The 51,614-nt window shown below is 48.6% G+C and overlaps 2 protein-coding genes across 3 annotated transcripts; one reads left to right on the top strand and one right to left on the bottom strand.

Moving 5' to 3' along the window:
- Nucleotides 1-1,094: 1,094 nt before the first annotated feature.
- On the top strand, nt 1,095-19,437 carry KLHDC2 (kelch domain containing 2). The gene is made up of 14 exons (XM_054400195.1): nt 1,095-1,144; nt 3,599-3,766; nt 4,833-4,912; nt 5,880-5,997; nt 7,975-8,090; nt 10,956-11,037; nt 11,126-11,209; nt 14,798-14,878; nt 14,956-15,014; nt 15,888-15,997; nt 16,526-16,598; nt 16,829-16,916; nt 17,495-17,547; nt 18,428-19,437. The coding sequence occupies exons 2-14, from the start codon at nt 3,611-3,613 to the stop codon at nt 18,549-18,551; spliced, it is 1,224 nt and encodes a 407-aa protein (XP_054256170.1). The 5' UTR covers nt 1,095-1,144; nt 3,599-3,610; the 3' UTR covers nt 18,552-19,437.
- Nucleotides 19,438-20,148: 711 nt separating this feature from the next.
- Nucleotides 20,149-51,334, bottom strand: NEMF (nuclear export mediator factor). Of its 2 annotated transcripts, XM_054400121.1 has the most exons (33): nt 51,276-51,334; nt 49,352-49,420; nt 48,407-48,509; nt 46,973-47,098; nt 46,746-46,894; nt 45,784-45,851; nt 44,798-44,884; nt 43,804-43,880; nt 41,019-41,089; nt 40,857-40,932; nt 39,792-39,854; nt 38,848-38,925; nt 37,333-37,541; nt 35,994-36,176; nt 34,518-34,581; nt 33,823-33,911; nt 33,172-33,275; nt 32,245-32,307; nt 30,573-30,685; nt 29,328-29,385; nt 28,902-28,960; nt 28,312-28,432; nt 27,639-27,912; nt 26,762-26,804; nt 26,627-26,676; nt 26,150-26,297; nt 25,446-25,523; nt 25,173-25,364; nt 24,128-24,154; nt 22,286-22,392; nt 22,170-22,213; nt 21,994-22,073; nt 20,149-20,369 (listed from the first exon to the last, which is right to left on the bottom strand). In XM_054400121.1, exons 1-33 carry the CDS (start codon nt 51,332-51,334, stop codon nt 20,292-20,294), a joined length of 3,210 nt encoding a protein of 1,069 aa, XP_054256096.1. In that variant the 3' UTR covers nt 20,149-20,291. The 2 variants fall into 2 exon arrangements, with proteins under 2 accessions (XP_054256096.1, XP_054256097.1); XM_054400122.1 differs by lacking the exon at nt 32,245-32,307.
- Between the last annotated feature and the right edge of the window lie 280 nt (nt 51,335-51,614).

The raw sequence follows: 51,614 nt of genomic DNA, 5'->3' as shown, positions 1-51,614 counted from the left end.
TGGATGCCCCCTGCCACTGCTACATGAGACACACCTCTGGTGTCCTGGGTGCCCACCCAGAGGGGTGGACACAGGAAATGGCGTATTTCTACCCATAAGTCCTGCACCCTATAAGGCCATCTGCAGAGTCATTCTCTTCCTCTTTCTTCCCTCTGCTCCCATGGGAGATGTCCTCTCTTATCGGGTAATGCCGGGGGAGTATCCTCAAGGCCTCTTAGGCCTGTCTAGGCCTAATGCCAGGAGGAGAATGGAGGGGGAGGCAGTCTCAGACCTGGCTAGCCTGAGACTTGCCTAGCAGTAGGAGGGGGGGGAAGGAAGAGCCCTGAGGGGTTGGGTAGACCCTCAGGTGGGAGGAAGGGAGGACTGGGAAGCTTTTGGGAATCCTGTGAGGGGATTCTGTATGCTTTAGGATGTTCTTTTCCACTATGCTTTGTAGTTTGTAGTTTTCTGTAGCTTCACCAATTCGTTTTTCCATTTTAACTTTTTCCATCACTCTCCAATCCGTTTGCGTGTGTCATTCTTTTGTCCCTTTCGGGGCAAGAGATGTTCTGGCTGGCCTCAAACCAGCACAGCAACAAAGCTGGTGAAGGATCTGGAGAACAGGTCTGAGGAGGAGCAACTGCTGAGGTTGTTCAGCCCAAAGGTGGCCGGGGGAGGGGGAGGGGGAGGACACCTTCTGGCTCTCTACAACTCCCTGAAAGGAGGTTGGGGAGTGTGGTGGGTGTTAGTCTCTTCTCCCAAGGACATTTCAAGATAGGGTTTAGTGGACAACGGTGGGGCTGGGTTGAGGGTTGATCTTCACCGACCCCTAAGGTCTCTATGACTGGAGGGGACAGGTCACTGTCCATCGCGCACTGGCTGTACCTGTCACAGCCCTGAGTCACTGCAAGTGAATTTCAGTGGCTCAGCTCCTGAGCTGAGGTGACCCCTGTTAGCAACCGGCGCTGGTATCGCCGCTGCCCACTCACCCTGCCCGGTCTCCAGTGCCCTCTCCGGTCCCCGCGGGGCCGGACGGCGCCTGCGCGGCGCTGCCGGAAGCTCCCGCCCGCGGCGGATGTTGACGGAGCGCGGCCCGCAGAGGTGAGGTGCGGGAAGGAGGGGGCAACCGTGACACCGCGCCTGCAGACCCACCACCACCACCGCGGTAGGGCCCGGGGAACGGCGGCTCGGGAGAGGGGACGAGTGGCTGAGGCGGAAAGGGGGAGGGCCGGAGCTAGGAGCGGGCGGTGAGGCGGCTGCGCGCTGTGGGGCTGGGGAAGAGAAGGGGGATCGGTCCTTGACAGAAAGCGAGGAGGGTCGAGGCCTTGTTAAGGCGGCTGGTGAGTGATGGCGCATTGCTGTTAGGGGTATGTCGCGACAGGGAAAAGGTATCGTGAGGAGATAATTTCTGGCTGTGACCAGAGAGAGGTGTCGAACTAGAGGGGGCTTGGAAAGGGCAAGGACTTAGGAGAAACGTTTCACTACACGACTGTAAAATTGCTGAAGGGGGATAGAAGTTGCCCACAGTGTCTTAGTTTGTTTAAAAACAAAAACAAGAAAAAAATAATTAAAGAATGGTGGTCAGTGGGGAGAGTCAGTAAAAATCTGTTTAACTCGAAGCAGGCGGATTTCACTGAGGTGTGGGTAAAAGCTTTCTAACTTAAAGCATAATTAAAGCTCAAAAATAAACTACCGAAGGTGGTGTAGTGCCTCCATCACTGGAGAAATCCACGTTGAACAAAGTCCTGTCAGGAGTGGTGTAGGTGTGGAAGATTTGCTGTTCGTGCGGGCTCTGATCGCCTCGCTGCAGCCCTTCCGGCTGCGCTGGCTTTGCCCGCCTGCACAGAACCGTCTCCTCGGCTCTCCAGCCTCCCTCACCTTTTGGTCTGTGTCTGAAGTTCTTTGTGTGGTGACAGCTTCAGCTGGAGAAAACCTAAAAGCAGACAGAGACTTGGGAGTAACTCTTAAGTGGAAGGTGACTCCATTTTTCAGGGGTCCCCCTTCTCCATTGTAGCCAATTTCCAGAATTACCTGGCAGGGCTGACCTCAGTGTCCCTTCCTGGTTTGATTCCTCCCATAGTTTGGGCTTTGAATTACTAGTGACCCCAGTGACAGCGTGGCCCTGGGGCTTCACTTGTGCCAAAGCTCTTGTGTGGAGGCTGTTCTTATCCCTGAGCTGCTCGGGAGCTGTAGGCTGGATGCACATAGCTGCAGTCTTTCCAGGACACTCTGGGGTTTGTCCTTCTGGAAAAGACCTTTCAGGCCATTGGATTGGCTATGTTTCATGTGGTGTTTTTTTTTTTTTTTCCAGCATAAATAGTATGTCCTGCATTTAATAGCTATGGGAAGGTTTATGTTTGGGACACCTGGCTTAGGTAGCCCAAAGGGAGCTTTGCTTGAAAAGTGTAAGAGTTTTCACTTTTGTGAAGATCATATTGTAAGCAAAGATGTCAAATTCATTCCACTGTGGATTGGTTGGGGTTTTTTGGCCATCAGTTAATGTATTTACAGATGAGTGTGATTTAATAACAAAAACAGAGGCCTTGTCTTCAATTTGGAACAGAAATTATGAAAAAATACATACAACTCAGGAATTCCTGTGTGAAACTGTCTTGACTGATGGGGTAGATTGTTCATAGAATCATTTTGGTTGGAAAAGACCTTTAAGATCATCAAGTCCAACCAAGTCTCGTGCTAAACCATGGCCCTCAGCACCACATCTTTGCATCTTTCCAGTACCTTCAGGGCTGGTGATTCACCCACCTCACTTGGGAGCCTGTTCCATTATTTGAGAGCCCTTTCAGTGAAGAAGTTTCTTCTAATACCCAGCCTAAACCTCCCCTGGTGCAACTTCACACCCTGTGGCTTGTTACCAGAGAGAAGAGACCAACCCCTACCTGTCTCCTACTTCCTTTCAGGGAGCTGTAGAGAGCCAGAAGGTCTACCCTCAGCCTCCTTTTTTCCAGACTAAACAACCCCAGGTCCCTCAGAAGCTCCTCACCAGACCTGTTCTCCAGACCCTTCACCAGCTTTCTTGGCCTTCTCTGGACTCACTCTAGCACCTCCGTGTCCCAGTATTAGAGGTCTGGCCTCACCAGTGCTGATTACAGGGGGACAATCACATCCCTGGTCCTGCTGGCCATGCTGTTGCTGATCCAGGCCAGGGTGCTGTTGGCATTCTTGGCCACCTGGGCACACACTGGCTCATCTTTAGCCAGCTGTCAACCAACATCCTTAGGTCCTTTTCCACCAGGCAGTTTCCAGCCACTCTGTACCATGCCTGGAGTGTTCAGGGGGTTGTTGTGACCCAAGTGCAGGACCCAGCACTAGGCCTTGTTGAACCTCAGCCCACTGATCCAGCCTGTCCAGGTCCCTCTGTAGAGCCACCCTACCCTCAAGCAGATCAACAGTCCCTTCCAGCTTAGTGTCAGACTTACTGAAGGTAACTCAATCCCCTCATCCAGATCATTGATAAAGATATGAAAGAGAACTGGTTCCAGTATTGAGTCCTGGGGAACACCACTTCCATCACTGTGAAAGAAACAACAGTTTCTCTGTGGCTTTTTCTTTTCCTCTGGTGGTTTTCACAGCTTCCTACTCTGCTATTCTGTGCACTTAGAGCTGTGTCGAAATGGCTGACGAGAATGAAGACCTGCAGGCAGATGAAGAGCTCCCAGCTCCAGCTGAGGACAGCTTTGAGCAGCTGGAGAACGACAGCCCCGCTGAGCGCAGTGGGCATGTGGCAGTCACTGATGGCCGCTGCATGTATGTCTGGGGAGGCTATAAGGTAGGCTGTGAAGTAAACCTCCTGCCACCTGTAGTGCTGCTAATTAGGTCCCATTAGTTTGGGAGTGACACTGTAGAATTATCCCTCCCCTGGAACAGAAAAGCTCCAGTTAACAGATTAGAGTCTGACATATATGAGTTTTGAAATGTCAGAGTGAATTGTGTTAAAAGGCAGATCTTGGCAAACAGGTAGCTTTTCTGGAGTGCAGTGTGGTGTTTGTCCTCTCAGCATGTCTGCTGAGAGAGAAGAAAATCCTGTCTGATTTCATAGAATGGTTTGGGTTGGAAGGGACCTTCAAGATCATCTAGTTCCAACCCCCCTGACATGGACACCTTCTACTAGACCAGGCTAAACTGCACATCATGCAAAGAAGTGCTGGTATTGACAGCATTATCAGCACATCTCAATGCTGTGTGTTAATTACGGCAGGTTGGTTGGTTGTGGTTGTTTATCACCCTCGGGTGTGCAGGTGCTGCCAGTCATTTCACAGTTTTGACAGCAGTTGAGCTGAATTGTCAGTGAACTGGATGAATAAGCTGGTATTTCCAGGGACAGCTTTAGTGTCATGTTCTGGTGGTGTCATGCAGGGGGTGGAGGAATTGAAAAGGACGTTTTGGCTTATTTATCATAGAATTGTTTTGGTTGGAAAAAGACATCTAAAATCGAGTCCAACCATCAACCTAAGACCACCATGGCCGTTAAACCATGTCCCAAAGTTCCATGTCCACACATTTTTTGGAACACCTCCAAGGATGATGACTCCACCACCTCCCTGGGCAGTGTGTTCCCATGCATGACCTGCACCCTGGTTACCCAGCCTGGGCTGTGACATTGTGGTTTAACTTCCATTTACCCCAGCCTGCCTCTGAGGTTGTCTGGTCCTCAGCAGAAGCTAGAATAGGCTCATACCTGCTTTCCAAGCAGGTGAGAAGTGCGAGAGTGTGGCAAGCACTCTTCTTGTTGTCCTGTGAGTAGATCTCTGAGGGGGCATAAACATTCCCAGGAGTAACTCAACCCATTAAGCGTCCTTCTTGTGTTGCTTTGTCTTTTCTGACCTCTTCTGCAGAATGCCCAAGTGAGGGGATTTTATGACTTCTATCTGCCTAGGGATGAAATATGGATCTACAACATGGAAACTGGAAGATGGTACAGTAAACAATTAACTTGATTGTTGGGTTTGGTGGCGGGCAGGGGGAGCACCCAGAAAAATACTTAAATTGGTCTAGAAAGCTTGCTGAGGGGTTTTGAACAGTGAGAGAATTCCCTGATCTCTTTGTCACCACCTATCAAACTGCAGAATAAATGTGTAAAATATTTGCCAATTTTTCTGGTTATTCCAACAACAAAACATGTTCTCAAGGGGGTGAAGTAGGAGAGACAGCTCAGACAGGAATGTGTTATCAACACTGTGAAGTGTTTGTGGAGGAAATAGCACCTGGAAATTGTATTTTGATTGTGGTGCTACATCAGTGAGGGCATCTCTGTAAGGAGCTAGTTGTAAACGTTGATGTGGCCAGAGAGACTTAGATGGTCTCAGAAACTCGAGTCATCTTAGATCAGTGGGAGCCTGGAAGCGTGAAACCTTCAGGCCTGACAGCGAGAGCAAAATAAAATCTGCTTCTGGCACTGTCTGGGGCCTTGCTGTGAAGCCAAATCCCCTCAGCACTTTGCAATTTCATCTGTGCTTCCAGTCCTTGTGGTGGTCAGGGAGGGCCCTGGACATTGCCTGGAAGTTCATCTTTGTGGTTATGATGTTTACAACATGGAAAATCCAGTAGCAAAAGAGGAACCTTCAGTTTAGACAAGTGCATCGTTTTTTGCCTGAGGATATCTCTGGGGGTTTTGAACACATAAATCATGTACCACATTAGTACTGGAACTGGGCAAGCAGGATTCCTCCCCACAAAACATGTATTAATTAAATTGCCTCATTAATTAAATGCCCCACACCCCTCTCATACCGGTAAATTGTTCAGCCTGTGAGGATGTGAAGAACTCAACAACTTGGAATGGTCCACAGTGACCCAGTACAGTTTAAAAAGGGTGGTGGTATAAAATTCCACTCCAGGTAAAATCCTTACCATGCATAAAAATCTTTCAACTGTGCTTCCAGGAAGAAGAGTAAAACAGAGGGAGATGTTCCACCTTCCATGTCTGGAAGCTGTGCTGTGTGTGTGGACAGAGTAGTCTACCTCTTTGGGGGACATCATGCACGTGGCAATACAAACAAGGTTGGTAATTCAAAGATGAACCCCTCCTCATTTTGTCCTCCTTAGTTTTTGTTCAGACTAGTTCACCTTTTCAGTGAACTAATGTCCATCCAAAGCCAGAAACATGTAATCTTCACAAATCACGGAAACATTTTCTTGGGAATGACTGGGCATCTTGGACTTCATTTCGGAGCTTTAATGTTAATAACAGGGGACGCTGCAAGTGTCATGTCTAGTCATCGTGTCCTTCACAGCTTCTGCAGCACCATGTTTTCATCCCCTGGCTGCATCTATAGTTCTGGGAAGCCAATAAACAGCTTTTTCATCCTGTCAGTGGCTTCCCCAGACGTGAACTAACTGGAGCTGTGTGCTTTTTGTGCTTGCCTAAGAGGTTTTGACTAACAAAGCACAGCACAGAATGCTCGGGGGGTTATTTTTCCATGCAGGTGATGAGCTGGCTGACTTTTACCTGTTGAGTGCATTCATTTCTGCAGCAGGTCTGATAACAAGACTTTTGTAACACAGGTCACCCCTCAGCTCTGCGTCATTTCACATGGTGTGATGGCTTTGCACCATGGAAGAAACACCCTGACCTAAGATCCGGGTGCTTGCCCTTGTTGTGCAGTTCACCCTATAGATCACGTTGCGCTGGTTGGTGCTTTTGAATTGACTCCTGCTGAAAGATGGGGATTTCCAGAGCTGCTGAAATAGCACCAGGAGGTGACATGAAACTGCTCTGTAGCTGTTTGAAATGTTTTTTTCTCTGGAGCCTCTGATAATACTTTCTGATGTTCCTGAAGCGTGGTTTAAATTAGTTTTGCCTTCGCTCTTAAAGTTAAACTGAAAGCAGCTTCATGTGATGCTTGCAGAGAGCCCTGGAACAATCTGAGTTGATAAAGTGTGACTTGCTTCCTTCCTGCTGTGCTGTTCTGACGGTGGCTGTTAGTTTATAGATGTGTGTCAGCAATTTCTCCCCATGTAAAATGCAGGAACGTGCAGAGAAGAGATGATATTATAAAACCCACTGATTTTTAACCAGGTTTTCTTTGTGGTAAGACAACTTTGTACCCACCTTCAGTGGGTGTGTCAGCTTTGGGTAGTACAACTCAAATGCCCAGAGCTGTGTAAAAAAGTGTTTTGAGGCTCAAATCTGCAAAAAGATAACAGATTTAGCAAAAAGATTTTGTTCCAAATGTCATTGCTCTCTGCAGCTAGGATGTAGATTGGACGTTAGGAAGGAATTGTTTACAGTGAGGGTAGAGAGACACTGGAACAGGTTGCCCAGGGAGGTTGTGGATGCCCCCTCCCTGGAGGTGTTCAAGGCCAGGTTGAATGAGGCCTTGAGCAACCTGGTCTAGTGGAAGGTGTCACTGCCCCTGCAGACAGTTCTTGGGTAGAACTGAGCCTCCTCACCATCTGCTGGCTCTTGCTGTCAGGCTTTTTAAAATTTTGATACACACAAAACACTTTGTCTAAAGAAATTAAACTGGCTGTTGGGTCATGAGCTGAGCACAGTGTGAAGCTGCATCCTTAAATAACTGACAAGGAATTAGAGCATAAAAGAGCAGCACTGGCTAAGACTAAGAAGAGATCTTAGTGCTGATCAACATCTAGAGGCTGGGGACAAGAGAATGGGGTCGGACTCTTTTCAATTATGCCCAGTGACAAGACAGGGAGGAGAGACTCCTTTGGTGTGAGGGTGCTGGAGCCCTAGAGCAGGCTGCCAAGAGAGGTTGTGGAGTCTCCTTCTCTAAAGAGATTCCAAAGCCACCTGGACATTGTGATCGTGGGCAAGCTGCTGTGGGTGCCCCTCCTTTAGAAGGGGGATTGGAGCTAGATGATCCTTAGGGTCCCTTCCAACCCAAACCATTCTATGATTCTAGTAAAAGAACTTCTATTTTTTTTTCTCTACCAACACATGCTCATTAGAAGTTAATATTAATTTTTTTAAAAGCTTGAAGCTGTGTGGGTAAAATTTTTTTTTTTCTTTCTCTACAGTTCTACATGTTGAATTCCAGATCCACGGACAAAGTGCTGCAGTGGGTCAGAGTAGAATGTCAAGGGGTCCCCCCCTCATCAAAGGACAAGCTTGGTGTCTGGGTTTACAAAAACAAGTAAGGCTGCAGCACCCAAGTCAGCACTGCCTGCTCTTGTGTGTGTCTCTGCTTCTAACACCTCCTTGTTGTGTCTTCTTTGAATAAGAGCTGTGGGAGGACTCCTTGCCTGCAGATGTGCTGCAGGGAGAGATGGGTTTCTTCTTCACCTCACCTTTTAAAACTGCTCCATCCTTTAACTTGTGACTAAACAGAAAACCCTTACTCCCCACTTGGGTGTCTGTGAGCTGCAAAGTGCATGTGTGAGTCACAGCCCGAAATGTGGGCTTGTCATAGGCTAACTTTCCACTCTGTGTTTTCAGCACCTTGCTTCACAAGTGCTGCATCATGGTTAGCTGTGTAAGCAGCTGCATGGGAAATCTGTTCTTCCCAGAATAACCCTGTAGAGGATTAGAAGTGGGGTTGGAACTAGATGACCTTTAAGGTCCCTTTCAACCCAAACCATTCTATAATTCTATTATTCTCCAAATGCAGTCTTCTGGTCACACCTCATGTGTTTCGTAGTATCACAGAATGGTTTGACTTGGAAGGGACCATAAAGGTCATCTAGTTCCAACTCCCTGCCGTGGGCAGGGACACCTTGCACTAGATCAGGTTGCTCAAGGCTCCATCCAACTTGGCTTTGAACGTTTACAGCCTTGGAGCCTCCCCAGCCTTTTTGTTGAGAACAGGGCAACCTGTTCCGTTGCCTCATCACTCTCATGGGGAAGAATTTCTTCCTAATGGCTAATCTCAATCAAGCTGCTTCCAGTTGGAAGAAGCTTGGTTACCCCTCGTCCATGCCTTTGTAAAAAGTCCTTCTCCTGTAGCCCCTTCAAATATTGGAAGGCTGCTTTTAGGCATGGAGCTTTCTCTTCTCCAGGCTGAACAGCCACAATTCCCTCAGCCTGTCCTTACAGCAGAGGGGTGCCAGCCATCTTTGTGGCCTCCTCTGGACCCAGCACTGCAGGTGGGGTCTCTGTTTCTTTGACAGTTGAAGAGCAGGAAGCCATTGTAATTCTCAAAATGCATCTGGCTTATTCAGCGATACACATGGTTAATTCAGTGTGGCTTGTGCTGCTTGCACAAACCAAAGACTGTGTTAAATTATCTGTTGATCTTATCTGATTGAACATGTTGGGATAGTGTCCCAGAGATGCCAGAAGGCTTTTTGACTCTGCAAACCTTGGAAAAGATAAGAAAGACAAGGAGAAGGTGTTGAAGCCAGATGAGCTGACATGCAAAGCATTGCAGTTGCCTTGCACCTTCCTCCTCCTTTTGGTTAGTGTAGAGCTAGCTCCCTGAGCAGGGACTGGTGCCATGAGATTGATCCAGCCTTCTGGCACTACAGGATAGACCGAGGAAAGACCAGATTGCCCAAGATCTCTTCCAGTTGGCTTTGGAATCTCTCCAGAGAAGGAAACTCCACAACCTCTCTGGGCAGCCTGCTCCAGAGCTAGAGCACTCTCACAGCAAATAGTTTCTCCTTGCTCCTCTTGGATTGTCTGCCCCAGCTTGATTTCTCAAAGGGTTCCTTGTTTCCAGAGAACAGAACTTCAACATAGTGGCAGCTCACACAGTCAGAATTGTCCCCTTGCAGGAGAAGCTGGAAAAGCTGATCCCTGCAGAGCAAAACTCTCTCCACAAGCTGTGGGCCAGGTGTGAGCAGTGCTGCTGTAGTGCATGATGCCAGGGGCTGGGGAGGCTTGCTGTGAATTTGAGTTGACAATCAGGGTTCTCTGATTCTTCTTTGGTCACAACTGGCAAGGATTACAGATTCTTATTGTCATGTCAGGGTAGGGATTTGAGCTACTACCTACAAAACCTTACCTGGACAGCACAGGCATCTTCTGGCATGTCCATTACATGGAGAGAAAGCTCACTGTTGGGATTTTTATTGTGTGGTTTGTGGCAGAGGCTCAGGAAAGATAGGAAATGGAGGCTGGAATTCAGTGTCTTTAAGGTCCAACCCCAAACCACCCTGATTCAGTGCCATTTGCCTGTGGTGCTGGTTTTCAGGTCCTTGCTGTGGAGAGAAAGCTTGTGGTTGCAGTAGGTGATGTGATCAGATCAGGCATGCAAGGCTGGAGCTGTGGGTGTTCCGTGTGGTGTAGATTGGTTTTTATTGCTTTTGTAATTGAGTAAGAATTTCTGTCCAAGCCATGCCATGAGTTTCTAATATGTGCTGAAACCCAAGCACAGAAACCTAAATTACATTTAAATCATGGTTTTAAACCCCCAAAAGAGCAGTAAAACCAGCTGAGTGACTGCTCATGGTCACTGTTCTTCAGGTTTTGAAACCAAATGGAGTAAGAAAATGACTTCCCCACAACTAAAGACTTCCCAGGCAGCTTCAGTAGAGGGCCTGCTGCATGTAATGTCTCCTGGCCTCCTCCTCCACATTGACCATGCCTAAGCTGTGATTCTTTCCCTTCTTACAGGAGTGTCTGCGAATGTTTTGAGCTCAGGGAGTATGGGAATAAGGCTTGGAAAGGGCAGAGATGGGAAACTGCAGGAATAAAATTCCTGTAGCTGCTGGGTGGAAGCACAGGTAGGGAAGGTTGAGGAGCAGCAAGCAGGCAGCAGGCTGGTAGCTTGACACATTTGGAACCAGAACAGAGCTTGGAAGCCTGAGGCTTGGGAAGCAGCTGCAGAAGGATTTAGTGTGGGAGGGTAGGGTTGATTAGGCAAGAAACAGGGCCCCACACCTGGCAAACTTGCATTGTAGAGCTACTGGGAGTAAAGGAGCTGAAGGAGCTTCCCTGTTTTTCTTGTCTCCTGTTTGAGCACAGCCTTTGCAGAACTTCAGTCTTTTCCAACCTAAATGATTCTGTGATTCCATGATAGCATTTCTCATCAGCTTTTCTGTGCTGTTTTTTTTTTTAGGCTAATTTTTTTTGGTGGCTATGGTTATTTTCCTGAAGGGAAGCAACGGGGCACTTTTGAATTTGATGAAACCTCTTTTTGGGTAAGTCAACCTTGAAGCCATTTCTATTTAAAGTTTAATACTCAATGAGTGCTTATTAAAACTTATGGCTTATTTCATGTTTTTAAAGAATTCAGGTCTTCCTAGGGGGTGGAATGACCACGTGCATGTTCTGGACACTGAAACTTTTACTTGGAGCCAGCCTATAACTACGGTAGGTCCTCTGTCAGTTAAAATTGCAGCTCTTAAGAGAGATGTGTACTGTGTGCTCTGTCTCTTGGAATCCTAGAATTGTTTGGGTTGGAAGATTCCTTTAAGATCATCAAGTCCAACCTTCAGCCTGAGACCACCATGGCCATTAAACCATGTCCCCAGGTGCCATGTCTACATGTTTCTTGAACACTGCCAAGGACACTGACTCCACCAGCTCCCTGGGCAACCTATTCCAACACTTGTCTCTTGTAGTATCCTCTGAAAATAAGCATGATTCTCCTGGGCCTGACTTCACTGCTTTAATTTGTGTCAAGTTAGAAGAGGATGATGATAAAATGGCCTCCTCATGTGGCTTTGCAGGGTTAGCAGTGGCCTGTCCCAGCAGCTATGGGCTGCAGATGCTCTGAGTGCCTGGCAGTGTATCACAGACTGGTGGGGGTTGAAAGGGACCTCTAGAGATCACCCAGTCCAACCACCCTGCTAAAGCAGGGTCACCCACAGCAAGTTGTCCAAGATCAAAAAGTCCAACTGCATTTGAAACCTCTCCAGAGAAGGAGACTCCACAACCTCTCTGTGCTGCTTGGTGCAGTGCTCTGGCACCCTCTGTTACTGCACAGCAACGTGCAGTATGAAGCTGTTAATCTGTTGTATCTCATGAGGAGGGTCCTTCTGGCTAACTGTTTGCAAGCAAGCAGCACAGAAATTCAGCCACAATAGGTTACTCTACTTTACTGTTCCACCTTGCAGCCTTCTTCATGTTACCAGCCTTTAACTGTTGTATGCTCTGTGACATTGCCTTCTTTGGGATCCAAACCAGTCCCTAAATGCCAGGAGTTAGAAAAGGTGGAAGATCTCTTAGCAGGACCTAGTAGTAGCTAGCAGGAGGAGGTAAGAAATGTCCTGCAGGACTCCCCAGTTGGCTGTGTGGAGCTGGGCTGCTCTCAGTGGTGCTTTGCTGAGTTTATTCTCTCCATGGGATAGGGAATCGCAGGCCATGGCTGGTGGGAAGCACTGTGTCTGCAGCACTGTTGTTTCTGCTGTTCTGGCAGACACTCCTGGCCACGTGAGCTGTCACCTGTGCCAGAGCATTGTGGAGTCCTGTTCTCTTGAAGCCAGGAACACTCTGAGAAAACAGATGTTCCCAAGAGGAGAGCCAGAAGTCCCTGCCCTTCCTGAGATAATTCTCTTCCACCCTCAACCTCCTGTGTAGCTGAGCTACAGCAAGCCTGTGGAGCAGGAAGCTACAACAGGGTCTTTCCTCAGGCTGTCTGGTCCAGCTAGGGGAGGAAACTTGGCCAGGACTGTGTGGCCAGGACTATGTGACCAGGACTATGTGACCAGGACTCTCTTCAATTCTCTTTTTCAATTCCCTGTACCTTGCAGTGGGGACTGTTAATTTCTGTCGTATAGATGGACTACATGAGGTATCATTAGCTTGTATTTGCAGCCTTACCTTTGAGACACTCTTGGTAGAACTGGTTCAGAAACATCCCCTCAAAATACAAAGGACCTGCAGCCTAGTCAGTAGCATTCTTGAGGCCACTTAAACTTAATTCAAACCACTCTTTTTTACCAAGGGCTTCCCTCCCACCGAAACCAGGAATTTTGCCTTTTATTTGGGGTTTTTCAGTTCTAGGCTTCTCACTCCAAAAAAGGACATCAAGGTGCTACAGCAGGTCCAGTAAAGGGCAATGAAGCTGGTGAAGGGTCTGGAGAAGAGGTCTGGTGAGGAGCAGCTGAGGGAACTGGGGTTATTTGGTCTGGAGAAGAGGAGGCTGAGGGGAGACCTTCTCTCTACAACTGCCTGAAAGGAGGTTGGAGACAGGTGGGGAATGGTCTCTTCTTCCAAGTAGCAAGTTACAAGACGAGAGGAAACAGCCTCAAGTTTCACCAAGGGAGGTTTAGGTTGGACATGAGGAAAAATTTCTTCCCAAAAAGGATTGTCAGTGCCTCAAACAGGCTGCCCAGGGCAGCGATGGAGTCCCCATCCCTGGAGGGATTTCAAAGCTGCATAGCTGTGGTGCTGAGGGACATGGTTTAGTGGTGGACTTGGGAGTGCTGGGTAAATAGTTGGACATGATCTTAAGTGTCTCTTTCCTTTCAAAACAATTCTATGATTCTGTTTGGATCTGTCTTTCTCTCCTCACCTTTTTTTCCCATTGACTTGCTTGCTTTCATGCTTCAGTGGCCCCTGGGGAGCTCAGGAATACAAAATACTTGGTTTCCTGTCATCCTTACTGTAAAATGGTGGCTTGGCACGTTTCTCTTGGGTGCAGGATTGTCAAAACAGAACAAAGCACTCTGCTTACAAGTAGACGCCATCTGAAATGTCTCAGAAGTGTTCGAGGAACAGAGAAGTGCAGTGAGATTGCCTCAGAATTGGAGGAAATGAAATTTGAGATCTGTAACTCCTTATTCAGCTTGCCAAAGAATTGCTTTGTCTTGCATACAGACCTCAAGAAGTAACTCAAGAAAAACAGTGTCTAACAATTTATTACCTCGTTTACAGTCCCAAGTCTTCTGTGACTTGGAAGGACCTTCTAGCATAAGCACTTTGGACATTAGGAGGAAGTTCTTTACAATGGGAGTGGCAAAAGACTGGGACAGGCTGCCTGGGGATGTGATTGAGGCTCTGTCCCTGGAGACATTCAAGATCAGACTTGATGTGCCTTGGGCAGCCTGATCTAGTTGGAAGTGTCCCTGCAGGAGGGTTGGACAAGATAACCTCTGAGGGTCCCTTCCAACTCAATGCAATCTGTGAGTCTGTACATCTCTAAAAGCAAAATTTATGTCACAAAACCACAGGCTGGTGGAGGTTGATCTGGAAAGTGTCCCTGCCTGTGGTAGGGGTGTTGGACCCAAACCATTCTATGAGTCTATGGATCTGTGAAAAAAAAAAAAAAAGAGAAGTTTCTGCAGAGAGAACAATTTAATAGATGTTTTTTCACCCTCTGTTCCTTGTTGGCCTTGCATCTGACTTTAGTTCAGCCTTTACTCTCTGGTGACTGATGAGTGGAACTGTGAGGGCTTGTTTGCCTTTAGCAGGACACAGAACTCTCCTGGGAGGCCTAAGAGGAGCTCAGCTCCCACCCCACAGAATCCCAGACTGGTTTGAGCTGGAAGGGACCTTAAAGCTTCATCTATTTCCAACCCTGCTGCGATGGACAGGGACACTTCTTACTAGAGCAGGTTGCTCAAGGCCCCATCCAACCTGGTTTTGAACACCACTTCCACTTCTGCACTCCTTGTTCTTGGTCCAAGCTTTGTTGTGCATCGCTACCATGGAGAAGCTTTGGTTTCACCACTTCTCTTGTTCCTCTAAGACACCTATGGCTGATCTCAAGGCCAGCTGTGGCTCAGCCCACCCCAAACCACCTCCCTGTATGGGAGGACTCTTCCTGACACTCACGTGGCCAAGAGCAGCCCCCTGCTCATCATGTGTCCTGTCACCCCACACCACTCACGGTGCCTGGTCACACTGTTTGCTGTGTGTGGTGGGCATCTTCAGTCAGCTCCTCTTAATCTGCTGCAGGTTTTCTTTTGTGTCTCCACTAACCTTACCTTCCTATGTCATGTTTTCTGTTCCCAGGGTAAAACTCCCTCCCCACGAGCAGCTCATGCCTGTGCTACCGTTGGGAACAGAGGCTACGTGTTTGGTGGCAGATACAGAGTAAGCCCCAACCCAGTTTAACCACATGCCACTGAAACCTCCACAGAGCATCTCAACCATCTTCTGCTTTCTTGTAGGAGTCCAGGATGAATGATCTGTACTACCTGAATCTGGATACCTGGGAGTGGAATGAAATGTAAGTTCTAAATCTTGAGTTCTTTGGTGTGCAAAGCAATGTCAAGGTGACACACCGATTTTGTATGGTAAGGTATTTCCAAAGTCACTTTTGATGTTACAAGTTGAAATAGTCAGCACAAGGCTAGGTTGGAACAGAGCCTTGAGCATCCTGGTCCAGTGGAGGGTGTCACTGCCCATGGCAGGGAGGTTGGAATTAGATGATCTTTAAGGTCCTTTCCAACCCAAACCATTCTGTGATTCACTTCTAATCGTTCTAGTCATTCTTGGTCTACTCCAGCAAGAGAACTCAGGTAGAACTGAGCCTCCTCACCAGTTGCTGACTTGCTGTCATGGTTTTTACAGTATCGATTCAAACAAAACTCTTTTTCTGTCTAAATAAATCAAACTGGCTGTTGGGTCATGAGCTGAGCACAGTATGAAGCTGCATCCTTCCAATAACTGACAAGGAATTAGAGAAAAAAAGAGAAGCAGTGGAGAAGACTGAGAAGGGATCTTCTCAATGCTCAGCAAGAGCTAAAGGGTGGGGGGCAAGACAATGGGGCCAGACTCTTTTCAGTGGTGCCCAGTGACAGGACAAGGGGCAGAGGGCACTAACCTTGAAACCCAGGAGGTTCCATCTGAACAGGGGGAGAAACTTGTTTAGTAGGAGGGTGCTGGAGCCCTGGAGCAGAGAGGCCGTGGAGTCTCATCTGGAAGAGATTCTAAACCAGCCTGGATATTGTGAACCTGGGCAAGCTGCTGTGGGTGACCCTGCTTTAGCATGGGGGTTGGACTGGATGATCTCCAGAGGTCCCTTCCAACCCTACCAGTTTGTGATTCTGTGATGTTGTTGTAGCACATGTGTATTTGTGATTCTGTTCTTGAAATGCAGAATCACGCAAGGCATCTGCCCAGTTGGCCGATCGTGGCATTCTTTAACACCAATCTCCTCAGACCACCTCTTTCTCTTTGGAGGATTCACCACTGACAAGCAGCCATTAAGTAAGTCATCCCAAAAGGATTTTGTCTTCTGTTGGCTTTTGGGTTCTTGGTGGTTTGGGTTTGGCTTGTGTTGGGTTTTAGGTTCTTGCTGGTTTGAATTTTGGGTTCTTGGTGTTGGCTTTGTGTCCTTCAACAGTAGAGCACAGAAGCTCGAATTAGTGTCTCATCACCTTAACGTTTTTTGCCAAATGCCATCCCTGCAACTTCTGATCCATCTCTTTATGATCAACAGCCAATTGCACAGAGCAGGAGCTACCAATTGTGTTGAGACAGAATTATTTATAATGATGAATCTGCTCTAAAAATTGATCTTATGCAAATTGCATGTGGACCTTCACAGTTCTCCCATCTTCCCCTTCTGCCTTCACTCCCATAAACCATTACTCAAACTTCTAGTCCAATATTCTGTAAGATTTTTCCAAAAAATACTTCAGATCAAAAAATGGGCCGAAGCCCATGTTTGGTGCCATAAACATGGGAGAACCAACACAAGTTGGGGTTGGGTTTATTTTTTTTGCTGCTTTTCAGGCGACGCTTGGATTTATTGCATCAGCAAGAACGAGTGGATACAGTTTGAGCACAACTATTCAGAAAAACCAAGGTATGGTCCACCTGGAAATGTTGCCTGCTCCTCTTTGGCCTTGCTCTTGTTGGTGAGGATAATGGAGGGTGATGTTTTGGCTCGTGAAATAAGGTTTGTGCAAGCAGGTGGTAACCATCTGCTTGCAACTTCTGCTCTAACCAGGACACCTCACCTCAGTTTACCCATGTGAAGGACAAAATTTCCTCTCGTTAACTTCAAAATTTGGGCTTGATTTTGTTTGTTTCTAGGCTATGGCACACAGCTTGTGCAAGTGAAGAGGGAGAGGTCATCGTTTTTGGAGGCTGTGCCAACAATTTGCTTGCCCATTCTAAAGCTGTAAGTTGATTTTGAGCTTTTTTCCCCCTTCTTTGGTAGCCCAGGTTCTTGTTGGTATCTTCTCACTCCAACAAGTGTGAGCCCATTACAGAATGGTAGAGGTTGGAAGGGACCTCTGAAGATTCATCAAGTGCAACCCCACTGCAGAGCAGGATCACCTAGGGCAGGTCCCACAGGAACATGTCCAGGCAGACACTGAAAGTCTCCAGAGAATAGAGACTCCACCACCTCCCTGTTCCAGTGTTCTGCCACCCTCAAAGAAGTTCCTTGTCGTGCTTAGATGGAACTTCCTATGTTTGAGTTCATGCTTTTGTTTGAAGTGGCACCAGATCTGGGGTTTGATTCATGTGGAAGCCCAAACAAACCCAGATCCTCTTACAGGATTTGGTGGACATTTCTGTACCCAGCTTGCCTGTGGCCTTCGTGATTTAGGTGTTCAGTTCTCTGCTCATCATGAGCTTTTCCCCACCAGTCCCATTTCCAGGGTCTGTTTATATGAGTATTGGGTTGTTTGGTTTCTGCTTCAGCAAAGTGGATCCACATGACCCAGCTGTTTCCCTCTCTCTCCTTACCCTCAGGCTCACAGTAATGAAATCCTCATCTTTTCTCTACAACCAAGATCTCTTGTAAGGTAAGAAAGCAGCAATCAGAATTGCTTAGGTTGCAAAAGACCACCTGAGATCAAGTCCAGTCATTAAGGCTTCACCATGAAACTGTTGTCTTCATACAAGGCAGTGCAGGGTCAACCCCAGGCCTGTTCATGTCCCTCAATTATTTCAAAACATTCTTTCCTCTCAAGAATGCTGGAAGAACAGCAGCATTGTGTGAGGACAGAGCAACATCCCTTCCTCACAGAATGGCTTGAGTTGGAAGGGACCTTAAAGATCATCTAGTTCCAACCCCTCTGAGACAGGGACATCTCCCACTAGACCAGGTTGCTCAAAGCCTCATCCAGCCTGGTCTTAAAATACTTCCAGGGATGAGGCACCCACAATTTAATTCTGGGCAACCTGTTCCAGGTTTTCACCACCCTCATAGTCAGTAACTTAATGGCCACTCTAATAAATCTACCCTGCTCTAGTTTCAAACCATTACCCCTTGTCCTGTCACTACAGGCCCTTAGAAATAGTTGCTCTCCTGTAGCCCCCTTCAGGTACTGGAAGGCCTTCCTGGAGCCTTCTCTTCTCCAGGCTGAACAGCCACAACTCCCTCAGCCTGTCCCCACCGCAGAGGTGCTCTAGTCCTCTGATCATCTTTGTGTTCTCCTCCGGGCCCTCTCCAACAGATAGATGTTCTTGTGTTGGGGGCTCCAGAGCTGGACACAGTACTCCAGGTGGGGTCTCACAAGAGCAGAGGGGCAGAATCACCTTCCTTGACCTGCTGGCCCCAGGTCAGGAGCACACACTTGGCACTGCTCATGAGACCGCTCTCTCACTGGCAAGCTGCACAGAACCCTTCCCTTGCAGCCCATGGTCCTCCTAACTCCCAGCTGTGCCTTCCCTCTCCCCAAGGCTGTGCCTGGAAGCAGTCATTTGCTTCAAGGAGATGCTGGCCAGTTCCTGGAACTGCCTGCCCAAGCACTTGCTGCACAGCGTCAATCAGCGGTTCGGAAGCAACAACACCTCAGGCTCCTGAGCCCTTGGGACATCAGTGAGCTGTGCCTGGAGGAGCAGCTCTGAGATGTCATCATTTGACCAAGCGTGGCAAACGTTAAAGTTGTCTAGGTTAACTATCCGTATCCTCGTAGGTAGGTGCTTCTTGCCTTTCAGTTGCATGTGAATGGCCTAGAGAGAACCTATTTTTGTGTAAAGATGTTTGCAATAAATGTATTTAATGCAGGTGGGAGACAGAGCCTCTGCTGAAACTAAAAACTAGTTCTGGGCTTGTCCACCTTGAAGAAGGGCAGCCCCCAGTGAGAAGATAGGGTGGGTGGAAGGGAAGTGCTCCTTATGGAGCCCTTCTTAAAGAACGTAAGGACTTCAGTGGTCATGCAGGAAATGCTGGGGCACGCCCTGACTGATGAGTGTGGCTTTAGTGTAGGCTGAAGATGGCCAAGCCAGGTGAGGAGTCCTGGTGTAGTCTACAGCTTTAGGAAACCTGCTTTAAAGTCAAAGAAATGGGATTTTGGAACTTGCAACATTGTCAGCATTGATGAACTGTGGTAATCGTTCAACTGGTGGAGCACTGCTGCTCCCTCCTTTGTTTGTAGCTTGTTGTTTTGGAACTCATTGATGTTGTGGAACTTCAGTTGTGAACCTTAGGTAGCAGATATTCTGCCCTGAGAAGTGGGACTGAACCTGCTTGAGCCTCTTACCAGCTATGTCAAGTGACCTGTGGAGCTTGCCTACAGATGGAGCAGCCTGAAGGACTCCAGCATGGTGGAGTTACGCTGGAAGTGACCATGGAATAGGTCACCTCCTGCCAGCAGGTGACATGGGTGACAAGGACCAGGCTCTGCTGCTGTGGGGGAAGGGGTGAAATCAAGTCCAAGCTGTCCTCAAAAAACCCCAACAAATTAAAACCTTTGACTCCTAAAACAAACTTATGCCTGTGGTGCCTGCACTGATTTGGAGGAGCTTAAGCTGTGGCTTGGGTGGTGCAGACCACAAAGGTTGTGGTTTCACATCTCAGGGGGGTGCCCACACAGCACAGCAGGTTTGTTCTGAGCCTCCAGCCCCAGGTTCTTCACAAAATCCCAGAATCCCAGCATGATGGAGGTTGGAAGGGCCCTCTGGAGATCATTTAGTCCAATGCCCCTGCTAAAGCAGGGTTACCCCACAGCAGCTTGCCCAGGACCACAGTGTCCAGGTGCCTTCAGCCTCCCTCCAGAGCTTTCACAACCTCTCTGGGCAGTCTGCTCCTCCCATCCACAGGGGTAATAACTGCATATCCCAGCTCGGCTGTGCTGGTGGGAGCAGGTGCTCTGGAGGACTAAGAGCTCCTGGCAGCCAAGGGCATGTTTGGGGAAGAACAAAACTCCCTTTTGTCAAGTACTTTGCACTGACACTGTCCCACCCCTGCTAGAAACTCCAGTACCCTGTAGAGGGAAGCAGCAGGGATGAGGAGCAACCACCACCACCAGAGTTCTGCTGTGGCAGACCAAGGCTGGGCTTTGCCTCTTCCCCAGGGTGTGGGGAAGGAGCTGCTGAGTTCTAGTGGTCAAGGCCTTAGAGAAGGAACCACGTGAGATCAGCTCACTGACCAAAGGCCAGTGCTTTACTGGGTGGTTTTATGTTATTTGTATGGAGCTGTTGGAGTCCATCTGCCCCATGGAACCCAAATTCAATCCAGGTCGGTCGGTCTGTCTGTCCGTCCCATCTGCTGGATTCTGACTGCAGCAGCAGCAGTGTGCTGGTGGGAAGTCCAGTTCTGGGCTCACTTCTTTTTCCTGTTCAGGAGGTGAGGTGCGGACACTTTCACTTTTCCAGGAATATTTCTTGACAAATCCGTGTCCTACAAAACAAAAGGGTGAGACACTGGAGACAGCAGAAGGTTTACAAACACCATCCTCACTCAAGAGTTCACTGGCAGGAGCTGATGTGCCTATTTCTGACATCTTCAACCCTAGGTTGCCCAGGGAGATTGTGGATGCCCCTTCCCTGGAGGTGTTCGTCACCAGGTTGGATGAGGCCTTGAACAATCTGGTCCAGTGGAAGGTGTCCCTGCCCATGGCAGAGGGGTGGGAACTAGATGATCTTGAAGATCCCTTCCAATTCAAATGATTCTATGAAAACAAAGCTGATGTGGGGGCTTCTGCCCTCTCACTGGGCTTTAGTACATGAAGTCTCAATGTCTGTGCAGCTTCATACATCAGCTCCACTCAGATGGGCTGGGTCAGCAGGTCCCTGACTGTTCCCTTCAAGGTGGTTAACCATTAATTGTGGGGTTTGTAGCAAAGTACCACACAGTCAACACTATGACTGCTGCTGTTCAGTTTCCCATCAGCCCATAGATGGGGATCACTGACATGAAATAAGTGGTTGACAAGTTCTCCGTGAGTTGAAAAATGCTGCGTGGCCTGGAGCATCTCTGTGAAGAGGAAAGGTTAAGAGACCTGGGGCTGTTTACCCTGGAGAAGACCAGCCTGAGAGGGGATCTTCCCCTCAGCAGGAACTAAAGGCTGGGGGCAGGGGGAAGAGGATGGGTCCAACCCCGACCATGCTGGGATTCTGTGAAATAAACACCTCAGGACTGAAAGTCACAACAGGCAGCATGGGAGGAGCAAGAGGACTTTGGGCCAAACAGCTGACTGATCCATGGAAGAAGAGCCCAGTGAGGAACTAACCCTCTTCCAGGTGGCAGGTATGGGAGCACTTGCAGACTGATGGGGTCAGTTTGAGGAGGAAATGGTAGAAAGGGCAAGAATGGAGAAGAAAACTGAATCATGTGAGTAAGACCTTCCCAAGCAGAGGGACGTTTACCCAGCCCACGATAAGTGCCCTGCAAGGGGACACGGGCAGGCAAGAGCCCACCATGAGCTGTGTGAACTCCCAGTGTGAATTCCCAGGGGCAGTGGGAATTCCCCCTCCCAAAACTAGAGGATATCTTGGGAGAAGACACTTTTATCAGACACAATACACAGCACCGGAACCTCAAGCCCAATACTACGTTAGCAATCCTGGAACAGGCTGCCCAGGGAGCTTTTAAACACTTCCCTAGAGGTGTTTAAAAGAGCCAGAGATGTGGTGCTGAGGGACATGGTTGCACCAGCATTGCAAGAGTTAGAGAATGGTTGGACTTGATCTTAAAGGCCTTTTCCAACCAAACCCATTCTGATTCTATGACTCTTTCCAGCCTAAGCAGTGTCTCTTCCACAGCAGCACTGAGAAACAACACTACTAAAAACCCCTTGATTTTGGGAGTATTTTAGCCCAAAATGATGCTAGGTGTTCAAGGTCAGGCTGGATGAGGCCTTGAGCAACCTCGTCTAGTAGAAGGTGTCCCTGCCCCTGGCAGGGGTGTTGGAACCGGATAATCTTTAAGGTGCCTTCCAACCCAAACCGTTCTGTGATTCTGTGGCTCTCAGAATTGTGCTGCTGCTGTATTTGTGGAGAATGAGTGCAGAGTGGCCAGTCACCTTCACGCTGCGGAACAGGTCCTTTTCTCTTGCACTGGCTTCTTTGGACTGCATAAAATTGTGCAAGGCGATCTTCGCAGCTGTGAAAACACAGAAAAAGTTCAACCAGGCCATAAAATTCTGCTGACTTCAACAGGTGGAGCACTGAGAAGGACTCCAGAACTTTTGTACAGTACCTTTTCCCTTCTTCTGGGTGCCTGGAGTGAGCTTGACTTTGTACCTTCAAGAAGAAAGGTTTCTGTGAGCAGGCAGCAGCCACCACACCCTGCCCATCCCAAGCGCTGCCACTTACTTGTAGTTTGTCATCGCTGTGTAGGGAGCACAGATGGGGACAGCGAAGAGCAGGATGTCCTCAGGGTGTGGCTGGCCTGTCAGGGAGTCCAGCAAGGCCTCACCTTCCTGCATGGGCAAAGTAGCTTCACTGTGAAATGAGAGCATCCCCCCAACCCCTACCTACTGGTTTCACTGGGGGGAGAGGCTGAAGGGGTCTTCCCTTCCAGCTGAACTACAACTGCAATTCCACATGTGTCAGATCAGGTGGTGGGATGACCAAAACAGACTCAGTTTAGCTTCATCATGTCACTGGCATTGGATCACCAAGCCCCAACTTGTTACTGACCATCTCCCCACAGCCCAAAGCCAGCTGTGCCCTGGGCTGATCCAAAGCTCTGTGGGCAGCAGGTGGAGGGAGGGAATTCTGCCCCTCCTCTCCCCTCTGCTGAGACCTCACCTGCAGTGCTGGGGTCAGCTCTGGAGCCCTCAGCACAGGAGAGACATGGACCTGTTGGAGCAGGGCCAGAGGAGGCCACAGCAATGATGGGAGGGCTGGAAGCCCTCTGCTGTGAGGCCAGGTTGTGAGACTTGGGGTTGTTCAGCCTGGAGGAGGCTCCTGGCAGACCTTCTGATGGCCTTTCAGTGCTTAAAGGGGCCAAGAAACAAGCTGGGGACAGACTTTTGAGCAGGGCCTGTTGTGACAGGACACAGGGTAAGGAACATTCAGACTAGAGAGAAGAGATTTTTGACACTGAGGGTGATGAGAACCTGGCTCAGGTTACCCAGAGAGGTGGTAGAAGGCCCATCCCTGGAACTATTCCAGGTCAGGTTGTTTGTAGCTCTAAGCAACCTGCAGATGTCCCTGCTGACTGGACGGGGAGGTTGAAGTGGATATTCTTGAAAGGTCCTTTCCAACCCAAATCAATCTGGGATTCTATGATCTTTGATTACTAAAATCACATCATTTGAAACCGTGTGGATTTATTTTCAAATGACCCAGTCAGGACCCCCACCCAAAATGTAGTTAGGTCTTCACAGAGTCACCAACACCTTTCACCTCCAAACAACCGTTATCCTCATTCATTAAAGAATCAAAAGAAGGAAATCTTGCCTTGAGCAACACCCCCAGCCTGTAATTACAGAAAATTTAAAGCCATTTTATATGTAAATCAACTTGTAAACTAACGAGGAACTTGCAGGGCATCCTGTTGTGCCATCCTCCAGCCCTGAGACACCTCCAGAGGCAAATGCAAGGCACAAATGTGCCAGGACTTAGCTTCTCTAGGGGATCTATGTCATAAACAGGGTAGGAAGGGAAAAAATCATAGAATCATAGATTCATAGAATGGTTTGGGTTAGAAGGGACTTTAAAGATCATCTACTTCCAAACCCTCTGTCATGGGCAGGGACACCTTCCTCTAGACCAGGTTGCTCAAGGCCTCATCCAATCTGGCCTTGAACACCTTCCGCAGGGGGCATCCACAACCTCCCTAGGCAACGTGTTCCAGTGTCTCACCACCCTCACTGTAGAGAATTTCTTCCTAATATCCAGCCTAAATTTCCCCTATTCCACCTTCAGTCCATTGCCCCTCATCTTATTAGTACAGGTCCTTGTAACTGTTCCTCCCCAGCTTTCTTGGAGGCCCCCTACAAAAAAGAAAGAGTTTGTTTTGATGAAAATAGAGGAAAGCTGGGTTCAAACAGCCATGGGGCAAGAAGAGGACTTGAAACAGCAGCTGCCAGCCTGTGCTTCTGGTGATGCACACAGTGAGCTGTGTGCTGCAGCAGGACCCATCAGCTTCCACCAGGAACGAAGCCTTCTCCTTATCACTTAGCTTCAGAGATGAGCATTTACCTCCACTCCTGGCTGATCCTGGTCTTGCTCCTCCTGCAAACACCAAAAAGGAGATATCAGAGCTGAAATGAGCACACAACTTCATGCTTTCTCCCCCAGCCCCTGGAGGAAATCAATTCATTTACCAGCAGTCCACACAAAGCCACTTTGTCCCTGCAGAGACACTTGAACTTGTGCAGCAAAGGTGAGAGCTGCAGCACTTCCCCATGGCAGGAGGGGAGGAACATCTCTTTCCAAACCCTCATCTGGGAGGACAGTGCTGGGCTGCCCTGAGAGACTGACTCACAGCAGAGCTGTAGAGTCCACAGTTACATCCCAGCAGCACTGAGTGGAAGGCACTGGCTGGACTGAATCTTGGGCAGCCCTTGTGCTGGCTGGACTGGGAAGGCAGTGTGCAGGGAGCCTGCTGCAGGGGATTCTGGTTGCCTTTGAAACCCAGGGGCTCCCCAAGTCATGATGTTGGGCACAGAGCTCTTGACAGTGCCCTTACGGCCAGGAAGACCAGTAGCCTCCTGGGGTGTGTGAAGAAGAGTGTGGCCACTGGCAGAAGTGGCAGAGGTTCTCCTCTTCCTCTGCTCTGCCCTGGTAAAGTCCAGTTCTGGACTCTCCAGCTCAGGAGAGACAAGGACCTACTGCCTCCAGTGGAGGCTCCAAAGATGCTGAGAGGCCTTCCTGTGAGAAGGAAACCCTGGGTCTGTTTAGCCTCGGGAAGAGCAGCCTGAGAGGGCATCTTCTCGATTCTCAGCAAGAGCTAAAGCATGGCAAGAGGATGGGGCCAGACTCTTTCCAGTGGTGCCCAGTGGCAGGACAAGGGCACAAACAGGAACCCAGGAGGTTCCATCTGAACAGGAGGAGAAAATTCTTTGGTGCGAGGGTGCTGGAGCCCTGGAGCAGGCTGCCCAGAGGGGTTGTGGAGTCTCCTTCTCTGGAGAGATTCCAAACCCACCTGGACATTGTGGCCACTGCTGTGAGTGGCCCTGCTTTAGTAGGAGGGTTGGAGTAGATGAGGTCTCTTCCAGTCCCTATCAAGCTGGGATTCAGTGCTGCTCACCTTCTCATCCTGCTGCTCCTCCAAGTCTGGGTCCTGAGAATCATGCAGCAGGACTCCTGCTGGGAGCGTCTCCTTGTCCCCTCCAGCACCACGACGCACAGCCTTGGTTTTCTGCTGTTGCTTCTTTGCTTCTTCTTTTGTCTTCCCCTTTTTCCCTTTTTTTCCCTTCTCCTCCTTGTTTGTCCCTGCAGACTGTGGTGACACACAGAGGTCATCAGAGCTAACAGACCAAGTGACCTTGCCTCAGGGGAAGGCAGAACTCCTCTCACTCACCCCCAGCAGCTTCATGATGAGCTCTCGGTCCTCCTCGTCCTGGTCCTTGTACTTCTCCTTCATCTTCTTCATTTTACTCTGCAGAAGAGAACACACCAACAGCTTTAGAAACACTGACTTTTGCAGAGTTTTGAATTCACAAACTCCTAGTTGCTAACCCCACGTGCATTTTCCTTCCTAGTCTACTGAACCTCTTCCAGAGCAGTTCACCAGTAGCCAAGAGACTGTGCTTTCAGTGAGGAAAGCACATGCTCAGTGCCAACAGACCAGCATCACCCTGAGACCACCAAGAGCCCCAAACTATGGAGACAATCCTTTCAGCAGGGCCTGTGACAGGACAAGGGGTGATGGGTTTAAACTAAAAGACAGAGACATTCAGACTGGAGAGAAGGAAGAAGTTGTTCACCATGGGGGTGGTGAGACACTGTCCCAAGCTACCCATAGAAGAGGTTGAAGTCCCATCCCTGGAACCATTCCAGGTCAGGTTGTTAGGGACTCTGAACAACCTGCTCTAGTTGCACATGTCCCTGTGGAGTGCAGGGGAGCTGGATTAGATGACCTTGAAAGGTCCCTTCCACCCCAACCCAGTCTGTGATTCTGTGATTCCATCAGGCAGCCACAGACCTCCAACAGAAATCTGGGACTTCTGCCCCCACTTCACATGGCAACAGCTCTATCCATAGGTAAGCCTGCTTCCTGCCTACCTTCTGGCCCCGCTTGATGGGCTGAGGGGCTGGCATACCCTTGTTGCTGCTGGGAGCAGGGGGAGGCTGTGTTTCTGTCTCTTTCTGCTTCTCTTCAGGAGACTCCAAGTTCTCAGAGTCGTTTCGTTGCTTCTTTTTCTTCATTTCTCTAAGGAAAGCAATGAGTTGACACACTGCCTCTTGTTGTGACCTCTGCCAGCAATGCCACCCCACTTCCCTGCTACAGGGGAGCCTGAGGCAGGTACGCTTGGAGTAAGCAACTCCTCCTCTGGCAAACCTCTTAACTACACAAGAAACTGTTCACAACCAGCGCTCCCAAAGGACAGGCGGAGCCACCACCCCAGAAGCAGAACCCACATTGGAAATGCAGGATGGGCAATGAGCATGGACCAGCTCCTACTGGGAGGTGCACCCAGGCCCTGGAGAGGGAACAGGGAGGAAGGATTCACCTCATAGCAAACACAAAGAGGTTCTCACCTCCTCTCCTTGGCAGACAGATGCCTTCGGCCCTGGGACTTGCTGTCAATCTATGAAGTGAAAGGCAGTTAGAGCACACCATGTCCAGCAGCAGTCCACACTGCCCTTTGCCAAACATCTCAGCTGGCACCTTACCAAGTTGGGCTCTTCCTCTTTGGGGACGATTTTCTGCAGGGATCTGTAGGGGGATTGAAATGGAGCTCATCAGTAGCTGTGGGGCAGCTCAGCTATGGACTCGACAGCCACAGCCCAGACATCAGCTGCCTTGTCTGTACCACACTTTCAGCTTTATAGTTCTTGAAAATCCCAATGGATGGATGGAAGGGGGAACAACACTGGGATTTACAAAACAAGACCAGATCTCTGCCAGCTTGTCTCATGCTCATATACCAACAAACCACAAAGACAGCCTGGCACAGCACGGGCTAAAGGAACACCTGATGTTCATCTTCCCATGGGTACAGCCCCACTCAGCTGTGGTAGGCCCTGCAGAGCTGCCCATTTCCACCCACTCAATCCCACCTCCTCACACCCTCTAAGGATTGCCACTTCCAGGGACACCAAGATGAGCTCATCTTGCAGCCCCATGCAGAGCAGTAACTCAGCACCAGCTTGTCAGAGCAGAAACAACTCATGACTCAATTTCTGGCAGCTCTAAGAAAATGAGGGTAGCCACCTCCTGAGGAGTAAAATCAGTGTGTGGTGGTCAAAGGATGTTTGGGCCAGAAGAGGGAACAGCAGGGATGAAAAAGCCCAATCTCACTGGGACTTGGGAGAGAGGTCCAAAGCTAGCAGCCCACAAAGAGCCATGCAGGACAATAGCAGGGAATGGCACCCAGTATGGCACTGTTCCCACCATTCAGGCCTGCTGTCCTGCACTCTGCCTGCAGAGCTGAGCACTGAAAGAAGTGATGGCAGCTCCTCCCAGCCCTCATCTGGGCAGCATTTGAACAGGCTGGAGCCCCTCAGAAGAGCCCCCAGCTGCTGACAAAGCAGCTGCTTCTTCACTCACCTTTGAGACTGAAGATGTGACAGGTCGATGGTTGTATCTGGGTAATTCACCTCTTCCTCCTTCACTTCACTCTTTGACTCTGGGTGTTCTACTTCATCTTCAGATTCTACATCCTCCTCTTCAGAGTCACCCTCTGGAGGAGGAGGTGTGCCTACCCCATCCTGGTCAAGATCAGCAACGTCCTCGTCATGATTACTCTCAGGCACAGCTTCCACATCCTCTGATGCTTCCTGACACTCTGCTTTCTCATCTTCATTGCTGCTGTCTCCTCCATCTAGGGCACATAGGTGAAGAAACCACATCTCACATGCCAAACACCAAAATTACCCCTAACAGTGCAGGGAACTCAGTGCCAAACCCCAAAGAGTCATAGAATCACAGAACGGTTTGGGTTGGAAGAGACTTTAAAGACCTTAAAGATCAGATGTGGTGCTGAGGGACATGGCTAAGTGGTAGTAGCTCAGCAGTAGTGGTGGGATTGTGAGCTCCAGGTGAGTGGTTGGACTCGATGCTCTCAAAGGTCTCTTCCAACCTCAACGGTTCTAAGATTCTATGATCACCTAGTCTGACCCACCCTGCCTTGGGCAGGGACATCTTCCCCTAGACCAGGTTGCCCCAAGTCCCATCCAAGTCATCAGCAGTACACACAGCACCCCAGTCACATCCACTGTACCTAAGAGCTCCACTTCTTCAGCCACCAGTTCACTGGCACTGCTGGAAACCGTTTCCAGATCCTCATCCTGCACTTTGATTTTCCTTTCTTCTCGGTGTCTCCAAACACAGCTTTCATCCACCTAGCACCAAGAGAGGCCTTTACCTCAGGCCAGCACCAGCTCCTTCACGAGCCAGTTCAGAGCCAGACCCAGCTTTATTCTTTCCCTTTGAGCACTTTTTGCTGTTTAAAAGGCAGGAAGATGAAACCAGCATGTTGAAAGCCATCGGACAACCCAGAAAGTAGAGCCAGTGAGGAGACACCTGCACAGCTGCACCACCAGCAGGCTCCCAAAACATGCTTGCATCAGAGCTGCTATCAAAATGAAGCAGAAGTAGTAATTTCAGTGCCTGTTTCACATGAAGACAGTGCAAACTGGGGGAAAATGGAAATGAAAGTGGAGTCATTTTCAGCAAACAGCTCTTTATGGGATTTGTCCCAGTGGGAAAACCAATTGGGAATACACTGATAAGCAAGAAGCAGAAAAGAAGCCTCCTACAGCTCAAACCAAATGACAAAAGCCAACAGGAGCTGCACAGGGAAAGAGGTACCTTGAACAAGAAGCTAAAGCCCATCATCAGGTAAGAAGGTGGAAGGAAATTCTTCTTCCCTGAAAAACAAAGACAGGTTTTCATGAGGAGGTTTAACAGCTGTGCTACTTGATGTGTTTTCAAAGTTCCTTTGGATCAGAGGCTTCAGGCTACCATAAACATGACACTAGGGCTTGTTCTGTCTCTTTGATAACAACAGGAGAAACCTAAAAGCAATTTAGCTAATTGTCTTCTGCCCAGGGCTCAACTGGAAATGCTGTTGCAGCTGCCTGATAGTGCCTAAACTGCTCAGAATGGATCTTCAGAAGAGAGTGATCTGTCAGCTGCCAGGGTGAGGGTAGCACCTCAGGGGACTGTCACTGCAGGCCAGCACAGCATCTTCAGCCAAACACCTCATGTTTACTTCACACTGTTCCTTTGTCTCACCTCGAATCATGAAACTTCCAGTAGTGAGGTATTCTCCTGTAGGTGCAGTTTTAGAAACCTAAAAATAAAGACATCATGATATACTCTACAGAGGACCTGTCACAGGTCAGGGCTGGGCAGTAGCAGCTCTAACAAAACCAACATTCAAGCAAGCTGTGTTTTTAACTTAGAACAGCTATGCAGAAAGACTCTATGTCCAAAGAGGTTCTTCCTGTCCTGTGTAGAGTATTTTCCCAAGAGATTCATAGACTTGAAGAATGGTTGGGGTTGGAAAGGACCTTAAAGATCATCTAGTTCCAACACCCCTGGCAGGGACACCCTCCATGAGACCAGGCTGCTTACAGTCCCATCCAATCTGGCCTTGAACACCTCCAGGGAGGGGGCATCCAAGACCTCCCTGGGCAACCTGTTCCAGTGTCTCACCACCCTCACTGTAAAGAATTTCTTCCCAATACAATTCATCTCAATCCCCAACTACTGGCACTATGTCTTAGAAGTCCTGGGAGAGCAACTGGCTTATTCAGGAACCAAGAACAAAAGCACCTTGACTTTGATGTATGATATGCATGTCACACCACGGGTTACTCCTCTGCCCCTGTTCCAAAGTGTGGCAATGCCAGGAAGGACCCACAAGGAGCAGTATCAGAGACAATTTTCCTCCCACATGCATCAGTTCCCACACAGAGACAGAATCACAGAATGGTAGGGGTTGGAAGGGACCTCTGGAGATCATCAAGGTGAACCTGTCAAGGCAGGTTCACCTAGAGAAGGTCACAAACAAACACGTCCAGGTGGGTTTTGAATGTCTCCAGAATGAAGCCTCCACCACCTCTCTGGGCAGCCTGTTCCAGTGCTCCAGCACCCTTAAATTACAGAAGTTCCTCCTCATGTTTAGATGCAACTTCTTATGTTCAAGTTTGTGCCCATTATCCCTTGTCTTGTCACTGGGCACCACTGAAAAAAGACTGGTCCCATCCTCCTGACACATACCCTTTGAGTATTGATCAGCATTGATGAGCCCTCCCCTCAACTGGCTCTTCTCCAGACTAAACAGCCCCAAGCCTCTCAAGTCTTTCCTCACAAGAGAGATGTTCCCTTCCCCTCATCATCTTTGTAGCCCTTTGCATCCCTGTGCTCCTTGAACCAGGGAGCCCAGACTGGACACAGTACTCTGCAGACACAGACACTTCATCTTCACATCCTTCAGACGTGCTGTCTGCAGAGCTGAGGCAGGAGTGTCCTTACCTGGTTGTGGGAGACCCACCAAGCACTGGTGACAACGCGGGCGTCCCAGGCAGCGCTGTAGCACAAGGCCATTGTGCCTGCCTCTGTCAGGGTCCGAGGAGGGATGGGTTCACCTGTGAAGTAACACCAGCACATCACACAACGTGATCCATGCTCAGCAGATGAAATTCTGCAGCTTCCAGGTGTGGCCTAATCCAGCACATGGGATTTCTAGGGGCTTTGGGCAGAGATAACAAGGCCTGGCTCAGCCTGAAGGCAGCATGGACAGAGCGGACGCAGCATCAGCAACTGCTCTTCACAGCTCCCAACAGAGGCTGAAGCCACCTGTGCTATGGCTCAGCTCCACCAGCAAGCAGGAACTATCCCAGAATCCCAGCATGGTAGAGGTTGGAAGGGACCTCTGGAGACCATCCAGTCCAACTGCCCTGCTAAAGCAGTGTCACCCACAGCAGCTTGCCCAGGATCACAATGGCCAGGTGGGTTTAGAATCTCTCCAGAGAAGGAGACTCTGCAACCTCTCTGGGCAGCCTGCTCCAGGGCTCCAGCACTCCCACACCAAACAAGTTTCTTCTCCCGTTCAGATGGAACCTCCTGGGCTCCAGTTTGTGCCCATTGGCCCTTGTCCTGTTGCTGGGCACCACTGAAAAGGGTCTGGCCCCATCCTCTTGCCCCCCATCCTTCAGCTCTTGCTGAGCATTGATCAGATCCCTTCTCAGCCTTCTCCAGGCTAAACAGCCCCAGATCTCAGCCTTTCCTCCTCACAGAGATGCTCCAGGCCCCTTAGCATCTTTGGAGCCTCCACTGGTCTCTCTCCAGTAGTTCTCTGTCTCTCTTGAACTGGGGAACCCAGAACTAGACCCAGGACTCCAGCTGCAGCTCTATTCAGGCAGAGTAGAGGGGGAGGAGAACCTCCTTAGACCTGCTGGCCACACCGTTTTCTTGAGCCCCAGGAGAGCATTTGCCTTCTTGTCCACAATGGTACTATTGCTAGCTCATGGTGAACTTGTTGTCCACCAGCACTCCCAGGTCCTTTTCCACAGAGCTGCTTTCCAGCAGGTCACCCCTCACCTGTACTGGTGCAGGGGCTATTCCTCCCCAGGTGCAGGACCCTACACTTGTCCTTGTTGAACTTCATGAGGTTTCTCTCTGCCCAACTCTCCAGCCTGGCCAGGCTGACTATGCTCCTAACAATAAAAGACCAACTTCCACCACCTCCCAGCAACAGGACACAGCTCGGGCTTGCGCATCTGATCTCCTATGAGATCCATCCCACCACATTAACACTTTGTGGCTGAGATCAGCACCCTAACTGCCTGTGCCACCAATTAAAGCCTCAGGACTCCAGGTTCTGTGGCCAGCAGCAAGCACTGGCACCACCACCTCTGCCAGCGAGTATCACTTGCTTCTGCAGGCACATCTCCATAACTCCTTCCCATCAGAAGCTGAAGTGATCAACTGTAAGCAACCAGTCATGGCTGGGGAGCAGCAGCAGTCAGTGACAACCCAGCCTTGAAGAAACACTGCCTCTGACATCCCAAGGGAAGGGTCTGCTGGAGCTGAGTACCAGTGTGAGGTGAGCACCAGCCTGGGCTCAGACATGCAATACAGAAACTGCCAGGTCACAGCATCCCTAGGGTTCTGCAAGTCCCTGCACTGGCCCTGCAGAAGGTACCTGATGGGTTCTTGACCACACAGCTCGTGGCTCCATGGAGATCGGCGTGCACGTAGATGTCCCCTGGAAAAGAGGGGGCTTGGATCAGTCACATGTGGCAGCTACACAGAGTACTCCAGCTAAGGTGAGGGTCTCTAATGTTAGCTGGAAACAGCTACTTTGGCTGCAAGGAGCAGGATGGAAAGAGGACACAGGAGACTTTTAGTCCATCCCAACTGCCCCAGCTCTTTCTTTTTTTTGCTGCTCCAAGGAGAATCACACAGAATCACAGAGTGGTAGGGGTTGGAAGGGACCTCCAGAGACTGAGTCCAACCCCCCAGAAAGACATTCATGTGGGTATTGAAAGCCTCCAGAATGAAGACTCCACCACCTCTCTGGGCAGCCTGTTCCAGTGCTCCATCACTCTTGAATTAAACAAGAGCCTCCTCATGTTTGATGCAAGTCCTTATGTTCAAGTTTGTGCCCATTACCCCTTGTCCTGTCACTGGGCACCACTGAAAATAGACTGGTCCCATCCTCCTGGCACACACCCTTGAAGTATTGATCAGATCCTCCCTCAGTCTGCTCTCTACCAGACTAAAAAGCTCCAATTCTCTCATTCTTTCCTCAGAAGAGAGATGTTCCAGTCCCCTCAGCATCTTTGTAGGCCTTTTCTGTACCCCCTCCAGCAAGTCCCTGTCCTTCTTGAGTCGGGGAGCCCAGCACTGGACACAATCAGCTCCTGCTCTTATCCCACAGTGGTTAAGGATCCAGCCTCCCACAGCAGAGCCCCAGCACTCCATGGACAACACACCGACAGTCCTCAGGTCTCGGTGTCACCAAAATACCCTTCCACCTAGGAACCTACTTAAGAACAAAGCAGAGAGACCTTTCCATGTCACCCTTGTGCATCTACAAAGTGGAAGACAAGACAAACTCCAGACTCACCTGGTTTTAGATAGCGCTTCACAATCAGCTCGTTCTGCTGTTGATCTCTTCCAGCAATGATAAGGTAATTCTCTGAGCTAATGAACCACAGGAACTTCTCAAACCTGCCAAATGACATCAATCCATTGTGTGAAAAACACCTGGAACTAACAGAACATTGCAGAGGTCTTTTCTTTATACCATGCTTTTGAGAATATCCATCTCAGCATCTATGAATTGAAGAAACTGCAGTTTCACATTGATGCATATGCCTGGGGCATAAAAAGAAGGCAAGGTGCAAATACAACAGCCCTGCCAAAGCTGCTTTGAGAAGAAACAACAAGCAGCATCACCATAAAGTCCTCTTCACAGAATCACAGACTGGTGAAGGTTGGAAGGGACCTCTCAAGATCATCCAGTCCAACTCCTCTGCTAAACCAGGATCACTCACAGCAGCTTGCCCAGGAGGCTTTGGAATCTCTCCAGAGAAGCACTCCACAACCCCTCTGGGCAGCCTGCTCCTGGGCTCCAGCACCCTCATAGCAAAGAAATTTTTCCTCATTTTGGGGTGGAACTCATGGTGAGCCCCACTTCTACACCAATGAAAAGTCAGCCTGACCCAGTCTTAAATCTGCATATTGACAGTTCATTAGATAATGAAACTGTACTTGCCAATAGACCTTCCTAGCCTTCTGAATGGTGGAGACTGTCTGGACTTCCCTCAAGGTCTGCTTCGTCTTCTTCTCTGCTGATTTGAACGCCTGTAGAGACAGAAAGCCAGCAGAGGAATCACAACAGTGTTAACTGAGCAGCAGGGAAGTTGCTAGGAAATGTCTCTGAATATCTACTGCTCTTCACAGACGTGTTCCCCTCATGCACCTGCAAGACAGCTGCCTTAAAACCTTCAGAGAATCACAGAGTTGTTTGGGTGGGAAAAGACCTCTAAGATCATGGAGTTCAACCACCAGCCCATTGTGGCCACTAAACCATATCCCAAAGTGCCATGTCCACATTTCTTGAACACTTCCAAGGACAGTGACTGAGCCCTTTACTGTAAAGATTTCCCCAGTTTCACCCTCCTGCCTCCATAAGCACTGCTCTGTCAGTATTTCCACAAGGTGTCCTGGTGGAAACCAGATGATACAGCAGGGATCTGTGATCCTCAGAGTAAAAACTCAAGAACGAAACAACCCTGGCTGGCTGGTTTTTAACTTCATTATCTTACTAGGGCTACTGAGACCATGTCAGGATCCTCCACTGACCACTGAGAGGAGCTTTGAATTTAAATCTCTGTGCTTTTTTAAATCTCTGCTTTTTAAAATAACCCTGCTTTTAAACATCTCCTAAAAACACAGGAAAAAAAATACCTTTTCTGCAGCTTCAACTGTCTTCTGAGTTTTCTTAGCTGCATGTCTTTTGTGATCATAGTACCTGTGAAACAGGACTTTATTTATATCTGAAGTCATCTGAAATCCCACAATCCATAATCTGAAATCTTACCAGAACCCCTCATTTTCAAAATGTACTTATCACAATCCTCTGCATTTGTTGTTCATATTCAGCTTTGAGATTTTTTTGTTTTGGTTTGGGTTTTTTGTTTGGTTGGTTGATTTGTTTTTTTTGTCATAGTCCAGATCTTTGTCTTGGTCTTCCCCAGAGAAGAGCAGGCAGAGGAAGTCTGTGTGGCAAAAGCTGCTGTTTTGTTCCATGGGTTCACCACACAGAATTGTACTCAAAATTAAATTCATGTGACAGCTAAAGACAAGATGCTGCTCTGCAGTGAGATACTGGGTTTGAACCAAGAAAATACACATCCCAGAGTCATAGAATCCTAGAACTGTTTTGGATGGAAAAGACCAAGTCATCGAGTCCAACCATCCCCCCTAAGCCCATCATAGCCACTAAACCAGGTCCTAAAGTGCCACGCCCACATGTTTCTTGAACACCCTGAGGGGTGGTGACTCCACCACCTCCCTGGCCAGTCTGTTCCAATGCCTGACCACTCTTGCAGGAAAGAAATCTTTCCTAACATCCAACCTAAACCTCTTCTGGTGCAACTTGAGGCCATTTCCTCTCATTCTATCACCTGATACTGGGGAAGAAAGACCAACCTCCTCCTGGCTCCAACCTCCTTTCAGGGAGTTGTAAAGAATGAGGTCTCCCCTCAGCCTCCTTTTCTCCAGGCTGAGCAACCCTCAGCTGCTCCTCACAAGATTTGTGCTCTAGAACCTTCACCAGCTTCATTGCCCTTCCCTGGACATACTCCAGCACCTCAATGTCCTTCTCGGAGTGAGAGGCCCAAAACTGATCCTAGTATTCAAGGTCTGGTCTCACCAATGCTGAATATAGGAGGACAATCCCTGCCCTGGTCCTGCTGGCTACACTATTACTGATCCAGGCCAGGGTGCAGGTGGCTTTCTTGGCCACCTGGGCACACACTGGCTCACCTTCAGCTGACCATCAACCAACACCCCCAAGTCCTTTTCCACCAGGCAGTTTCCATCCACTCTGCCCCAAGCCTGGAGGGTTCATGGGGTGGTTGTGACCGTAGTGCAGGACTCAGCTCTCGCCCTTGATGAACCTCATTCCACTGACCTTGGCCCATCGATCCAGCCTGTCCAGGTGGCTCTGCAGAACCTTCCTACCCTCAAGTGGATCACCACTCCCACCCAATTTAGTGTCATCTGCAAACTTACTGAGGATGCCCAAGAGCTCAATGCAAGCTACCTATTTCAATTTCTAACTTTTATTTCTAACAAGACATACAGAGTCCTTCTTCCCATGATGATAGCACTAAGAAATCCTGGCCTACAGAAACTTCTGCCCTTCACTTTGAACCTTACTTTTTGGCGTTGGCGTAAGCAGACAGACTGAGATCGACATCAACCAATGATGGTTTGTTCTTCTGAGGTTTCTTCAGCTGTTTGGTTTTATTCTTTTTCTTTTTTCCCTTTGGTTCTTCTGTTTCTTCTTTCTCTACATCAGCATCCTCCTCCTCTTCTTCTTCAGATAACACATATGGGTTCCTACAAACACATGGCATCATATGATTAAGATAAAAGAAGGGATTACTTTTCAGCTCCAGGGCAATGCACTCCTACTTTTATTCTCTCATGAGGACTAGATACAGACTAAGGAACCCAGGATGCCTTACACACAAGCTTGTTGGTAACTTGGAGTCAGCCAAAGTTTGAGAAGGAAAAAGACAATCAAAGCAGAAAATAAAGTATAGATTTTCCAAGGAAGCACCATTTCCCAAGGCAATTTCTTCTATCAAAAGGAAAAAATTGATTCTGTGGTTCTTTGGTTCTAGAAACTACTGAATGGTAAGACTGGAGCTTTGGACCTATGCTGCTTAAGGAAATCTTCCAGTGGTTTAGAATAAAGTCAGACAGACTCTAAAAATACTAAAAGAAAAGCTACTATGGTGATCTAATTACTATTTTTGAAAGCAGAAAAGGAAGCATCCCTCTGCTCAAACAACTGCTCTCTTCATGCTGCTGTAAGAAAAACTGAATGATTTAAATAGAATCATGGAGTCGTTTGGGTTGGAAGAGACCTTCCAAGGTTATCTAGTCCAACCCCACTGCAGTCAGCAGGGACATTTGCAACTAGAGCAGGTTGCTCAAAATCCCAAACAACTTGACCTGGAATACTTCCAGGGATGTGGCATCTACCACCTCTCTGGGCAACCTGGGCCAGGGTCTCATCACCCTCAGCTTCAAGAATTTCTCCTTTCTCTCATCTGACTCTCCCCTCCTTTAGTTCAAACTCACCACCCCTTGTCCTGTCACAACATGCCCTGCTCAAAAATCTATCCCCAGCTTCTTGATTCCTTTAAGCACTGAAAGGCCTCCAGAAGGTCTTCCTGGAGTCATCCTTCTCCAGGCTGAACAACCCCAATTCTCTCAGCCTGGCTTCACAGCAGAGGGCTTCCAGCCCTCTGATTGTCTTTGTGGGCTCCTCTGGCCCCACTCCAACAGGTCCACATCCGTTTTGTGGTGAAGGCTCCAGAGCTGGACACAGTGCTCCAGATGAGGTTTCCCCAGAGAAGAGCTGAGGGGCAGACCCTTGACCTGTTGACAAGCACCAAAGCACAAGCTAAGAAGACCCCTGTGTCCTACACAGGTCCCACAGCCAGTCCTACCTGCATTTGGTACAGGTGACCTGCAGTGTCCTTACCTCAGCAGCATTGTGATATGATTTGTCTGAAGCTTTAACTCTTTGATTGCACTTGCAACAGGGTCTCCCTGGGCTTGAGCCTCTTTAACAATGGCTCCAATCTCTGTCCAGTCTATCTGGTTGGCTAACGCGCTCCGGACCACATGGATGGCTCGGTCAACGATCTCCAGGTTCATTTCAATAAGTTCTCCTTTTATCTTATCAGCTTCCTTAAGGAGAGAAAGAAGTTCAGAGCTTTTGAAGTTAAACACATTCAGCAAGACTTTAAAAGCAAATCAAAGTATTAATGAATACTGAGAGGTGCTCACAGGGCTGAGTGCTGGGGCCTCTTCACTTTCGTATCTATCAGTGATCTGGATGAGGGGACTGAAGCACCCTCAGCAAGTTTGCAGATGACACCCAGTTGGGCAAGAGTGTTGATCTGCTTGAGGGTAGGGAGTCTCTACAGAGCAGCCTGGACAGGCTGGATCCGTGGGCTGAGGTCAGTGGGCTGAGGTGCAACAAGGCCAAGCGCTGGGTCCTGCGCTTGGGTCACAACCACCCCATGAACCCTCCAGGCTTGGAGCAGAGTGGATGGAAACTGCCTGGTGGAAAAGGACTTGGGGCTGCTGGCCGACAGCCAGCTGAAGATGAGCTAACAGTGTGCCCAGGTGGCCAAGAAAGCCACCAGCATCCTGGCCTGGATCAGTAATAGTGTGGCCAGCAGGACCAGGGCAGGGATTGTCCTCCTGTACTCTGCATTGGTGAGACCAGACCTTGAATACTAGGATCAGTTTTGGGCCTCTCACTCCAAGAAGGACATTGAGGTGTTGGAGTATGTCCAGGGAAGGGCTACGAAGCTGGTGAAGGTTCTAGAGCACAAATCTTGTGAGGAGCAGCTGAGGGTTGTTCAGCCTGGAGAAAAGGCTGAGGGACTCTCTACAACTTCCTAAAAGCAGACTAGAGCAAGGTGGGGTTTGGTCTCTTCTGCCAAGCAACAAGTGAGAGGACAAGACAAAATGGCCTCAAGTTGGACCAAGGGAGGCTTAGGCCGGATGTTAGGAAACATTTCTTCTCACAAAGGGTTGTCAAGCCCTAAGGCAGCGGTGGAATCCTCATCCCTGGAGGGATTCCAAAGCTGTGGAGATGTGGTGCTGAGGGACATGGTTTAGTGGTAGACTTGGACTTTGTTGGAGATGATGGTATGAAAGGCTTTTTCCAACTTAAACAACTCTATGATTCTATGAAATCCTGGAATGACATTGAATTGACAAATTGACCATATAGGACAATAGCCAGCTTGACTCCTGACAGCAGGGCAGCTCACGGAAATTTTGGGCAAGAAGGGTACAAAGCATTCCTAAGGCAGCAGACCCCTCTGTGCAGGCCTAGGCTTCCTGAGGGGCTCCAGGGTGCTCAGTGACAACAGAAGGCTTCACTTTGGGGTCTGACACTGTCCACAGCAGGCACAACCTTCAAGAAACACTACATTATCTTTCTAGCTAAAAAAGTAACACCAGAGCATCTCAGTCTTACCTGAGCTTGCTGGAGAGCTTCTAGTCTGTGCTCGTGATCCCGACGGACATTTTCAAGTTTCTTCAAGGCTTGTTTTTCCTTTAAAAAAAACAAAACCACAACAAATAAAAAAACACCCAAAAATGTAAAAAAAATAAAAAAATCAATTATATCACTTGTATTGCCAGCAGAACCAAAATCACACATCTTGAAATCTACACCCTGACTCCCAACTGACTCAGCACTCTATCAAGAATGCATCACCATCAGCAACAGTGTGAGCAACACGACCACAGAAGTGATTGCCCTCCTGTACTCAGCACTGGTGAGGCCACACCTCGAGTATTCAGTTCAGTTTTGGGACCCTCAATCCAAAAAGGACACTGAGGTGCTGGAGAGTGGCCAAAGAAGGGCAACAAAAGTGGTGAAGGGTCTGGAGAACAGGTCTGGTGAGGAGCAGCTGAGGGAGCTGGGGCTGTTCAGCCTGGAGAAAAGGAGGCTGAAGGGAGACCTCATTGCTGTCTACAGCTCCCTGAAAGGAGGTGGGAGCTAGGTGGGGATTGGTCTCTTCTCCCAAGTAACAAGTGATAGGACAAGAGGAAGTGGCCTCAAGTTGCACCAGAGGAGGTTTAGGTTGGACATTAGAAGAAACTTCCTCACTGAAAGGGATCCCAAACACTGGAACAGGCTGCCCAGTGAGGTGGTTGAATCCCCATCCCTGAAGGTGTTTAAAAGCTGCAGAGATGTGGTGCTGAGGGACATGGTTTAGCACCAGGCTTGGTAGAGTTGGAGAATGGTTGGACTTGATGATCTTAAAGGGCTTTTCCAACCAAAAATGGATTCTGTGAGTTCCACAGCAAAAATAAGGAATGAGACCTCCCCTCACCCCAGGCTACAAGAACCAAGTGAATCACCTGAAGCTCAGAGAGCCACCTCAGCTGCCCCACTCTTGGATGACAACATACCTGCTGCAAGGCTTTCAGATCAATTTTCTGTCCCTCCAGCTTGGAGTAGAACTCATCTGTTGCCTGTAAGAGAAAATCAGCTTTCAAAATCCCCAAACTGCACTAACTTACACCAGGAACAGGCAGGCAGAGGTGGCTCTGCTCACAAGAGGTGGCTGTGAAGCACTAAGAGAGAAGAAAAACGTGACAAGGGAGTTCAACAACATCCTCCATTTTACCTTTGCATGAGATGAGCTCACCAAGACCCTCAAGGACGTGTCTCACTGCAAACCACACAAGTAAATCATTGGCCAAGCTACAGGCCTTTTTTTTTTTTTTTTTTCCCTAGGAAATGGTGGAAAGGAAGCTGCTGTTTGACACAGTATGCTCTTCAGGTTAAAGTCTTGCAAATCTAGACCTGTCTGGAATTCCTGCTGCTTCAATAGGTCAGTTAAAAAAAAAATTACGAGCAAGACGCATAAAAAAAAACGCCTAAGAACTGCTTCTGGTGTTCAAGTTGCCAAAGAGGCAACTTGCCAAAGAGTTAAAACAAAAGGAGAGGAAGGTTTTGGGCTGTTTGGATCATCAGTCGTATAAAAACAGTGGCAGAAATTCAGCCAAGAAGCATGGATAGGAAAGTGAAATGGGAATTCTGGAGATCAAAGTTGGGAACAGCATGCAGTTAATGATTTCAGATGTTCATGAGTCAAGGCCCAGGAAGAATAGCACTTCAAGGAAACAGTCAAGTGCCTGAAGCCTTGAAAGTAGTAACTGGGAGAAGTATAAATGTGATGACTGTTTGCCTCCAGCAATAACTCAGTGTCTGAGCTGGTAACAGCCCAGGCTCCATGCACACCTCCAGTCAGTGCCACAAGCCCTATTTCAGCCACAGGATCTGAGCTCACAGAGACAGCACTGCTCAGGAGCAGCCTAAAGGCTCTGCTTTAGTTGGCCTTTTCTGCATAAAACATTTTATCCACAAAATCCAGCATCTCTTCCAAGGCTATGTTTTCATTAACAACTTCTCTAATTACTCTTTAGCATCAACTAAAGCACTTAAGTACAGTATCAGCAAAAGCACTGTACCTTATTGAATGATTCAAATTCCAAGTAGGGACATTTTGAATGTTGAGAAAACAAGAAAGGATGAAATTCCTCATATCTGTAAAATACACATTTGATATTATCACCTGAAATCTAGTTGATGTTATGCAGAATAGTAGAAAAAGAAAGGCTTCAAATATTTACGTGTAGATCTCTTCTGCTGCTTTATCTGGTTCCAGACTTGGCTTTTTCTCCTTTTTCTGGATAATGTAACCCTAAAGGAGCATAGAAATACATCATCAGCATTTGCCTTTGAAAAGGATTCCAACTCATCTTGATAAGGCAGCAAGTTTTAGGTGCTAACCTACTGATCATAGAATATCATCATAGAATGCATTGGGTTGGAAGGGACCTTTAAAGGTCATCTAGTCCAACTCCGCTGCAGTAAGCAGGGACATCTGCAACTACAGAAGGCTACAGAGCCCCATCAAGCCCGACCTTGAAGAATGTCTTCAGGGATGGGGCCTCCATCACCTCCCTGGGCAATCTGTTTCAGTGTTCCACCACTCTCTTAGAACTTCTTCCTAATGTCTGAATCAGCATGAGACTGATCATCATCATCCTCCTGAGGTCGCTGTCCCCATAATCCTGTTGTAATCCTCCGTTGAATTTCCTTGAGTTCAGAGGCTCTGCCAGCAGTTGCTAATCTACCAGGGTCTACATCCTGACCTACATCTCCATCATCCATGTGGGGTCTCAAGAGGTCTGCCAGAGTTTTAAGGCTAACCCTCTCTTCCTCACCAGAAGGATCTTTCTTAACAGAGGGACCCTGAGTAGAAGGACCCTCATCTCCATCTGCACCATCTCCTGCAGCATCTGCATCTCCTCCTGCAGCTCCTTTACACTTTCTGCTTACAGTGGCCACCAAATTTACTGGATTGGTTTTCACATTCACAGCAAGTAGCCTTATGTCTTTCTTGACACAGTGCTATCAGTAGCCATGTGATTATTCCAAGAAGCAACAAAATTAAGATTAGCACAAGATGTCTAAGGTACCAAAGAACCTCTGTAGCTGTAAGAGGAGTAACAAACTCAAATGTGTCTGCTAGCACATCCATAGTTGAGTTACCATAGCTTCTTAGCCCAATAAGACCACAACAGAATTCACCAACATTCAGTAACTTGTTCTTAACCCAAAGAAACGACTTATATGCCACATGTCTCACAATCTTGTCTATCATGCAGGAAATGGCCCATCTGTAGACAATCACACTGATAACAGATGAAATAGAATGACTCAGAATCCAAAACAGCTTCATTTTGCTTTCTAATCTGAGCAGGAATAAATCATACAAGCAATCGAGCCCCGAGTTGGAGCGCCAAAAATAAAAAGTGTGTCGGTGTGAGCTGAAATTCTCCCCCCACCAACAATAACCAGACTAGCTCAGTCTGGAAGCAAATGAAAAGCTGTATTTACAAGCAAAGTCTAAAATCTACAATGAAATGCAATGAATATATACAAATATACAAAATTCACAACATTCACAAATATATACAATCAACAGAAAAGCACAACCGATCTCCCTTTGCTTCCCCCCAAGGGGACCCTCCCAAAGGGGCCTCTCTCTCTCCCAGGAGCTTCCCCCCAGACCCCCCTGGACAGAGAAGCAGAGTTAGTTAAACAGAAAGTTGTTAACTTAGCTGCCAAGGTCAGTGTGTTATCTTCAGCCAGAAGAGAAGAAGAAACAGCAGCCAGACAGCCCAGCAACTGCCCCCACTGCAGAACGCAGAATGTGCAGAGTGCCCACTTTGTTTTGGGTAATAGTTCTTAAACATTTCTATCTCTCCAATGGAAGTGTTCAGAACAATCACTATTTTGATTTCTTACATCCAATAGTGACTTATTTACGCTCTTTCACTTTCTCTGTTTTGAACTTTGCAAGGAAAAAATTAAAAAGACAGTTTCAAACCACCACACTCCCCCATACAGTGGGATGAGGGAGAGAAACGGACCCACAAGAAAATGGGTTGAGATAAAAAACAGCTTGGTAGGAGAGAAAAGGAAGAGAGAATATAAATAATATAAAATATACACAAGTGATGCACAATACAATTGCTCACCACCTGCTGATCAGTGCCCAGCCAATCCTCAAGACAGCTCCCCACAGTTTATAGACTGGCTATGATGTCATATGGTATGGAACACCCTTTTGGCCAGTCTGGGACAGCTGTCCTTGCTGTGTGCCCCCTTATAGTTCCTTCTGCACTCCCAGGCTCTGCTGGCAGGGCATAAGAAGCTGAGAAGTCCTTGACTTAGTATAAACACTGCTTAATAACAACAAAATCATCAGTGTCTTACCACCACAATTCTCACACTAGATCAAAGACACAGCATTGCACCAGCTGCTAGGAGGAAAATTAACTTTCTCCCAGCTGAAAACAGGGCAGTGCTACTGAAGGACAAGCCCAATTCTCATACATCATCTGCTTGTAAATTATTTAATTCCTGCACATCCAATGCAAGGTAGCAATTTTTATACCCCATCACTACCTGGAGCCCAGGCTCACAGTAAAATCCGAAGGTGGTAACACCAGGAACACAGAATCCCAGCATGCTGGGGGTGGAAGGGACCTCTGGAGATCATCCAGTCCAGCCTCCCTGCTAAAGCAATGCCACCCACAGCAGGTTGCCCAGGATCACAATGTACAGGTGGGTTTGGAATCTCTCCAGAGGAGACTCCACAACCTCTCTGGGCAGCCTGCTCCCAGGCTCCAGTACCCTCACACCAAACAAGTTTCTCTTCCTGTTCAGATGGAACCTCCTGGGTTCCAGTTTGTGCCCATTGCCCCTTGTCCTGTCACTGGGCACCACTGAAAAGATTCTGGCCCCAAAAGCAAAGCCTCCAAAAGTGCTGAGCAACACCTGCCTCCCAGTTGAGCTCTGCAGTTCCTGCCTAACTGGTAACCAAGCTGCCCAGCTGGGACCCACCTTCCCACTGAAGTTGTCAGTCAGTGCCATATATTCTTCAGCTTTCTCTAAAGCAGTGAGCACTTTTTCAATATTTTCTAAAGAGAGAAAAGGGGAGGAGTGTTTTAAAAGAGCTAAACCAGAAAGATATTTTTATCTAAACACAGCACAAGACAAATCAACAGAAGACCCAAGCAAGTGCTCTTCAGTGCCTGAAGCAACCTGTCCACCTTAACCACAGGAAGTAGGGTTCTAGGATATCTCAAGAATGAAATCCCAGATATTCCTTCAATCCTGGTACATCACCACAGCAATCACTGCTTGTTCTGAACAGAAGCCTCAGTATACATTTGACATTTGAGGGATTTTTAACTCATGAAGAAATCTACGTAGGTACTTCTAAGACATAATTACTCAAGTTTCAGGGAGAAAATAAAAACCAACACACAAAGACAAAAAATGAAACTGCAAAGCATAAACCAACAGCTGTGAGAAGTTGTTTGCTAGAAAGTTGATTTATTACAGCACCATACTCAAATCCTTTTGATTTATGGTAAATATAAAGCACACAAGAAAAATGAGACTACAGAAAAATCTGTCCTGACTTTACAACCCAAATCTATACTTTTCCAATAAAAGTGAAGCTGCTGCTTTATCAAATCCCCACTAAGTTTGCTGTAAATAAAAGAAGATGGGGGTTTTTATGTTAAAATGATGATTTTGTTTAATGTTAAAACAACCCTTCACATGGCCAGAGTTCCCCTGATGTTTAAGGCACCACCTCATTACAAAATAATTTAGCCTAGAGGAGTTGGATGGATGGTTTATTTATGATATGTGCATAATGAAGAGTTTTAATGTAAACAATGATGCTGCCTGACTTAAAAACATTAATAGTACAAAACCATATGGTCAGAACTAGAGCTTTAAGGAAGACTCATCTCTGTCTCTACTACATATACATCAAAATGACCAGAGATGTAGTACAGCCTTTAAAACATTCTTTCCTACATACCTTTACTTTCCATATGCTGATTTATTTTGACAGAACCAGAAAATCCAACTTCTAGAAGGCAATGCTCAATGAGAGTGGCTCCATAAGCTGTTAAAAAAAACATAATGAGGAATCATCAGTAGAAGACATTCACAGTGGAATCTGTATTCACACTGAAATGCTGTGTTTCAACAAGCTAGAGCCACAGAGCTGCAGCCAGTCCTTAGGATGGGGAGAGGAAAGGACTTATGGTCCCACTTTTATCTCCTGTTTGATTCATAGATTCAGAATGGTAGATTCATGTAGTTCCAACCCCCCTGCCATGGGCAGGGACACCTCCCACCAGACCAGGTTGCTCAAGGCCTCATCCAATCTGGCCTTGAGCACCTCCAGGGAGGAGGCATCCACAGCTTCTCTGGGCAACCTGTGCCAGTGTCTCACCATCCTCAATGTAAAGAATTTCTTCCTAATCTTCAGTCTAAATCTCCCCTCTTCCATCTTCAATCCATTCCCTCTTGTCCTGTCACCACAAGCCCTTGTAAAAAGTCCCACTTTGATACCACTGAAGATAAGACACTGGGTAAAACACATCAAGTCAGAGCTCTGATAGAGCTACTGTCAGATCCTCATCACTGCAGGATCATGGCAAGACCCATCTCTTCATGCAGCTGGCTTGGAATAAAAAAAAAAAAATCTCTGTTTTCAAGGGCTTCTATTGTTTGTCAGTTCTCAAACACACAGTCAATGACAACATCAAACAGAGAAGACTGCTTGAAGTTGTTCAGATTTCCAGGATCACAGAATCATAGGCTGGATTGGGTTGGAAGAGACCTTCAAGATCATCTAGTTCCAAATCCCCTGCCACAGACAGGGACACCACCAGGTTGCTCAAGGCCCCATCCAGCCTGGCTTTGAACACTTCCAGGGGTGGACTCTCCACAACTTCATCACCTAAACATGATGTGTATTGACCCCACTTGGTTTTCTAACAGCACTCGAGTACTTACGAAGATGTGGATTAAGAACCCTCTTCAGCTGCTCCTCTTTGGGTGCATTCGAGATTATTTCAGTTAACCTGTGAAGGGTAACAGAGAGCAGTAATGCCAGAGGACAATGGGGTTTAAGGCTATGATGTATTGCTACAAAATACTTTCACTTGGAAAAGTGGAAATGCAAAATGGCTTGCAAATGAAAAACACCAGTACAGGTTAGGGGTTGAGCTGCTGGAAAGCAGCTCTCTGGAGTGCTGGTGGACAAGGAGTTCACCATGAGCCAGCAATGTGCCCTCATGGCCAAGAAGGAAAATGGTCTCCTGGGGTGCATGAAAAACAATGTGGCAAACACATCAAGGGAGGTTCTCCTATCCTCTACTCTAACCTAGTGAAGCCACATGTGGAGTATTTGGTCCAGTTCTGGGCTCGCCAGTTCAAGACAGACAGGGAACTACTTGAGGGAGTCCAGCAAAAGCTACAAAGATGCTGAGGGGCTTGGAGCATCTCTGTGAGGAGGAAAGGCTCTGAGAGACCTGGGGTTTTTTAGCCTGAAGAATGCTGAGAGGGGATCTTATCAATGCTGATCAGTAACTAAAGGGTTGGGGGCAAGAGGGTGGAATCAGACTCTGGTCAGTGGTGCCCAGCAACAACACAAGCAGTAATGGAGGTTCCAGCTGAAGATGAGGAGAAACTTCTTTGATGCGAGGGTGCTGGAGTCCTGGAGCAGGCTACCCAGAGAGGCTGTGGGGTCTCTGCTCTGGAGAGATTCCAAACCCATCTGCACATTATGATCCTGGGCAAGCTGCTGTGGGTGACCCTGCTTTAGCAGGGGGGTTGGACTGGATGATCTCCACAGGTCCCTTCCAACCCACACCATGCTGAGATTCTGTGAAAGAACTACTTAAAGACAAGCTGCCTCTCACAGTTGCATGGAATTTGGGTTTATTCCAGTAGAAACACTACCTAAAAGCACTTACCTTTCCAGAGTTGGCAGAGGTGCAGGAGCTTTTGCACTGTCCACTGGGTATCGTTCCCGAACTGCAAACCTGACGTCGTCGGCTTCATCTGTGCGGAACCTCAGGATGTTCAAAATGATGTATTCATGGTCTGTCAGGACAATGTTACCCTGCAAGCACACCAGAGGGGACATCAGCAGGGCCATGTGCTCAGGTCCTTGCTTACAGCGTGACAGCACCACACTCACCCTGTCATACAGCTCAACAATCAGGTGATAAGCAGCCTCATCGCTCCCAAACTGGAAGTCCACGATTCTGTCTATCCCCAGCTGTGTCACACTGACGAGCCTCCTGGTCTTTAAATGCTTACGGCACTGTAATGATGGAAAAAACACCTGTGAGACGACACAGACCTGCTTGGATGTTGAAGATCCCTGTAGATCTCTTTCCCCCTCTCTCTGTAAGTGTTCAAGGGCAAGATATGGACAGGGCCTCAAGCAACCTGGTCTATGGAAGTTGTCCTGCCCATGGCAGCGGTGTTGGTATTAGGGTGATCTTTAAGATCCCTTTCAACCAAAGCACTCTTTCCCCCGTCTCAATTCCTGCCACTCTTCCCGCATCTCAGCTCCTGCCACTCTTCCCCCATCTCAGCTCCTGCCACTCTTTCCCTCGGTCACAGATCCTGTGCTCTTCCCCAATCTCAGCTCCTGCCACTTTTCCCCTCGGTCTCAGCTCCTGCCACTCTTCCCGCATCTCAGCTCCTGCCACTCTTCCCCCATCTCAGCTCCTGCCACTCTTCCCCTCGGTCTCAGCTCCTGCCACTCTTTCCCCCTGTCTCAGCTCCTGCCACTCTTCCCCTCGGTCTCAGCTCCTGCCACTCTTCCCCTCGGTCTCAGCTCCTGCCACTCTTTCCCCCTGTCTCAACTCCTGCCACTCTTTCCCTCGGTCTCAGCTCCTGCCACTCTTTCCCCCTGTCTCAACTCCTGCCACTCTTCCCCTCGGTCTCAGCTCCTGCCACTCTTCCCCTCGGTCTCAGCTCCTGCCACTCTTCCCCTCGGTCTCAGCTCCTGCCACTCTTCCCCTCAGTCTCAACTCCTGCCACTCTTTCCCCCTGTCTCAACTCCTGCCACTCTTTCCCCCCGTCTCAACTCCTGCCACTCTTTTCCCCTGTCTCAACTCCTGCCACTCTTCCCCATGGTCTCAACTCCTGCCACTCTTTCCCCCTGTCTCAGCTCCTGCCACTCTTTCCCCCTGTCTCAGCTCCTGCCACTCTTTCCCCGTCTCAACTCCTGCCACTCTTTCCCCCTGTCTCAGTTCCTGCCACTCTTCCCCTCGGTCTCAGCTCCTGCCACTCTTCCCCTCGGTCTCAACTCCTGCCACTCTTTCCCCCTGTCTCAGCTCCTGCCACTCTTTCCCCGTCTCAGCTCCTGCCACTCTTTCCCCCTGTCTCAACTCCTGCCACTCTTTCCCCGTCTCAACTCCTGCCACTCTTTCCCCCTGTCTCAGTTCCTGCCACTCTTTCCCTCGGTCTCAGCTCCTGCCACTCTTTCCCCCTGTCTCAGCTCCTGCCACTCTTTCCCCCTGTCTCAACTCCTCTTCCTGTTTTCATGACTCCAAGGACAGAACACAAATATTGCTGATATCCAACCAACTTCTCTAGAGGAAACACTGAGTGAGTTTACCTTCATTGCAAAGCTGGATGGCATCATGTTTTTTGGCCACTCAAACTCAGTCATGTGAATGCGTATACCAGATTCAAGCAGCAGCGTGGCCTTGCAGTCTGGTCTGTAAACAAAACAAAGACTCAAACACTTGGCACTGTGAGCAGCCACCCCTCACCACCCACCAGTTTGCATTGGAATGAGATCAGAGCACCACACACCAGCAGTACATTTTTGACAGAAAACAATGAGCTGGAAAAGCCAACTGAATAGTGCTTGCAAACAGCAAAGACATCACAGAACAGTTTGTTTTGGAAAAGACCTTTAAGATCATCCAGTCCAATCATTCTCTAACTCTGTCAAGGCTGGTGCTAAACCATGTCCCTCAGCACCACATCTCTGCATCTTTTAGAATGAATCACAGAATGCATTGGGTTGAAAGGGACCATCAAAGCCTACCTTGTCCAACTCCCCTGCAGTGAGCAGGGAAATCTTTAACCAGAATAGATGCTCTTAAGTTCATAAGAAATTTGGCCAAGCCAAATGGAGTTAAAAATTCTCCACTACAAGTGGAGGTGAAGATGAGCAAAATTCCATCTCAGATACTGCTGGAATGGACAGGTTAATGACATGACATGAGCTCTGTCTCCCAACAGGCCCAAGCACCAGGATCACTAATTCTGCTCTTCATTCTTCCAACTCTTCTATTCCCTCCCCACATAAAAAGAAATAATGGCAGTTGTGTGGTTTTACTCCAACACCTTTGGCCTTTTGTATGTTTTTCTGCAGTATTCCACTGTTCATATGCTACCTCCCAAGAAATTACTGCATTTTAACAAAGAACAGCAGAATTTCACTGAAAAGGAGTCAGAAAAGCAACATATCGGTCAACAGAAATTACATCTTTACAACAAAATCTAGTTCTGATATAGACAGCTGCAGCATAAAGAAAGGTGAAGGTCTTACTTTTGAAGGCGAATGAGATAGGTCTTATTATCCACATCATAAACATTGTTTACTCTCATTCCCAATAAGCTGTCAAAAACAAAACACATGCTTTGGAGAATGCAATACACAAACCATGTAAGTGGCTGAAAAAATAAATCCCAGTGATAATTAAAATATAGAGAATTCAGAAGTATGATAAATTACCAAGCAATAACCAAAGAGGCAGCAAACAAAGATTAATGGAATGAGCTGGAAGCCAAACAACCAAGAAATGGAGAAATTGCTTGCTGCGATGGAGAGACGGGACGCGGCCTGATGCAAGCCAAGTGTCGATTTATTGTACAAAGCTTTTTCTTTATATAGGTTAACATAACATCAGAAGGCAGCTTGTAATTGATCATTAGTATGTCCATACTACAGTTGTAAATTCATGATTGGCTACAGAGAGAAAGTATCACACGGACGCATATATTTTTTCCAAGGCTTAAGCAACTGTCAAGCAAGAGATAAGGGGGCTCCATAATTCTGTCCCAAGTTTTGCTTTGTTCTTGTTATCAGGTCCCTGCATAACTCCCTTAGGTCACAGTGGCCTCTAGGGAGCCGACCTGTCTGTGTTTTCCTTCTAGCTGCGCTCTGTTCCCAGGGTTTGCCACCCATCAGGGTTAAAGCATCTCCTTCTATCAGTAAGACAGTGTCTGGGGTTCTGGTCCCTAAATCAATTCCTTCAATTGCTATGAAAAAATGCAACAAGCTGAACAAGCTGAAGGAAGAACAGCCAGTATGGACAACCCAGCTGCAACCAGAGAGCTTCTGGATCTCTAGTACATGATGGAGGCCACGCTGACAGCTCCTGCAACCATTCCTCTTTGAGGCAGGGATACAAAATTTACTTATACTGGAATGCTTTGCCTCTCTAGATTAATACTGCATCACTCAGGGAGCCCTTTGCCAGCATGGGGCACTGGTAGTCTCAGCACAAGCACAGACCTGGTTTGGGGGTGGTTCACCACGGGGCTGAATATGCAGATTGCCCTGGAAACCAGAAGAGTATCAGAGTTCCATGGGCTATGGATTTGAGGAGCATTGGAGCTCCTCAGCTGGGTAAATGACAAACTAGTGGGCTTTCCCCGTGCACACAGGAAAGGGAGAGCACTCAGTTGCTCCCCAGGGAGAGGTTGGAGGACATAAGTAGGACAATGAGAGGGGGCACAAGAGCACCAGGCCTTCCCTAATAGGGTAACAAGAGAGGCAGAGAGGACTGAGTGGCAGAAAGATGTGCTGGGGACACTCAGGCAGCATCAGATTGGCCCTGTGCTGCCCCAGCACATGACAGAGCAGCAGCCAGTGTGGGGCTGGGCTCCCCAGAGCGTTACACAGTCTCTGCATAGAGATGGTGGAATGACCCCAAAGCAGGACAGTACAAAGTACTGGGGAGGGCTGCACCCCCTCCGACAGCAACACCTGAACAGCGCAGTGCAGCGATACGGTGGAATGCAAAACAGCAGCACAGCACACACAGTGTGCACCCCCGAAAGGTGGTGCGGGGCATGGGCAGGGAGGAAGGATGGCTGCGAAGGAGCACAGCTGACCGGAGGCGGACAGAGCAGATGAAGGAGAGATATGCAGGCCTGCGCTGATGGCGGGGGAGGGACGGGACACGCGGGGAACACAAATGGGCACCTCACAGGGGGAGGGAACAGCAGGGGTCAGGCAGGGCAGGGCACCGAGGAGGGGCAGTGCTGGGCTGTATACGGAACTGGGCCGCCCCACACAGCCCTGATGCCACGGCGAGTCCGGGGTAGCTGGGGCAGCTGGGCCAGGGCGAGGAACAGCCAGGCCGAGCCCTGCTGAGGGGAGAGAGGCGCCACCGGCGGGGCCGGGCCCCGCTTCTCGGGGCCGCGACGGGCGGGAGAGGACTCAGTCAGCGCCGAGGGAGCAGTACCTCTGCCGGAGCTCAGCGAGCACCGCTCGGATATCGATGGTGCTGAAGCGGGACTTCATCGCTCCGATTCCGCCACCCGGTCCCACCAGCAGCACTGCCGGGCATCCCACTGCGCGCCTGCGCCGAGGCCCCGTTACGGGTCGCGCCCGGCACCAAATCTCTGCGCTCCGCGGCCGTGCATGTCCTGAGCCGGCTATGCTGCAAGCGGCCGGCAGGAGGCGCTGCTGTGTGGGGCCGCTGCTGCGTGACTCGGGGTGTGGCGTGCAAAACATGGGGCGCGGCGTCCCAAATGTGGTGATCGGGGTGCAAGCCGTGGGGCGCGCAAAAGCCGTGTGGGTG

Source organism: Indicator indicator, chromosome 4 (assembly GCF_027791375.1).
Source record: "Indicator indicator isolate 239-I01 chromosome 4, UM_Iind_1.1, whole genome shotgun sequence".
NCBI lineage: Eukaryota > Metazoa > Chordata > Aves > Piciformes > Indicatoridae > Indicator > Indicator indicator.
The sequence above is the reverse complement of the archived record's forward strand: the minus strand, read 5'-3'. Positions and strand labels throughout refer to the sequence as shown.

Coding starts and splice junctions, on each gene's coding strand:
- NEMF (XM_054400121.1), bottom strand. CDS start 51,334: ATGAAGTCCCGCTTCAGCACCATCGATATCCGAGCGGTGCTCGCTGAG. Junction 33,912..34,517: donor CAGTTGAAGCTGCAGAAAAG/GTATTTTTTTTC, acceptor CTGTCTCTACAG/GCGTTCAAATCAGCAGAGAA. Junction 22,074..22,169: donor CACCCAGAAGAAGGGAAAAG/GTACTGTACAAA, acceptor GTGTTTTCACAG/CTGCGAAGATCGCCTTGCAC.
- KLHDC2 (XM_054400195.1), top strand. CDS start 3,611: ATGGCTGACGAGAATGAAGACCTGCAGGCAGATGAAGAGCTCCCAGCT. Junction 5,998..7,974: donor CACGTGGCAATACAAACAAG/GTTGGTAATTCA, acceptor CTTTCTCTACAG/TTCTACATGTTGAATTCCAG. Junction 15,015..15,887: donor ACCTGGGAGTGGAATGAAAT/GTAAGTTCTAAA, acceptor CTTGAAATGCAG/AATCACGCAAGGCATCTGCC.